The sequence below is a fragment of the Lactuca sativa genome, chromosome 7 (assembly GCF_002870075.4).
Source record: "Lactuca sativa cultivar Salinas chromosome 7, Lsat_Salinas_v11, whole genome shotgun sequence".
In the NCBI taxonomy this organism is placed as follows: Eukaryota; Viridiplantae; Streptophyta; class Magnoliopsida; order Asterales; family Asteraceae; genus Lactuca; species Lactuca sativa.
The window spans coordinates 49,987,781-50,059,869 of NC_056629.2; the positions used below are offsets into that span (position 1 = coordinate 49,987,781).

Here is a 72,089-nt window from a genome sequence, read left to right on the forward strand (position 1 = left end):
GGTGTGGAGGCCATAAGGATGAGTAAATAGGGTCCAAACCCTAAAAATTAGGGTTTGGTATATCACCATGTACGCCCAGCATACAATTGTACGTCCAACGAACGTGCCCACACCCAAAAATTACAATAATGACACTATGGGCCATTTTTGCAACATTTCTCATAAAATGGGCTATAATGCAATACTCTTCATACTTAGGGTTAAAATTTGGAATTACCTCAACATCAGGATGTTAAAATTCTCCCCCACTTATGTTAGATTAGTGTCTAAGTCCGTAACTATTTTGGTATGTACTTGACCCGATTATGAGCATGGTCCTTTTGGGTTGCCTTCACCATAGCAATATGTAGGATGAATTAAGGAGAAAGGTTTAATTATGATTTATTAATATATTATGAGAATAATATATTAAAGGAGAAATCATATTGTTTAATTAATATTAGTCAAGAATTAATTAAGAATTAATTTCGTGGCTTAAAGAGATTAATTAAACTTAAGGGACTGGAGTTGTAATTATAAGATAATTATAATTAGGCTATGGATCACCTAATAAAATATAGGTTGGATGAATTCTATGGGAAGCCCATTAGAAATCGTCCAAGGGATATGTTAAAGGAGTCCATGGGCTGCTTAGGGCTTAAGCAGCCAGATTAGGGTTTCCTAGTTGTAAACCCTAATAGTCTACATGTATATAAAGGACCCTTAAGCCCCAAAAACATGCACAATACTTCCTTTAGGGTTTCCAGCCGTTTTTGGTGCCTCCCCTCTCTTCCCTCTTCATCCAAGTTGCTTAGTGGTGTTTGTGACTCCATTAGAGGTGTAGCACTTGAGGCACTAAGCTTTCTGAAGCCAATCAAAGCAAGGAATTGATTGTTATTATTATATAACAATCAAAGGTAATTCTCTAAATCCTAATTCAGTTTATTTTATGATAGATCTAGGGTTTATAGTTTTGGATATTCAATTGCATGTTCATTAGACAAACTAGATCCAAAAGCTATTAGGGTTTGCATGCACACCATAGGATTGATGTTTTGCACAACACCTATCAACTTAAACTAGAATTCGTCCTCAAAATCCGCTACTGTGAACAACTCAGGGTAATGCTCCCGCATCTCTCCCTCGGGTTCCCATGTTCATTCAGAACACTTCCAATGTCGCCATTGAACCTTGACCAAAGTCACCACATTGTTGTGTAGAGTCTTCATCTTCCGAACCAAGATCGCCACTAGCCTCTCAATGTAATTCAAGTGATCATCAACTAGAACATCATCTAAAGGAAAAACCGTTGAATCATCAACCACACACTTCGGAAGTTGAGACACATGGAAAGTGTAGTGGATCTGGATAAGCTCCTCATGAAAATCCAATTTGTATGCTACCTTTCCAACCTTGTATAGCACTCGAAATGGCCCAATATATCAGGGCACCAACATGCCCCTCTACCTAAAGGGTATTACACTCTTCAAGGGTGATACCTTCAGCAAAACCATGTCCCCAACCTGGAATTCCAGATTGACACTTGTCATCATAACTCTTCTACCGACTCTAAGTTGTTTGAAGTCTCTTCCTAATCTATTGAATGAGCTCTTTCATCTGAAGGACTACTTCAGTCCTTCCCATAACTTGTGACAACCCGAAATTTTCATGTTCAATAGATCAATTCTATCAAAGTTAGACTCATTTTGCTATCTTGTAGCACTGTTTAGGGTCTACTGGAGTGTTCTAAACATAATACAATCAAGGTAGGAGCTTCGAAATGGGTTAACTCGATGTATATCAATCAAAACCGAGCCAAACACTCCAACACATGGAGTGTGCGGCCACACACATGAGTGTGCGGCCACACACCCATTTCAGCCACACTCCTTCATATAAATAGAACACTTAGCCAATTTTGATCACTTTTTCCACTCCTTCAAGGCTAGAACTCGAGATTCTCTCAAGTACCATCCACATCTTCATCTTGATCTTCATAAAATTAAGCAATACTTCCCTTTGATTTCTTGATGCAAGACCTTAACTAGCCTTTCTAGTTGATATAATCCATGAAAAACACATTTTTGGTGTTAGATCTTCAACAACACCAAGAACACACACTAAGTATTGGACCATAATCACCCCTTTCAAGCCTCTATAACGTGTATACACTTATCACAACTAGTTATATGCTAAGAAAACTTGAAAATATACATGAAAAACATCATTTCATATGATCTTCAAGTGTGTGCGGCCGCACACCTCCATGGTGTCACACCCCAAAACCAGAACGGCGAAACGTTCTAGGGTGGATGACGTCATGTCAAGTATCACAACATATGCAGTATAGTAATCAAAGTACAACAACCATTGCATTAATAGTAATAATTTTACATAGTTTACATTTCATCGCAACATCAAAGTAATACAAGGAATAATATAGATGCAGTTTGGTACTAGGCTGTCTTCACAAAAGCTCCCGGGATGTACCTGTCTATCGCTGACCTGAGAATACAAGTTATTTTGAAAGCGAGTATGAGCATTTTATAATGCTGGTGAGTCCATAAGTATCTAGTGTCATTTGTATAAATACGCATTTTTATTCAAATTAAATTTATGAAAGATAGTGGTTTAGAATCTACGGTGTATTAGCGTCCTTTCCAGAAAATCCTATATTTTCTAAATAAAAGCAGTCTTCGACCAAGACCCGACAGACTTATGTTTTAAGGAGTAATTTTCCCCAAAATGCTATCATTACCAAAATACGGAATTGACATTAAAAGAGTAATGAGAAAATCACAAGTGAAAACACTAGGGAAAAATAATATATATACCTGAACAGTAACACTGATGACTAAAATAAAAGAAAACATAGACTCCAGGAGAGTATCGAATGAATGATACGCCTGGTTCAGTCTAACAAAAGGAAGCACAGACTCTAGACAATATCGAATGAACGATACAACTAGCAAAGTCTAAAACAAAGGGTGAAGGTGAACTCGTATGTAACCATGGTGATCGACGATAGAGTATCCGATGACCCTCCAGGTCACGCGTAGAGGTAGTGACATTAGAGGTAGTGGCATTATGTCACCCATGGGCCTTACCGGCGCGGATTGTAGCTAGTAGTCTGGGTGTGGGAGTGTCAGTCCCGTATAGATCTATACACATGATGTTCGCTCTCCTTCCCGGAGACTCTGGTTACACGGCGTTGGCGCAATGAAGTGTCGTAGAGGGAAATAGTGTGTCACATTCTAAAGTAAAAGAGAGATAGAGAGAAATAGAGATAGAGATAGAGATAGAGATAGAGATAGAGGTAGAGATAGAGATAGAGATAGAGATAGAGTCTCCTAACTATTCCTATAATAGTTACTAGGGTTCCAGAAACATGAATAATAGAAGAATGCTTGTACTACTCAAGGCGATGAATTGGCTGAGAGAGAGAGAGAGAGGTTTTATGTCCATACATGTATACATGATATATAATTAATGTTTAAACGACCTTCGGACGGATAACCGATACCCACCATACCACATCCCAACGAGGAAAAGGAAATAGGGCGAACTAGCCTTCCTAAGTCCTTTAAACATTATTTATATAATTATACAAATATAGGCATGCATTTAGCGAAATAGAAGCATAAAAGAAAACTTTGGTAAAACCTTTGGAAAACCTTTACAAATAAGAATTTACGACTTGATGTCAATTTTGTAAAACGAGCTTTGAAAACGATTTGATAAAACAGTTTAAGTGAAGAAAACCTTTGGAAAACCTTTAACAAGAAATTACGACTTGATGTCTCTTTAGTAACCAAGCTTGAAAAACCTTTGGAAAACCTTTGAAAAACCTTCGGAAAAACCTTTCGAATACTTATGATAATCTAAAAGAGAAATTCATACTTTAACAAGAGTTGAAAGCGAGATTGGAACATCTTAAGCTGGATAAAACAGTTAACATGCAAAAATCTATTTTGTTATACAGTTATTAATCACATGTGATTTATCTAACAACTGTACAGTTCAACTTGTATTCCCCCTATAAAAGCAGTTAAAATCATTTAAAAGGTTAATTCAAGGGTATGAACTCACCTGTTGCGGGTGGATCGGACGGAGGTGTCGGTTGGGTGCTCGGTGTTAAGTAAAAACTTGAACACACTTAGTGACCTATTAACATATGATGACATATGTTTACATACAATTAGTGATTATAATACTAATTAAACACGTATAAGCATCCTAATGTGCGGAAAACACTTTGGTCAAGTGCTAGGAGGCTATTGGGTTGCAATAAGGGAGTGTATGGCCTAGTTAGGGAGTTTACTCTTCAAGAGTAAACTCTTTATGGAGATTTCAACCCTAAGACCATATCCCCATGAGTTTACGGTCATAAACTCATGGGTGGTGTGTTTTTGGATGTCTAAAGGTCTTATATCACTTGTAGAATTCGGCTAGGTTCAAATCTAGGGCATAGGAAGGGGTTAAGGCTCCAAATGAACCATTTAAGGGAGTTCACGGCTGTAAACATAGAGTTTACAGCCGTAAACTCTCACTTGGTCCTTCCACTCATGATTTAAGGTCTTAAATGAAAGAGTATAAGGTTCTATGCATTTTTCCAAGCCAAAGGGGGAAGTTAGGGCATCATTTGGCCTTCTTAAGGGAGTTTACGACCCATGGACCAATCCTTGGGGGTTTTACGGCCGTAAACTCCTAAGTCCATAGTTTCCTTGATGTTTAATTCCCCTACTTCATTGGTGGTTGATTCTAGACATTTACCCAAGCCTTAGGAGGTCTTTAAGGGCAAATTTAACACCTTAATTGGTGTTCTCGGTCCAAGAAGAGGGGTTTACGGTCCAAGAGTGTTCTTGGGCTGTAAAATCATGTTCACTCCTCATATGTTAAGATTTTGGTGTTCTAATTCCTTTCATGTAAGCCCCTAAGTCATAACTAAGCTCCATAAGTGGTTTGGAAGGGTTTTGGGGCTTCAAAACCCCATTTATGAGTGTTTGATGTCAAAGAGTGTTCTTGGGCCAGAAACACGTGATTATGAGGGTTTTGGGTGATTTAAACACAAATTTGCAGGTATATTAAGCTAAATAACAAGGTAGGATAGATTACTTACGATTATGGAGGTCGAAATGGGCGTTTTTGGATCGGAAGCAACTTGTAGAGAAAGAGAGAGTAGAGAGAGAGTGAAAAGGGTGTAAATGAGGTTTACTCACCCTTATATAGGGGTTTGAGTTTGTGGCCCAGTGGAAATCTACCCGATATCGACGTTAAACGGGGCTTTTGGTCGCACCTGATTGAATGGTCGTAATTTGGCTTGATTCTAACTAAAAATTTTCAAGGGATTATTGAGGGTGTTTCACGTGCTTCTAATTTGTTCCGACTCTTATGAATTCATAATAAAAGTCCCAATTTAATTAACCTAATCCAAAAGGTTAACGGGCAATTTAATAAAACGAGTTTTATTAACGGAAGAAGAGGTTAAAATGACGGGATAAATTTCGGGTTGCCACATCATCCCTCAATTAGAGGGAATTTCGTCCCGAAATTTGGGTTTAGGCAAGGAAGTAGGCATGAACAATTGGGTAGAGAGATGAGGGTACTTCCTATTCGGTTGGTCCTTGCGCTCCCAAGCTAACTCTAGCCTTTGCTTGGCGTTCTAACAAACTTTCACTTACGGGATGCAGATTCCGTTTCATTCAGTTAGCGATTCCTACAGGTTCGTCTACGAAGTTAGGGTTCCCAATGATTTCTATCAAGATGGGTGGGATACAGAGAGTGACGTCGGGCAAACACTTTTCAAGTCTAAGAAGTGGATTGATTTGGGGTGAAACTTATGGAATTTCCAAAGGTAGTCGTGGTCTGACGAGGGTTGGACCAATTTTTGTAAAGAGTCTCGGATGGTCCTAAGCTCTCGGAAAGGTAGAGCTTTTCAGTACTTAGAACATAGAGTACTTCTATGGCGGGATCATCACTGGCGTGATCGCCATTCTGAAGTTCCAAACGTTCTCTCATACTGGGAGTGTAGTCCTGCAGGTTGGTTCTTAGAAAGCTCGGGTTATCCTTGGATTCGTGTTTCCTATCGATTGGCTTTCAGAGGTTTTCTGGATCATCGGATGAATTGGATGTCTACGGGTATCTGTTTGCTGCAGGGTGTCTATCTCAACCTAGTGCAAAATGAACCTACACTTCTGGTTCTTGAGATGTTTCTAACAGAACTATCAAGGTCGGGGAGATAGGGTTTTACTAGACGGCTGTTTAGAAAGTTTTTAAACTTCTCATCATCGTCTAGTTGACGCTTTCACGACATGATTCCTAACAGGAGAGAATCATGCTCTTACTTGCTTTGCTGTTTCATGATTAGCAATCTCTACTCAGGGCTAACATAGTCCTTAGAGATTTTCTGAAGTGTTGGACTATCTCGGGAGGTGGTTCTACTATTTCTGCACGAGATAGTATTCTTGGAACACCTAGTAGTCCAATGAATCTCTAAGACATGCTCTATTCTCTAAGGCGTCGGTTTATTTTAGTTGCAGAAAGCGCGTGCTCTTGTATAACCCATCGGCTAACACCTAGACTAGTGTCAAGTCTATAATCTCTTCGGGATCTGGGTTATAAGGCTTTACGCAACCTACTTTCGTACTTTATTCAAGTATTCTTGGTTGCGGAGGTTATTCTGTGATTCTTAACATTCTAGTATTCACTTCGGAGAATGCAGTCTATCGTCTATAGGGGACGGTGAGTTCTTCCACGTGAGGGGGGGAGTGTCCTAGGCACTACTCGTCAGTAACAGGGTGGACGAAGTGCCGGAGTAGTGCGAGCATCTTCTGCAACTACTCTTCCGGTGGTTCTGAGTTTTCTTGATTTAGGTTAAGTCTAGAAGTATAAGGTTCCGTTACTCGGAACTTCTAATCTCTTCATCCACTCTTCTCAGAGTTTAACTTATCGCAACTTCCAGGTTTCCGGGATATCCGCTGAGATGCTTAATTCGTGGGATTAAGCGTGAATGGATGGTCGTAGTCAATGTCCTTGACTCTTACGACTCAGATTTCTTTACCAACTGAGGGTGTTAGCTACTATGTTGGCTTAATCGGGATGACAACAAATTTCGGATTTGTGGTCATTTTAGTAGCTCAACCCGCAGTGGTTCTCTTGACTCTAGTTCCTATTCTATGGGGTAAGATGAAGGGTTTCTACTTTAGGGTTTGTGGTAGAGCTCGTACTTGGCTTAACCACTAATACATGGTGTATGCAAGCCGTATATAATTGAGGTCGACAGGATGTTCATTTGTGCGACTCCACCCCAGACCCACAACCCAACGAGGAACAAGGAGTAGGGAGGAAGCACACATCTTAAATCTTATTGATCTGAATTACATACCACTCTAATGCATATACTTGTTGGCAATATGATAATCCTACGAGTTCTTTCTCTTAAATCACGAACCTGGTTGCGAGGTGCTAAGGGTCTTTCTGGGAAATCCACTGAGTAGGTTTCGAGTGGTTATCGTCTTCTGGAATACCTACAGTGTCTTTCACTTCGGTTTCTATCTGTCTAAGAAGGGGTGGGTTAACAGCGCGTGGTACCCTTCTCCTGGGTACTTCGGAAGGTTTTAGATAAGAGGGACGACTGACGGATCGCATTAGGTTTTATTATTAGGTTTGGAAGAACCTTTATCTGCTGCGATGGCTACGGTGAAAGTTCTTTTTACACAGCACTAGGATTTTACACGCGGTTGCACTAAGTCGAACCATGATTAATAGAGGCGTCGAAGTTGGCATACATCGACATGATATAGAGTGAGGGTCGATAGGGCCATGTGCTGAACGGGCACACAAGTTCTTGGCGTCTCGGGTTTCGTCCCGTGTATCACTGTCGCGGATACTTGGACCGATAGAGTCGACGCGGAACTATAGAGGCTCCTGAGTGTTTCAGAATAGTGTACCTTTCATGAATGGACTCTCACGAGGCCTTTCTATAATCGCCTAACATATACTAGTCATGTATAATTAAGGTGGGAAGGACTGTTGACTGAGCGACTCCGCCCTAAATCCACAACCAAATGAGGAATAGGAAATGAGGCAGCATCACTCACTCTAGGTCTATCCATCTTAATTATACATGGCTTTAACGTATATATCGAGCCATTATAGCTTTACCTGATGAAATTTTGAATTTTACAATAGTGTTGTGACTTTCTCCTTAACGGGGGAGTAATTACATTTAGAATTAGCCTTTTAATGTTTTCGGTTAGTTATCTAGGATTGAGAGATGTACCAAAAGTTCTACCGGCTTCCTTGATGACTCTCCCTAGGTATTTATAGTTAGACTCCTCCTGCGCCTTTGTCATTTCCTTCAGTTGGGCAATCCTTCTTGAAGTGTCCGATCTCACCACATAGATGGCATATTGGACTGGTCGCCACATTGGTGGTTGATGTGATGAACTCAACCTGGGTTCTGCAGGTACGAGCGGTATGCCCCATCTTGTTGCACCTAGCGCAAAAGAATTCTCGACATATACCATGATGATGGTAGCTACACTTGCTGTAGTGGGGAAGGTTTCCTAGGTATGGTCTTCTAGGTGTCGAGATGGAAGCGCTGGCAGTGGTATTGACTGTCTCAGCTCGTTGCCCTTCAGAAGGTCCTTGAGCCGAGGTACTTCCCTCCTCGTTCTTGAACTTTCTCTTCAGTGGATTTGGTTGAGGTTCTTGGGTGGCTGGGTACGCAGAAGTTGGTTGCTGCCGTCCATTGCTAGGATCGGGAATCCCGATAGGGCACTTGCTAACATTGGCGTTGTTAGCATTTAGATGAGCCATGACAGCTGCTACGGCTGCCGAGACTGCAGCTTGGAACGTAGCTTCATCGAATAGGAGAGTAGGTTTCTTGCCAGCGGATTGGTTACGCTTCTTCGGAGGCATGGTTTTCCTACACAGAAAGGAACACAAGCTGATGAGAGAAGATGTTTAACTCTAGACGTATTTATCCTTACTATAATAGGCATAAATTTTCCCGACCCTCGAATATTGGTTATCTGAGTGTCAACCTACATCCCTATGATGTAGTCCGGGTAATCAAGGTAGGAGTAAGAGTATCGGAAAGCCATAAGATGGGAGTCGTTCCCACTAAGTTATCTTTATACTGCAGAGATTCACTCTCCGGCTTTGGAAAAATCTGAGGGAAGTTTGGAACGAAGACTGCGGAAAGAAAGGATCATGAAGACTTATGGCTAAACACTCTCAATCGAGGTTTTGAGATCCGATCTAATCGTATTACTTGCGACGGGAAAAGGCCATTTACCTAACACATAGTGTGAGTAGTTTAATCACTAGCTCACTTAATTGTATTATTATATGGATGTATTAGCGTGACCATAACGAGGAAAAGACACTTCTCGGGTTCCATGTATTGGCTCCCTCTGTCTACCTCTTATCCTTGACTGGGACCGGCGTTGGTTTTCTTCGGGTAACTACCTAGGTTTCTCTTATCGTGTAGACATATTGATTTTTTACTCCGTCTTACTTCCAATTCTGACTCTGGGTGTCATCACTTCATGATGGATGACTAGAAATCTCGGAAGTTCAGGAGAATTTCCCACCGATGTCCCTAAAAGGTATAGGCACTTGGTGGTTTCAATAGTCTCGTCCTAGTTCATTTATTTCCGAACTGGAAATCTTCTCAATGAACTTCTTCTGGGTCTGAATCAACTTTTCTGTCGAACACTGAAGTGGATAAGGTTTTCTACAGGGTTCGTGCGAGAATGGAAATGTCTAAAGAATCCTAAGAGATTATTAAAACATTTCACTGGGTGATCCATATTGAGTCCTGCTACAATTACATAGCGTACACAAATCATATATAACTTAGATCCGATAGGCCTTCGAATATGTGATACTACTCTATATCCACATCCAAACAAGGAAAAGGAAGTAGAGTGAAACCACACATTCTTAGTCTATGGGATCCTTATTATATATAACCTTGGAAGTATACCCTCTGTAATCGTAGGTATATCAATAAGGATCTTTTTAGTTTTTCACACAAGGTTATCTGTGGATTCTAAAATACCCCTATGGTATTTTAATTACTTGATTGACTCTTAACTTCTGAATATGATTCTAGGATTAATGTGAGTCTTTTAGTATTCCAAAATACTCCCATGGTATTTTAAAATTTATGTTTGGCTCTAGAATTCCTATTTGGTAAGTTTCAGATTCGTTGCAACACCACCATCACTCCCAAGCACACGTTGGTCGCATCTCGAATAAATGTAGTTGATCAGGTTACATTTATTCCAGCTTACGATTACATAACTGCCCAGGTTTGACGGTAATGGTCAACATCCAAAGACTTTTATTTTGTTCTTCTTGTGATACTTTTGTTCGAGTGTTTAGATTATGGATGTTCTTATACTTTGGTAAAATATGGTTATATTTTTAAAGTATAGTTCTTGGTCAGAGTGTTTTATCCCAATGTATTTATAGATTGTATATCTTTTATGAATTGATATACTGAGCTCACTATAAACAATTCTCTGATACCAATCTGTCACACCCCAAAACCGGAACGGCAAAAACGTTCTGGGGTGGATGACGTCATGTCAAGTATCACAACATATGCAATATAGTAATCAAAGTACAGCAACCATTGCATAAATAGTAATAATTTTACATAGTTTACATTTCATAGCAACATCAAAGTAATACAAGGAATAATATAGATGCAGTTCGGTACTAGGCTGTCTTCACAAAAGCTCTCGGGATGTACATGTCTATCGCTGACCTGAGAATACAAGTTATTTTGAAAGCGAGTATGAGCATTTTATAATGCTGGTGAGTCCATAAGTATTTAGCGTCATTTGTATAAATACACATTTTTATTCAAATTAACTTTATGAAAGATAGTGGTTTAGAATCTATGGTGTATTAGCGTCCTTTCCAGAAAATCCTATATTTTCTAAATAAAAGCAGTCTTCGACCAAGACCCGACAGACTTATGTTTTAAGGAGTAATTTTCCCCAAAATGCTATCATTACCAAAATACGGAATTGACATTAAAAGAGTAATGAGAAAATCACAAGTGAAAATACTAGGGAAAAATAATATATATACCTGAACAGTAACACTGATGACTAAAATAAAAGAAAACATAGACTCCAGGAGAGTATCGAATGAATGATACGCCTGGTTCAGTCTAACAAAAGGAAGCACAGACTCTAGACAATATCGAATGAACGATACAACTAGCAAAGTCTAAAACAAAGGCTGAATGTGAACTCGTATGTAACCATGCTGATCGACGATAGAGTATCCGATAACCCTCCATGTCACGCGTAGAGGTAGTGACATTAGAGGTAGTGGCATTATGTCACCCATGGGCCTTACCGGCACGGACTGTAGCTAGTATTCTGGGTGTGGGAGTATCAGTCCCGTATAGATCTATACACATGATGTTCACTCTCCTTCCCGGAGACTCTGGTTTCACGGCATTGGCGCAATGAAGCGTCGTAGAGGGAAATAGTGTGTCACATTCTAAAGTAAAAGAGAGAGAGAGAGAGAGAGAGAGAGAAAGAGAAATAGATATAGAGATAGAGATAGAGATAGAGATAGAGTCTCCTAACTATTCCTATAATAGTTACTAGGGTTCCAGAAACATGAATAATAGAAGAATGTCTGTACTACTCAAGGAGATGAACTGGCTGAGAGAGTGAGAGGTTTTATGTCCATACATGTATACATGATATATAATTAATGTTTAAACGACCTTCGGACGGATAACCGATACCCACCATACCACATCCCAACGAGGAAAAGGAAATAGGGCGAACTAGCCTTCCTAAGTCCTTTAAACATTATTTATATAATTATACAAATATAGGCATGCATTTAGCGAAATAGAAGCATAAAAGAAAACTTTGGTAAAACCTTTGGAAAACCTTTACAAATAAGAATTTACGTCTTGATGTCATTTTTGTAAAACGAGCTTTGAAAACGATTTGATAAAACAGTTTAAGTGAAGAAAACCTTTGGAAAACCTTTAACAAGAAATTACAACTTGATGTCTCTTTAGTAACCAAGCTTGAAAAACCTTTGGAAAACCTTTGAAAAACCTTTGAAAAACCTTCGGAAAAACCTTTTGAATACTTATGATAATCTAAAAGAGAAATTCATACTTTAACAAGAATTGAAAGCGAGATTGGAACATCTTAAGCTGGATAAAACAGTTAACATGCAAAAATCTATTTTGCTATACAGTTATTAATCACATGTGATTTATCTAATAACTGTACAGTTCAACTTGTATTCCCCCTATAAAAGCAGTTAAAATCATTTAAAAGGTTAATTCAAGGGTATGAACTCACCTGTTGCGGGTGGATCGGACGGAGGTGTCGGTTGGGTGCTCGGTGTTAAGTAAAAACTTGAACACACTTAGTGACCTATTAACATATGATGACATATGTTTACATATGTTTACATACAATTAGTGATTATAATACTAATTAAACACGTATAAGCATCCTAATGTGCGGAAAACACTTTGGTCAAGTGCTAGGAGGCTATTGGGTTGCAATAAGGGAGTGTATGGCCTAGTTAGGGAGTTTACTCTTCAAGAGTAAACTCTTTATGGAGATTTCGGCCCTAAGACCATATCCCCATGAGTTTACGGTCGTAAACTCATGGGTAGTGTGTTTTTGGATGTCTAAAGGTCTTGTATCACTTGTAGAATTAGGCTAGGTTCAAATCTAGGGCATAGGAAGGGGTTAAGGCTCCAAATGAACCATTTAAGGGAGTTCATGGTTGTAAACATAGAGTTTATGGCCATAAACTCTCACTTGGTCCATCCACTCATGATTTAAGGTCTTAAATGAAAGAGTATAAGGTTCTATGCATTTTTCCAAGCCAAAGGGGGAAGTTAGGGCATCATTTGGCCTTCTTAAGGGAGTTTACGGCCCATGGACCAATCCTTTGGGGGTTTACGGCCGTAAACTCCTAAGTCCATAGTTTCCTTGATGTTTAATGCCCCTACTTCATTGGTGGTTGATTCTAGACATTCACCCAAGCTTTAGGCGGTGTTTAAGGGCAAATTTAACACCTTAATTGGTGTACTTGGCCCAAGAAGAGGGGTTTACGGTCCAAGAGTGTTCTTTGGCCGTAAACTCATGTTCACTCCTCATATTTTAAGATTTTGGTGTTCTAAGTCCTTTCATGTAAGCCCCTAAGTCATAACTAAGCTCCATAAGTGGTTTGGAAGGGTTTTGGGGCTTCAAAACCCCATTTATGAGTGTTTGCGGTCAAAGAGTGTTCTTGGGCCATAAACACGTGATTATGAGGGTTTTGGGTGATTTAAACACAAATTTGCAGGTATATTAAGCTAAACAACAAGGTAGGATAGATTACTTACGATTATGGAGCTCGAAATGGGCGTTTTTGGATCGAAAGCAACTTGTAGAGAGAGAGAGAGTAGAGAGAGAGTGAAAAGGGTGTAAATGAGGTTTACTCACCCTTATATAGGGGTTTGAGTTTTTGGCCCAGTGGAAATCTACCCGATACTGACGTTAAACGGGGCTTTTGGTCGCACCCGATTGAATGGTCGTAATTTGGCTTGATTGTAACTAAAACTTTTCAAGGGATTATTGAGAGTGTTTCACGTGCTTCTAATTTGTTCCGACTCTTATGAAGTCATAATAAAAGTCCCAATTTAATTAACCTAATCCAAAAGGTTAACGGACAATTTAATAAAACGAGTTTTATTAACGGAAGAAGAGGTTAAAAAGACGGGATAAATTTCAGGTTGTCACACATGGTGGCTGCACACACCCTTTTTAGGTCCCAAAATGGCAACAAACTTCATTTAAGGATAAGGCATGAAGAATGAAACCTTCCTAGATGTCCCTTATAGCTTAAAGTCACATTTTGGCACATTCCATAAGGAGTGTGCGGCCGTACACACTTCTTGGCCGCACACCCTGGCCACACACACACATTTGTTGTGCATTTTGACCATACACTCCCTTGTATAGTCATATACCACTCATATACAATCTTATATGGTTGTAACACTTGATAATAAGTGTTTACTAGTCCCTAAGGTGGTTCCAAATCAATAATTAGTTTTTACATACACTAATTGTATACATATATATGTCATTATATGGTTAATAGGATTCGTTTGTGCTCAAATCTTCAATTGACACTCAACTTCCTATATCGATCTTATATTCGACTTATTCACAGACAGGTGAGTTCATACCCCTTAAACTTATCTTTTAAATGATTTTAAATGCTTTCATAAGAGGGGATACAAGTAGAAAACATGCTAGTTAAAAGATCAATCACATGTGATTTATAACTGTGTTTCAAACAAGGATTTCATATACTTCAAACTGTGTTTCAAAACAATCTACTTTTAAATCATTTTATAAACTGACATCAAGTCATTATTTATTTATTGTTCAAAACTCTTTAAATGTATTACAAAATCCCTTTTCAACTTATATATACTGTCAAAATCATGTATACATATGTATAGTTATATACATAATGTTTAAAGGACTTAGGACTGCTAGCTCGCTTTATTTCCTTTTCCTTGTTTGGATGTGGACTTAGGGTATCGGTCAGTTGTCCGAAGGTCGTCTAAATATTAGATATATATTATGTATACATATGTAGACATAAAATTTCTATTCAGTCAGTTCAGTATCTTTGGGTAGCAAGGGTATACATTCATCTATTCATATACATAACTTACTAGTAAACTATAATAGGTATAGTTTAGGAGAATACTATCATATACGAATACTATAACAGAGAATACTATAACAGAGAATACTATACAAAGGATACTATACAGAGAATACTATACATAGAATACTATTACTATAACAAGTATACTATAACAAGATTCAGAGATAACATAATGTGAGATACTACTTCATGATACAGCGACCATTTCGTTATGTCACGTTTTGTAACCAGAATCCCCTGGAGGGAGAGCGTGAGTTTGCGTATAAATCTATACTGGATTGACTATCCTACACCTTTGATGTTCGCTACAGTGGGACTTGCATGTCTACGGGTGCCAAATGTCATTTCTTCCGACGTCTTTCATCATCGTGTTATAGTCAGATTAGTATGGTAACAATCATATCACATTTTGCCTTAATTAAACCATTGGTTTTAAGGTAGTTATTACTTCAGTGATTAATACAAATAATAATGTAGTACACATACATATTTTCCCATTGTCTTCAAATTGTGATCTTCTCACATAAAGGGTAATATAAAACTATATTTTGGAAATGATATTCATTCTTGGGAAAAGCACTCACATTTACAAAGGAACAAACATACAAACAGTCAAGTCTTGGTAGAAGACTACTTTTTACACTAGTAGAAAATATAGGATTTTCTAGGAGTTTTCAAACATATACAAACCTTTACATTGTTCAAATACAAACATTTTCATCAAACTTATACAATCGTTGACACTAAATACTTATGAACTCACCAGCTTTAATGCTGATCTACGCTTTCAAAATAACTTATATTCTCAGGTCACCAGTAGACAGGTACCGATGACCAGGTTTTGAGAAGACGAAGCATCTTCAAGACTCGTCTTTTATTTTTATTATTCTTTTTGGTGTCTTATTTCTATCAAAGAACACACTTGTATGAAATTATACTATTAATGCAATGGATGATGTTGTTGCTTATTTACTACTTTGCATTGTTATGATACTGTACATGACGTCCTCCGCCCCATAACGTTTCTGTCGTTCTTGGTTCTGGGGTGTGACATAACTCTATGACCAACCTCTCCCCAACAAACCGGGGTATGACATTTCCTCCCATAGAGAAGCTCGAAAGGCGGCATACCAATGTTGGAGTGATAGTTGTTGTTGTAAAAAAAACTCAAATAGGGGGTAGGTAGGAGTCCCAACTCCCTCTGAAATCAATCACACATGCTCGCAACATATCCTCGAGTGTTTGAATGTTTCTCTCACTCTGAACGTCAGTCTGCAGATGATAAGCAGTGGTAAGATGCAGCTTCGTACCGAGTTCCTCATGGAACTTCTGCCAAAAACGAGATGTAAATCGAACATCCCGATCAGATACAATGGAGACTGGAATACCATTTCAAGCAACGATCTCGCGCATACATATAAATCGGCCAATTTCTCGGCCGAAGAACTCTCCCGAATGGATAGAAAATGGGTGCTCTTGGTCAGACAGTCCACGATAACCCATATCTCGTCGAATCCCTTAGTTATCTGAGGTAACTTGGTGATGAAATCCATAGTAATATGTTCCCATTTCCACATGGAAACCTTCAATGGTTGCAACTTGCCATGTGGCCTCTGGTGCTCGACCTTTACCATCCGACAGGTCAAGCACCTCTCGACATACCAGGCTATCTCCATAATTAAATAAAGCAAAAGATAAGAGTGGTATTTAAGAAGTCATCACTCATCTAAGAGATTAACATTTGAACAATCATGGGGGAAGTACCACATAAGCCTCAAATCCTGATACTGTAACACCCATAAAAATTCACAAAAATTTAAACTTTTTAAAAAGAACCCAAATTCACTCATTGTTTACAAACATAGTTTTCAAAACATTTTCAACATCAGAGTCTCCTAAAATCATAAGACAAAACATGAGGATGTGCACGGTCACGCCTTCGCTTCCCGTGGTCATCTGAAGTACCTGAAACATAACCCAAAACTATAAGTCAAGGTTTAGTGAGATCCCCCAAAGTACCAACACATAAACAAATAACAAATACAGTAACAATATGTCGGGTCCAATCAACCATCGGGTTGGAATACCCCAGGACCCTAAACCATCGGGTTGCAATGTCAATACACTATGGGTCCAGTCAACTATCCGGTTGGAATACCCTAAGCCCATCAACCATCGGGTTGGAATGCCAATACACAACGGGTCTTGTCATCCTCGGGATGGAATACCCTCGGGCCCACTCAACCATCAGGTTGGAATGCCCCCAGTCTATTGGCTCACGTACAAAGCAGTAAATCCTTAACCACCAACTAAACATATGCATATATAACATATAATTATATAACTGTCTACAGACAGTCATACAGATCTATAGATCACTAAGCATAACATCATCATATAAACTAGGATACCGAGCTAACAGATCACTACAATACAATAACATGCATAATAGGATATCGAATCCAAAGGGCCGACCTTGGTGCCTTTGACCCATAAGTACAGTGAGGAAAACTCACCTCACAAACTGAATAGAAGTTAATGAGGTCCCGACTCGGAATCTCAACTCTCTAATCGACACCTATTCCTACCAATCGCTAATTTCCATCAAAATCCCAAAATACCATTAACGTCAAACTTGGTCAAAGTCAACTGTTCTAACCAACTAGGTCAACTGAGTCAATCTAGCTGAGTCAACCCAACCAAGTCAAACCGATCGAGTCAACTCAGGGTGCATACGCGGGGCGTACTTACGTTAGGATTACATGCAACCTCGTAGTTGACCACCAACGGGGTGGTTGACCTCGTACGAAGGGCATACTTCGAGTACGTCGGGTGTACCCTCAAAATATACAAGTCAGAAATAGAATTTTAGATCGGTCGGTTTTAGCCAAAATAATCTAAATGAGAATTAAAGATCTCATTAATATGAACCCAACGATATAAGGACGTTTGAAAACAGACTCCAGATAAGAAAGTTATGCATTTCATATGGGTTTTAATAGTCTAACTCTATGTGAAAAAAATAAAGTCAAAATTAGCCAACAGAGTCTAAACGAAAGTTATAGATCTCATTGAGAGCTTACGGGGGATATAAAACCGTCAAAAAAGGGCTCGTATGAAGAAGTTATGTAATTTTGAAAATCTAAAAAACAGTGCGTGACATGCGTAGCGTATTCCCTAAGGTAGCCACACAACCACACTCGAATCAGGACACGTGTCAGCTAACCAGTAGATAAAACATTAGCTTAGTGTGAGGAGCACAAGCCTATGGTGCGTGGCGCGCATCCTTTTTTCACCTATAAATACTATGCTTCGTATATGCTTTCACCTCCACACTCCTACACACTTTCTGTCTCGAGAAATCTTACCTTTTAAGCTATTTTCCCTTGTTTCTAGCCTGCAGCAAAGCCCTACAACACCCCTGAGTAGGGGTGTTCAAAATCGGATATCTGAAAATTCGGATAGTAGATTTTAGGTATCCGAATCCATATCCAGAATTTCGGATATCCGAAATTTCGGATACGGATTCGGATATTGTTATCGGATATCCGAAATTTATTTTTACTTTTCTAGTATTAAGAACAAAATAAACTTCAACTCAATTAGATTAAACATGCAAAAAAAATTGAAACAAATATGCAATATATAGAACTTATAATTCGGTTACATATAATAAGGAAACTTTCTTTCCTACAATGTCAATAATTTCAATTCTTCCGTCGTGAAATGACACCTAATGCTTCTTTTAACTTTCTAGTAATATACCTGATTAATTAATTTACGTACCAAGAAAATTTTCATTGTGCATCCATGCATGATACATTCAAACATATTCAACAAATGTTCATACCAAACCCAATACATAAGTTGAAAGCTCTATCTACTCGTTTTATCATATATAATATTAGTGAGCAATTTTAATACGTTTAATGTACCAAAAGAAATAGATATAAGTATGTTAAACAAGATGTTATATACACCTACAAATTTATTCAAAGTCATTGCAAAAAACTATAACGACTAATAATTAATCAAAGTGCACTTCAATTCAATTTGAAACTTGATTCAAAATTATACATTTTACTTCTAATTACCATGTTATATTCACCCATAATTTTGTATTTTTTAATTTCAAGTTAAGAAAAACTATACTAACATAAATAATTTAAAATATATATATATTATATATTTTGGATATCGGATATCCGAAATATCCGAAAATTTTGAAATTTACTATCCGAATCCGAATCCGAAAAGTCAGATATCCGAAAATCGGATATCCGAACTTTCAGATAACTTCGAATCGGATTTTCGGATTTTTCGGATCGGATGTTCGGATGCGGATATTTTTGAACACCCCTACCCCTGAGTACTCATCTGAGTAGTAGCCTTCGAGTAGGAGATCCCAATTTAGTATTCTACCTGCTTAGATCCAGTTCTCATTAATAGTACTTTGTAAGTGAGCTACACTTCAGTGTAATTTACAATTATAGTTATAAGTCGTTACTAGGAACCTATAATTAAGCATCATCAATAATTCCAAGTTGTTATACTAATTGATCTACTTATGGGAGAGGTGACTAGAATGGTCATGTTGTCTTTGTTGTTGGATTTCAGAAAGGCTATACGCTGAAATGGTCTTACCTCCCAACCGTCCTGCCTCGTTGATCCTTACTTCATAGATATTGATGTAGACAATGAAATTAGTGAGGAATCTATACTATAATTATTATAGTCATCAGGATTATAAAATTAGACTAAGGCTTAGTACTTTATGCATCTAAGTCTTTTGAAAGTGTGAAGCGATGCAAAAATCGCCAGTATCCCACTTTTATCAAGTGGGTGCATATGTACTTTCAAACTTATATATATATATATATATATATATATATATATATATATATATATATATATATATATATATATATATATATATCTATATATATATATATATATATATATATATATATATATATATATATATATTACAATGTATATAAATGATACAAAATGACCTAAGCTTATATACCCTTAAGGGTATATTCACTTTTCCCTATATATATATATATATATATATATATATATATATATATATATATATATATATATATATATATATATATATATATATATATATATATATATATATGACTAATATCATAAAAGCCCTAAGTTTTTAACGGGTAATTGGAAAAATCCCTAATATTTCCATGTAACGAGTTTTGTGGTTAACTTTGTTATCCGTTTTACAAAATCAATCCTAAAATTTAGTTTAAAGTTCAAATTTGGTCCCTATAGTTTGCAAAAAAAAAATTACACAACATGATTTTTTTAACTTTATTTTTTGTTTTTTGTATACTGTATTTATTTTTGTTATATATATATATATATATATATATATATATATATATATATATATATATATATATATATATATATATATATATATTAGGGTGCAAAGTTCTCATTGGATGTGATGTTGGCTTACCCTATTAGATTGTGTAATGGGTTTATCCTTTCCTATAAATAGGAAGTGAGTGGATCCCTTTTTATATAAGAACCCATATGAGAGATTAGTCTAGTGAGAGAAATACATTTTAGACTAATAAGAGCTTAAACAATTTTATTTGCATTGTGTGTTCTTCCATTATGTTTGATTCACGTTAATCATTACATTTCAGCATTTGTCATCATAATCGGGTCACTACAATTGGTATCAGAGCGGGTGCTTGAAGTTTTCAAGAAATTGATTCATGATGACATTTTTGATTGGATGAATCATTAATCAAACTTCATGTTGTAAGTTTCCTTTCTTTTGAGAGTGTTTTTGATTCTAGAAATAGAATTAATTCTTTGATCTTGATTCAAATTCTATTTTCCCTCTCTAGAATTCATGTGATTTTTGCATTCTCATTCTAGAATTCATGTCGAAATCACTTTCTCTCTCTATAATTTTGATCAATTTTGCTTTCTCTCTCTAGAGATTTCTTTCAGATTCACTTTATTTCTTTAGAGATTTCTTTCAAATTCAATTTTTTGCTCTAGAAATATCCAAGTTCTTGTGATCTTTTTGTTAATTGATCAAAGATGGTGTGTTTGGATTATGATTCTTGGATCGTGATGATTGAAGATGTCATGTACAAAGTCCATGAAGAACAATATTATGGATTACTTTTGAAATGTGGATTGATTACATGGAATACTTTGATTTCATATGAGAACAAGAAAGATGATTCTGGAAAATTGATCTTTCAACCTCTTTGTAAGATCAAAAATCTGATTTAAATAACGATGGATAAGTTCGTTTGGGATGAAAATAAAAATGAGCGAAGAGAAAAAGAATTGTTTAGAAAGCAATACGTTTTTCTAATTGAAGATCCAAGTGATCTTCATGCTCTTGAATTTTTTGAAGATTTTCTTGAAGAAGTTCATCATGTTCATGATGTTCAAGACAAGGGAATCCAATACGATTCTCATGAATTTGTGAAAGTTTTTTGTTCAATTGGAGTTCAAACCAATGATTGTTTGTGTTCTTGTGATTCATTTAAAGAAATGGTGTCATATAGAAAGTCTTCAATCCAAGATGTTCAAATGTATCAAACTCCAAAGGATATGATTCAAAATTGCAAAGTTTGCAAAGTTGAAGCTGTCAAGAATGATGTTGTTTTTGGATTAAAAAATTCTAGATCCAAAAAGTGGAAAAAGAAGAAGAAAAAAAAAAGTAAAACCAAGAAAATTTGGTTTTCTAAGCAAAATCCATCAAATGTTGGTTTGATGTCGAAATCAGCGAAGAAAAATTTGGATTCCTAAGCAACAATCATCAAATGTTGTTATGGTATCGAATTCCAAAGCTAAAATTGTTGAAGATTCTCGAATCCAACATGAAGATAAAGTTAGATCTTGGAGAAATGAGAAGAAGTTTCATGGATGGTACAATGTGCATCATGGATGGTACAATGTGGAATTTGGAAATTTTCCGATTCCAACCAAGGAACCTAGATCTTCAATGTTCGATTCATGTATTGCAAACGGAAAAAGAATCTTCAAGGAGGCTTCTCAAATTTTCAAATGGATTCCAAAAAGATATTGTTGATATTGATACCTTGTTTTTGAAGATCCGAAGATGAACGATCCATGTTTGATCAAAATTCGAAACAGATCAAATTTTTTATTCGTTTGATTCAATTTTTCAAGCCCAAACTCATTTTCTTTCAGTTTTTTGAGCCCAATCAAACTTTCTATTCTTTTGATCCATAATATTTGATCTCATTACTTCAAATTCTTACTGTTCATCACTTAATTTTTTAGCCCAAAATCTTTGCTTCGTTCACTGTTATCGAAGGGTTTTTGTGATTACAATTGAAGAGTTGACTGTTATCGCAACGAGAAGAAGAATTCGGATTGAGTAGATTTCAATGTTGGATATTCGATTTTGTTTTTGGTTTTCATTTTCGATTTGTGATCAATGACGAAATAGAAGAAGGAACTCGACTTGTAATTCTAGATTCATTTTCATTCCTGATAGTTCGATTCAATCTCGTGTTAGTGGTCAGTCAATTGTGAAGCAGGAAATAGCGTTGGTCTATTTTTAGAGGATGATAACGAAGGGTTTGAGTGGTGAATAATGGTGCTTGAGTATCAATTTTGGATCTCGATTTTGGTTATTGACTTTGGCATCACTGCTATGTTCTTCGTTCATCTAAGTCAAGGGAATCGAAATTTATTGTGAATTGAAACTCGTTGCTGAGAATCAAAAATCAAGGTTTAAGGAAAAATCGAAAGTCGATAATTTGAAAAATCGAAAGTGATTTTGATTGGTGATAAAAGAAAGCTCAAAGCTTCGATCATGAAGTAGTTGAAATCGAGTTTACCAGTCGAAAGATTGAAATTTGACTTTGAAGATTGATTTTGATTTTGAGTCTAAATTTGATGAATGATTCACAATGAGGAACGAAACTGAGCTTGAGTCGAAAGTGATTTTTATTAAATTTTTTATTGTTGTTTGCTTATAAGTCAAGAGTCATTTCAAATCGAGAGTTTGCAGTCTCAATTTCAATTGATGTTTATTTGAGTCGATCAGTCGAAAAACGAAAGTGACTAACTTGTTGATTTGTGGTAGTCTTGGGATCGAAAGCTGAAGTTTCGAATAAAGGTTGATTGCAAGGAAATGTTGATTGTGAAATATATAGAATAAAGTAATCGCTTAACTATAACTTGACTTAAAAAACGTAAAAATGCTATAACAATAGTAACGCTGACACTAAACATTGACTCTAAACAAAAGACACGCTTAAACCATTTGGGATATTGAAATTATATGTAAAACTTTGAATACACTCATATATTTATTTATTTGTTATATAATTTGATTAACACTTGAGCCCTATTTTTCCAAGGCCTGTGTGGTCGTACCTATTGTCCTGCTTAGAGTCGGGCCTGATTCTTGAAGCTTTTTTTTTTGTATGCCTATTATCATTTAGTCCTTATCTTATTGTTAGTACAAGTTGTAGTGGTATTGGTGGGACCCAAAAACGACCGGTTACAATGACAACCAGAAGATCAAACATTGTCATAAACATACCAACATAAGATGTAACCCCAGCTGAAAAGTTATTCCTAATTGAACAACATGCATAAAACGACCCTTAGTGCATGCTATTTTTGGCAAATAACACTTAATTACACATGTCATGTAGCCTTAAAATACTACCATTTCAACAATATTCAACAAAAGATTAGGTTATATAAGATATAAACACCACAGTAACATATATATTAAGATGTCCAGGGGCGGAGCCAGTAGGGGGGCTAGTGGGTGTTTTGCCCCCTAACTCCATTGGTATTAGTGTATTATAGTTAAAGCCCACAGTCAATTATACTTCATCTCCTTTGATATGCATTTAATTGTAATTAATGTTAGTGGATATTAATGTTTTATTATACATTATTCATTATTTATTATTTAATGTTAGTGGATATTAATGTTTTATTATACATTATTCATTATTTATTATTTAACTTTTTCAGAAAACATCAAACATATAACTAAACAAGTAACATTGCAATGTATATTATTACTTTCCTTATTACAATTTTTTTATAATATGACTATAAACTCACGTAAAGTCTAAACGGATATCTCATTCAAATGGTTTATATATATATATATATATATATATATATATATATATATATATATTAGCCCCATTAATCTAAAATTTTAGCTCCGCCCTAAAGATGTTCTTATTATAATTCTTGGTTAATTTAATTTTTTACCGAGAAAAACAACTACTGAATTTATAATTTATAAAAGATCAAAGATAGCAAATTACCCCATTAATATTATTAGCAAAAAAGGACAACCGACTGTAACACTAAAGGGAAGTTCAAGAGTGTTCAGGGCAAACATTCGTCGCCCACAATCTCTTTTCGAATCCATGCATTTAATGCACACAATCATTACTCTGAGTCTTACCCCCTTACCTCCTCACGCGCCACCAATACCGCCACCACTTGCCATTCGCATAATTGATCATCACCTTCTCAGCTTCTCCCCCGACCCTTTTCTCCCTTGGATTTTGTTAGCAGCTGTACTAGTAAAGAAATTAACAAAAGTAATGGAGGGTACACGTCGATTGAATCCTGATGCATTGCCGTTTTACCCTTCAAGATCCCGTCATTTTAAACCTTCATCTGGTGTTCCCCCACCGCCATCGCCATCGCTGCCTCCGCACCAATCACCATCGCCTCCGACCTGGCTTGGGAAAAGTTCTTTTAGATTTTCGAATTCACTTACTCCAGTCCCTAAGGGGCCGAGGATTCGAGGAGGTAGAGGTACTCCTGGACGGAGATTTGTATCGGCAGGACGTGTCATTGGCGGCGATGATGGTCGCAGAGACGGTGGTAGACCGTTGTGGGTGAGAAAAGGGGTTTATCGAGAAGTCACACCTTTAGATCCTGATGAAAATTCCACTTCCATCATGATTCGAAACATCCCAAACAACTACACGTACGTAATCTTATCTCCTCTACCATCTCTCCCACCTCCATTGTTATACTGGTACTGATACACATGAACTTTCTTTGTTTACTTATGAATCCGGAAACAGTAGGGAACTATTAGTGAAGTTGCTGGAGGATCATTGCAAGCAAGAAAACAAGAAGGACGAAAACGTGGTTCGATCAGCCTTCGATTTCGTATATCTTCCTGTTGATTTCAAGTACGTATTATATATGGTAGCTAGCTTTTAACTCTTTCAATCCTAATATGATCATATAAATATCACGTTAATGGAGTTTTAAATCTTGATGCAGATATCGTTTAAACGCTGGATATGCTTTCGTAAACTTCACTACGCCGGATGCTGCTTGGAGGTTTCAGAAGTCGATTAAAGGTAAAGGATGGGATTTGTTTCAAAGCAAAAAGATTGCCGATGTTGCTCGTGCCAAAATCCAGGTATATATCTATATATGCCTTAACTCTCTATGGGTTTTATTATCATAAAAGGTGTATGTATATCTATATCTATATATGTATATATAATTAGAATGATTGATGAATGATAGGGGAAGGATGCACTTGTGAGGAACTTCGAAAGAATGCAGTTACAAAGTCCGTCATCGGAATACCTGCCGGTGTGGTTTGATCCTCCCAGAGACGGGAGCATGCCGTCTTCCACAATGAAGATGCACGCCATTGGAAGTGTAGAAAGTTGGTAGGTCTGAAAAACTCTAAATTTGCTTACTGTTTACTAGCTAGTAGAATACGTACGACTTTCTCAGGGTACTTTTAGGGTTCCATTAAGTTTGCTGACACTAGAAGATGAACTAGAAGTAGCTGAAGTAAAACTTTTCCCAATGTAATCATGTGTTAGAGCCGTAAGGAAGAACAGGTTTCTAGATTTTGGTCTGTACAAATGAATGATGATCCATGGCTTCTTTGATTGATGTGTTTACACCATCACTTCCATCGTCTGCATGCTGTTATATATACACTTGCTCATTAATATAATTCCTTAACTTTAAACTATATAATACTCCGTCATTTACGATGGAGTATTGCTAAGCGATGGTAGTTGGGATGGATAAAGTTTAGCAACATTAATTTAATTAGAACTTTTTTAAGGATTTAATATACATTTTAATTTAGTTAGCATAACATCTTTATTTTAATCTGTTTCTAGTTTTATTAATTTGTTTTCCATAGTGATGTATTTGAAAAAATAAGTTTCATTTATAAGTGCGTCCAAATGTGAAAAAATAAGGAGTAGTATGAGTACAAGTGTTGTAGTCAGATTGATTTCATAGTGTTAATTAAACGTGATATAGAAGAAATGTCTGTTGCATCTCGTTACCTCCACCATGCACGGAGCATAACATAACAGCGAAAGGGGCGGTGTTCCCCGTTACCACGGCGTTTCTGGCCGTCCATGTTGACAAAACGGCTATCGCTGTTGTCTACAACGCTCAATCTTAATAAGCTGTTATCTTGTTTGGTATGTTTATACTACAGCAAGATATTGCTTATTGTGGTTTAAAATCATGATTATGGTTAGTTTTAACGTGTAAAAACAAAAAACAAAATAGGGTATGATTATTTTTAATTATTTTAATTGGATCGATATTATCATATTTTAAAAGGAAGAAAACATACATTAGCTAGATATTAGGGTGTTGTTTTAATACCTTTTGATTTTACTTAAATACAAACTCCTCTTATTTGATTCCACTTATTTTGATTTGATGTTCTTTTTTTTGTCATTTTCTTTGTTTTTTGTTTTTTATCTATTATTATTACTTAAAATTATTATAATTTAGTTAGTTATGTCATTTTATTTTTAATTATTTGTGTTTTGTTTAGAGTTGTATATTTATTTTTACGAACAATGATGTCCTATCTATTGTTTAATAAAAAAAAATACAACTATGTATGTGTTATTCTTTTTGATCGGTCTATGTCTATGTTATTTTTCCATTTAGACTATCCGTATATTATTTTTTCATTCGTATTATTATTGCCTTATTTTTTTCGTTTAGGTTATTTATGTGTTATCTTCTCGTCCCATCTATTTTTGTATTATTTTTTTAGTTTTGACTATCCCTATGTTATTTTTTTCGGACAAAATGACTATGAGGGTAACCAACTGTTTATTTTGTTTGTGTTCGACATAACACTTTTGACCGGCTATCACATGTGATAGCCAGTCAAAAGAGTTATGGTGAACACAAACAACAAGTTCGATGGTATATTGCGTACAAAAAAATGACTAAACTTGAACAAAATCAACAGTTGGTTACCCTTCTTAGTCATTTTCCCTATTTTCCCAAAAATAAGATTTTATTTTATTTTACTAAAGAAAACATTTTTGTATAGTGAACAGGCATCAGTTTTTACATTATACTCATTGTTCTTTTTTCCTCATATCATCGTTATCAATAGAAAGGGTCCACTCATACTCCTTAGATATCTCAAGTACATCCATCTTTAGACCTACTAGAATATTTAAAAAAAAGTAAAATATATATGTATAGTTTCGTTCATTGATAAATATTTGTATTCACCATCCTCGTCATTCTAAAAGAACTCTATAAATGTCCTTCCTGAAATCATTAGAAATAATTTGACAAGAGTTGTCATTTTGATTAAGATTATCAACTTTAACTTTAGCATTTGATGTTGATGTTATATACGTTCGTCGACTTTACATCCATACGAGAAGAACTAACCATCAAAACTTATTTAATATTTTTATTACAGTTACTTGTACTTCGATTTACACTTGTTGAACGATTTTGTCAATAATAGTTGGAGAACCTATTTATTCCCCCAAACATGTAATTGGCCTTGACATATACTATCTCATTGATTTCCGATTCATATTTTTCAGCTCATTTGTAATATTTGGGAAAATGACTAAGAAGGGTAATCAACTTTTGATTTTGCTTACATTTGGTCTTTTTTTGTATGCAATATATAATCGAACTTGTTGTTTGTGTTCATCATAATCCTCACTATGAGCCATGCTAGTATAATGATATTTACACATCCACGTGTAAATTCCAATCAACCATATTTACATAACATGGTTGACAACCTGCATAAACATTAGTTTGATGTTTAGCATTATAAAACATGTAACCTTGTAATCACATAAATAACATTAAGAATACAACATGAATTCAAAAATCGGTTGCAATTTTTATGTATCCCATACAAGTGTCACAATCCATGAAATTATAATTCTTTTCACATAAACTCCACCTATTGATTATGATTTCACCAATTAACAATTATTTACCAACTTTTAGCTCATAAGCTTCACAATTTGTATACATACTCCATTAAATGTCAAGCACCCGTATTCATGGAATCATAATCCTTTTTCACAAGACATTCACATTTTATGATAATCCATCCATATAACTCAACTTCATATCACATTTTGTTGAAAATGACTAAGGAGGGTAATCAACTTTTGATTTTGTTTGCATTTAGTACTTTTTTTTATATAATATATCATCGAACTTGTTTGTGTTCATCATAATCCTTTTAACTGTCTATCACCTGTGATAGTCTGTCAAAAAGGTTATGATGAACACAAACAACAAGTTCAATGGTATATTGCGTACAAAAAAAAAAGTGACCAAATGTGAATAAAATCGACAATTGTTTACTCTCATAAGTCATTTTCCCTAATGAATAATAATGAATAGTTAATGTCCATTTTATGTGAAACAATTAACGGAATGGTAGCCGCTATGATTTTTATTTGTTATTTTAGATGGAAGATACTTGATTATAAATTTTAATGCGACATACTTGGAATATCTTGGATGGTTCATTTCTTAAAAGTTTTTACTTTTGATAAATTGTTTTTTCACTAATTTTTATTTGATAAAGTTTTTTTATCAAATAACTAACATTTTCAAAAAAAAACTTTTTTTTTAAACTGACTAAGTTATCACTTATGTAACTTAAATGTTTTATTAAACCCCGTTCATATAACTTATTAATTTGCTAACATGTCAGTTAATGTCCATTATTAGTCACTAATTTTTATTTGATAAAAAGCTTTTATCAAATACCATTTACCATTCATAAGTGGCATTTACATATCATAAGCCTATCAATATTACCTTAGGCTTAGTCATGCAGACTTATACCAATTACGATAGTAAGCTATCAAAATTTTCTTTGGCTTAGTCATACATACTTATACCAATTACGATAGTTTAATATAATTCAGTTATTTACAATGATATTTTAATACTTAAATATTTTATCCTAGTTGGGTTTTACTTTACTTAGATACCATGTTATGCATTGCATATAACTTACATGTCCTATACGTAATTATTATACATTTTTTCACTTTTACCATCATTTTTAACCTTACTATGATTTACACATCCACGTGTAAATTCCAATCAAAATTCCGATCAACCATATTTACATAACATGGTTGACAACCTGCATAAACATCAGTTTGATGTTTAGCATGATAAAACATGTACACTTGTAAATTGTAATCACATAACTAACCTTATGAATACAACATGAATTCAAAAATCGGTTGCAATTTTCATGTATCCCATACAAGTGTCACAATCCATGAAATTATAATTCTTTTCACATAAACTACACCTATTGATGATGATTTCACCAATTAACAATTATTTACCAACTTTTAGCTCATAAGCTTCACAATTTGTATACATACTCCATTAAATGTCAAGCACCCGTATTCATGGAATCATAATCCTTTTTCACAAGACATTCACATTTTATGATAATCCATCCATATAACTCAACTTCATATCACATTTTGTTGAAAATGACTAAGGAGGGTAATCAACTTTTGATTTTGTTTGCATTTAGTACTTTTTTTTATATAATATATCATCGAACTTGTTTGTGTTCATCATAATCCTTTTAACTGTCTATCACCTGTGATAGTCTGTCAAAAAGGTTATGATGAACACAAACAACAAGTTCAATGGTATATTGCGTACAAAAAAAAAGTGACCAAATGTGAATAAAATCGACAATTGTTTACTCTCATAAGTCATTTTCCCTAATGAATAATAATGAATAGTTAATGTCCATTTTATGTGAAACAATTAACGGAATGGTAGCCGCTATGATTTTTATTTGTTATTTTAGATGGAAGATACTTGATTATAAATTTTAATGCGACATACTTGGAATATCTTGGATGGTTCATTTCTTAAAAGTTTTTACTTTTGATAAATTGTTTTTTCACTAATTTTTATTTGATAAAGTTTTTTTATCAAATAACTAACATTTTCAAAAAAAAACTTTTTTTTTAAACTGACTAAGTTATCACTTATGTAACTTAAATGTTTTATTAAACCCCGTTCATATAACTTATTAATTTGCTAACATGTCAGTTAATGTCCATTATTAGTCACTAATTTTTATTTGATAAAAAGCTTTTATCAAATACCATTTACCATTCATAAGTGGCATTTACATATCATAAGCCTATCAATATTACCTTAGGCTTAGTCATGCAGACTTATACCAATTACGATAGTAAGCTATCAAAATTTTCTTTGGCTTAGTCATACATACTTATACCAATTACGATAGTTTAATATAATTCAGTTATTTACAATGATATTTTAATACTTAAATATTTTATCCTAGTTGGGTTTTACTTTACTTAGATACCATGTTATGCATTGCATATAACTTACATATCCTATACGTAATTATTATACATTTTTTCACTTTTACCATCATTTTTAACCTTACTATGATTTACACATCCACGTGTAAATTCCAATCAAAATTCCGATCAACCATATTTACATAACATGGTTGACAACCTGCATAAACATCAGTTTGATGTTTAGCATGATAAAACATGTACACTTGTAAATTGTAATCACATAACTAACCTTATGAATACAACATGAATTCAAAAATCGGTTGCAATTTTCATGTATCCCATACAAGTGTCACAATCCATGAAATTATAATTCTTTTCACATAAACTACACCTATTGATGATGATTTCACCAATTAACAATTATTTACCAACTTTTAGCTCATAAGCTTCACAATTTGTATACATACTCCATTAAATGTCAAGCACCCGTATTCATAGAATCATCATCCTTTTTCACAAGACATTCACATTTTATGATGATCCATCCCTATAACTCAACTTCATATCACATTTTGTTGAAACTCTTGGCTAAAGAAAAAACTTACTTTCAAAGATGACATGTATAGATAATTAACTAGTCATCATGAATAAAACAAATCTATCAATACACACATTTAAATATTATCCCCAATTTGCATACAAACCCTAGAATCATATCCTTTTATTTGATTAATAAACTTCAAATCCATTAATCACATTTGCAACAAACTATAACCTATTACGATCCACACTCATTATATCTATAATCGTCTAGATTTAGTAATAATCATAAATGTAACAAATACTCTACTACAATTCAAGCTAATTAAGATCTTCTCAAAATATAAAAACATCAATGAACCATTTCACTTCTCATTTACCAAATCTCCAAACCCTAATGTACCCATCGGCATGTGTAGTGACAACTTTTTGCATCCCAACAGCCAAACAATTGATTGAAGGTCGGGAAGTTCTTGGCATTAAATCGATCCTTGTATCTTCCAAAACTCTTATTCCTTTTTTTCTTGTAACCTTTGATTGATGATTTTGTGATCTATATAACTTTCTACTACTTTCATCCATTATACAACTTGACAAAATGTCGCCTTTTTGTGGGTCCACAAGGCGTAAAACACCATCTATTCCTCCAATTGCTAATATCGATGTGTCATCACGCATGTGTTGGATTGAAGTTAGGACATTTGGACTCACTCTCACCTCCCACAATCGTTTCATCATCCTAAAAATCACAATATTTTATTCATTTCGAAATTAAAACACGATTATTTGATGAGGTTTTGCATTATAAAATGATATTGTTAAATTTTTAATGTATATGCAACTTTTAGTGATCATATCATATTGACAATACACACAAAGCATCATCATACCGTAGGTCCCACGAAGATGCTCTCCCTGCTCTTGATCCAACAAATAATATATTTGAACTTGAGTTGTAACACAAAGTGCTTAAATCTGTTACATAAAGTCAAATAATTGACTTAATATATAGGTGTTGATACATTTTCCCCAATTGTGTTGTAATTTTCTCAAATGTTTTTAAACATCGAAAATATATATATATATATATATATATATATATATATATATATATATATATATATATATATATATATATATATATTAAAAACGGGGCCCACAACCAACCTGCAGAATCATTTGTCTTGAGTGTTCCCACTTGTTGATCAGATGAAAGATCTGATAAAGATATACGCCCAAAAGAGGAGCCACCAATAAGCAAATGGTCATCATTCAAAGATAAGCATGTAATAGGTCCATCATGCATCCTACAATATTTTTTATTTATAATAATTACAATAAAAGGCGTGTAACAAATAAATGTAATTATTATTATTTACTTGTCATACTTTATGATTCTAGCCCATTTTCTTCCATACATATCAAATACACGAGCTCTTCCATCCTCACATCCAACAATAGCTTCTGGATCTACATAGCTGCATATAGCAATGTACTTTGATTGATTTGTTTATAAATTATTATAGCATTCTACTTTCATTTTTACTTATTACTACATTGTACTTTGAAAAATCTACCCAATTATAGCAATAATTGGGTAGATTTTTCAAAGTATGATGCCTTGATGAGAAAACAACCTACCACATGCAAGAACCTCTAGGAAATTGAACACCTTGTGAAGAAAATATATTTTTCTTCTCTTTGCGCCTCCATAGACATATGTTACTCCCAACTAATCCAACAACCTTTAAAAAAATTAACATGGTTAGAATATGTGAAGAATGATATACATTAGGATCATTAATAAAGATTGTAAATTTAATTTTATGGCTAAGTGCAAGAAATAGGAATGTAAACAGAACAGAAGTACCTTGCTCTCATCAAAATCAAAGTCGATTAAAGAACCTGTATGTGGAAGATCATACTCAGCCAGACATTTGTATCTTTCTACAGACCATAGGCGCATCACCTAGCAAATGTTGAAATACTGATGTTTATAAAAAAAGGAATGCATTTCCTTAACATAATGTAATATGAAAATAATATGAAAGAAAAATGATGCAGAAATTAAATACCTTACCACTTCCACCAGTGAGGAGTAGTCCCACCTTCATTTTGCATTTGTCAATCCTATAAAGAAGCAAAATGTAACATAAATAACCAAATGTCTTGAGAATAATAAACCATGATAGAAAGAAAGATAATGCATTGAAAAACATATGAACAGTGAAAAAATTAAGATACATTGGTTAATTGACTTTATTACCCATCAGAATGACCTCTCCATTGATAAATATCAACAGAACCTGCACGTAAAGAAGACTGATGTTGACTAATAGCTAAGGCCTGAAGTCTTCTCCAAATTCCTTCTGAAGGGGTAGATATGTCAAAATCTCCACCAAAAATCCCTCTTTGCTTGTAACACAAGGTTTGGAGTAGCTTTGATTTATCAATGACTTGTCTCCTTCAATCAATGATACAAGAAGAAAGCAAGGTGAAGATGAAGTTTCAAGTAATTAAAAACAAGACTTGATTTTAAATTTATGAAACATGAGGGTGCATTTTCTCCTTTATGATAATAGTAGTTTCATGTAATCAATAACACTTATTCTTAAAGTTATGAAAAACGAAAAGATGCTTGTTAATAGCATCTTGGCAAGAAGAATGTATTACACAAAAACTTTCATAATTAACTTGTGTCGATTGCATATTCTTCAAAACGGAACATTGATATGGATTTTGATGCCAACATTCCTCATCATCTAACAAAATTTACTACTCAAAGAATCTGCTAGCTACCAATACACACTAGCTAAACAAGAACTACTGGCAATCTGAGAATGCATGAAATATCATTCAAAAGAAATTGAAGAGCCTACCAAAACCATTACCATCGACATGGACAAAAGGGGGCATCTTGGCATAAAATTTCCAGAGGATGATTGATAATGGTTTTGACTTTTTCTGAGTGATAAAGTTCATGATATTAGCAACTTCAGCTATTACAGTCAAATTTAACATAAAATTCAAACCACGCTCTCAGACTCTTCCCTATATGAAAACCAAACCCTTGAAATTGAAAGCAAATAAAGATGCGTTTTCTATTAATGAACAACTTTTTTTGCGGATATTGTATCGCTTCTTGTGAGCTGGATCTGAACAGGGGGGTTAGCTTACCATGACTTGCAGACGGCCGTGCAGCGAATTAGATGGACGAGATCAAGGAACGAGAAAACCGCACAAATAATGTCGTCACTGAGGGCTTGAATTTTTGTGGGAGAAAAGACATTTCTCCTCTTGTTCGACGGAGGAGGTCCGGCGGTGGAGGTGCCCAGGTCCATCGTGTTCAAGGGGTGAGGACATAGATTTTTTTGGGAACCACGCCGTGAAACTACTCTGCGGTATCGAGTCAGTTCCACAACCATGAATCATTTTCATTTCTTACTTTATATTTTAGAGTAAATTACATAAATGGTCCTTGTGGTTTTTCAAACTCACATGTTTAGTCGTCAATTTTTTTTTTTGTTATATGGGTGGTCCATATGGTTTCAATTTCTTGGATGACGAAGGTTGTGCCAATACATGGGGCATCTTGGAAGATGGTCCAAAGTCTCCAAATTTTAAGGCTCTATTTTTATACATTTTATTATGTCAATATAGAAAAAAAGTTTGATATGTCGTGTATAACCGTTGAGCGGAAAATAAAAGGAAATTGAGTCAAAACAATCTCAACAGAGAAGACTACAGAATGTGCGATTCTTTTAGAATAGTTATCACATTAGGCCTCTCGCCACCGCAATCAAATGAATCTATGAATCATATCTAATTTCATCAACGGTAACAAAAAAATCAATTCATAACAAACTAATTCTGGTTTTTTATGCAATCTTCTGATTTCCAATTTCAATTTTTGTTTTCTGATTACTAATTTCAATATTTTTTAACACATTGATTCTGATAATTTGATTCCACGCATCCTTGACAAAAATCTATCGTGTATTCGTAGATGATGTAGTTTGGATGATACGGGTATTTGCTTTGTGTTTTGGAGCCCAAGGGTATCGGTAAAGGTGTTGGTTTGGGCCTTTTATTAATTTTGGATTTAATTTTAGTTGTTTTTCAGACTAAATAAAGTTTATAGAAGTGTAGGGTTTCTCGTTACCTTTATGTGGATATAAAGAACGTCGAAACGGATAAGGGATGCAAAAGTTATGATCATTTGAAGTTAGAAGGGTTTGGACCAAGCCGCGTACGCATGACGTACAAGGGAGGTACGCATGGCGTGCACGGGAATTTAGATGTGGATGCATTTGGGAACGCCCTGCATTCCCCAAGGGAACTCGCTGCGTTCGTTAGGCCAGATTAAAACTCTAATTTAGGGTCTTGGACCCTATTTAAATACCTTAACTCGCCTCCAACCCTCATTTCCTTCCGCCTCCATCCTCTCTAACCTTAATAACGAAACCTTAGACTCCATTTGAGTGATTCTTGAGCTTCAAAGTTATTTATGAGTATTTTGGTGCTTGAGGATGAAGAATGTACTTCTTGAAGAGTAATTGCTTTACTTGAAGCTTTTGGATCCAGGATTTGTGCACGTAGATCTATCTTCTGAAGGTATAAAGTCTCAACCTTGATAAATCTTTCATGTAGATCTAGCTAAGTGATATTTTGTTATGAATTTGGTCCCTTTGAGATGGTTCTTGTGAGTAGAAGTTATTCCATAACCTTTGAGCTTCATATTTGGTCCTTGTTGAGGTTATGAAGTCATAAAGTTTGGATCTTGATAGGTAAAAACCTTCCATGAATGATTTGGTAGTCATTTGATGAAGTTTGGGGACTTAGGGATTTGATTTGGGTCCCATTGGGTTATGCTAAGTCATACACTTGGAAACTTTATGACTTAAGAAGTCCCTTGAAATCAGATCTGGAAGTTTGGATTGAAGTCTTAAGGTATTAAGAAGTTTTAAGACATTTTAAAGTGATTTTGACCTTTGGAGTTCATCCTTGGTGTTGGGCTTCATTAAGCCATGCAAAGGATTAAAGCCTTCGACTTTATGGATTAAGTCACTAATGTGAAGCTATTTTAAGGATTTGGATGTTGGACTTAAGGTATTAAGACGTTTGGTGTGATTTTTGGTCAATGGTCGGGAACGTCGTGCGTTCATATCGGGAGTGCGACAAGCTCAGGCAAGGGGTCCCGATCCGTGGTCTGGCAACGAACGCCCTACACTCCACCAAGGAACGCAACACGTTCGGTTCGTCAATGAGCTTGTTGGGCTTTTGGTCATAGGCTTGTTTTGGGTTTGTTTCACTTTGGACTTGTTCTTAGGGCCTTTGGGCCATATGAGATTTATTATTGAATAAGGAATTATTGGGCTTTAGGATAAGGCCCATGTGGGTTGGGCCCAATTTGGAAAATTGGGCCATTAGTGGGCTTATGGATCTTATAGTTTTGGGCCTTTTGATTTTAGGCCTGGGCCTAAGTTTTGGTTCATGTTGGGTCAGGGGTAAAATGGTCATTTTACCCTAAGTATGGATTATGGATCATAGTTTGGAACCCAATTGCTAATTGGGTGTTATTTTGGTATTGATAGCTCGGGAGGTCGTTAGAGCAACAACTAGGGATTTCTTTTAGTGAGCCTCTACATTCAAGGTGAGTATCCCTACTGTTCTATGGGTCGAAGGCACCAATGACGACCCATCTGGTTTATGTATTGTATGAAGACCCGGGGGTAACCCATGATATTTTGTATGAAAGACCGAGAGGTGGCTCCTGACAAATTGTATGTAAGACCAAGGTTTTAACTCTGGAAGATAATTATTTAAGTAGTTGTAGATTGTATGCTAGGTGTCTTTGTGATGCTTGAATGGAAGACCAGGAGGTGGCTCTTGGCACTTGTCTGTAAGACCCAAGGTTTTGGTCCCCGACCTAGCAAGAAGACCACGATGCGACAAGACTATGGTTGGCACATAACACTTTTATTGATTGATTGGTTATGTATAATATATATGGATCATTTGATATGTTTGGTATGTGGTATTTGGGGAACTTACTAAGCTTTGTGCTTACAGTTTGTGGTTTATGGTTTCAGGTACTTCCGGTTCAAAAGGGAAGGGTCCGACTTGATCGCAGCGCATACACCCGTGTTTTCTGCAATATGTGATCTTTGGGAATGAACCCTGATAATTGTTTTATTTTGAAATGCTTTTAAATGTTTGGATAAAGTTATAATAGTGTTTTGATTATAATAAAAATGAACTTTTTACCTTTGTTTTTTTCGGGATGTTACAAGTTGGTATCAAAGTCTTGGTTTGAGGGATTTGGGCATACTCTCGGGTGTACCTGAACTTAAACTGAGGGTTTGGTGAAATTTTTTATAAAATATACATATAAGTAAAAAGAATTTTCTAAACAAAGAATAGGGTGTGATGCGTGCAATCGGCCGAGCTCAAGTAAGTGGTTCCCAAAATACCAATACATATTATTATGATATATTATATGATTATGAGAACTGCATGGTAGAATATGGCTATGGATCCGCTTAGTATTATATGATAGGAGAGATGCCTTTATATGCCTGATTATATGAGCTTTAGAATTGCATGCTAATATGGATTCCAGATTAGTGGATTGAATGGCTTGATTAGTGTATGTTGGTTAGATTTTTTGTTTCCTGAATGCTACTTGCTTTGTGCTTTGTGTGACTCTTAGTGATGTAGACCAACTACTGAGTGTATATGTTAAGTCACATGTTGGGCATGTTGAATAATATCAAAGTGATGGACTTGGTCCTATTGCGCAACTCTCGTTTGAGTCCATCCGTTCTATGAACGAGCCTTTTACTCGAAGGATTATCTGATCTCTGTTGCATGTGATTATATTCGTGAGGTAGCTAGTTGACATTAATGGGAATCCTTCAGCAGCTGAAGGCAGGGTAAGTTCGAGAACCTAGGATATGCTTCAGCGGGTTTAGTAGTGTGGGTTAGTGGGTTTGATGTATTAGTTTGAGGAGGTGACTTAGAGGATTCAGGATGATTGCTGAGAAAAGTATGGATAGGTGTGGAATGTAGTATTGGGCCCGTACTACTAAGAGCACATGATCCATACTCGAATCGGTGGGAGTCTTGGAGAATCTAAGAAGCTTACGGAAATGATGATTCTTGGGTATGTTTTGATCATTGACATATTTCAGTTTGGTAATGAACACTTGGGGAGGTGGTTTTGGTTCTGGTTCGGATTCCAGCTCAGGTGCAGGTGTTGAGCTGATTAGCAAGTAGATGCAGGACTTCATCTCCTCGTATATTTCTTGTAGTATTTCGAATATATTGGATGAGCACTTGGGCGCGTTCCGTACGGAGGTTATGGCTATCATTAGAGCTCGCACTCTTTCTTTCCAGGAGTTCCGTGCTTGTGGAGCTCCTGCGTTCCATGGGGAAAGGGACCCCATTGTCAGTAGGAGGTGGTTAGCGGATATGGCTAACGCATTCAAGACGATTTTCTGCCCCGAGGAGGTGAAGGTCAAATATATTTCCTGCCTATTGAAGGACAGGGTCGCGATTGGTGGGAAGAGGTCGGTAGTGAGTTGGGTGATGATGTTGTTGATGTTATGTCATGGGATGACTTCTCGACCAGGTTCCGAATTGAGTTTGCTCCGGCGATTGAGGTGCAACAATTGGCGCTAAAGTTTCTGGATCTCTTCCAGGCTACTGAGACTGTGGCAGAGATCATTGCCAAGTTCCTGGAGAGGGCTTTATTGGTCCCGCAATATGCAGTAGATGAGGAAATAAAGAATGTGAGGTATCATGATATGCTGTGGGATGACATCAGGGAGTTTGTGAGTATTTCAGGGTGCGAGACCCTGAATGATATGGTTTCTAGAGCCCGGGAGCGGGAGATCGATTTGGAGCACCCCAGGAAGAAGGGATCAGATCAGGTGTATACAGTGGAGGGTCCCGGGAAGAGACCCAAGACTTATGTTCAACGTTTGAGAGGCCAGCAGGGTCGGGGTCAGTACATTACGTGTAGGAAACTGCACAATGGAGTTTGTTGTTCTAGGGGTTTGGGCTGCTACAAGTGTGGCAGGGTTGGTCATGTCAGCAGGGATTGTCCTCGGGGGGCAAGCCCGTTGTGTTTTCACTGCGATCAGGTGGGCCACAAGAAGTTCGACTGTCCGATGATGAAGGGAGGAGCAGTGAGTACGCTTGCTCCGGCTACTTTGAGGATCACCGATGGTCGAGAGGGTAGGACAGGAGCCCCGACGGAGAGGAGTCGGGCTTTGCAGGGTCAGGCAGGGGAGGTCAGGACTCCAACAGACGATGTTGCGGGTATGTATCTTTTGTTTTCTTCTCGGTTTTATATGTATTTTTTGTTTGGAATCTTGCATCGGTTTGGGTAAGTGTGTATTGGGTTTATTTCTCTGCTTATGTTTGGGTTATATCTTCAAGAAATGTTATATGCCATTTTCATGCCACGAATCATTAGTGGTTTAGTGAAGGGTTGTTTCTCATATAGTGGGTATGGAGTGTTCAGTGTTATCTTGGTTGTAGTCAAGATTGGTTAAGGGGAATTTTGTGGAAGATTTATGGTCAGGATTCAGCGGGTTAGTGGTCCAGTATCACCAAGATTGAGTGGTTTTAGAAATTTTTGTTGGATAAGGTGTCTAAGTCCATAACTATTTCGGGTGTGTACTTGACCCGACCCGACATGGTCCATTTGGGTTGCATGGCACCATGCAATTGGATAGACTAAATGAGAGAAATAACACTTGGAGATTATTAATATATTATAAGTTCTAATATATTAATTATATTATTTGATTAGTTTGATCAAAGAATTAATTTGGAATTAATTATGTGATCAAAGGATAACTAATTAAATATATGGGTTGATTATGTAAATCATTCATATCTTGTATAGTGGGCTAAGAAGCTCCATGGATTATCAAGTTGGGTTCTACCCATAGGATGCTCCATGGATGTTCCATAGGAGTTACAAACCCATGGGTCATGGAAATGAAGAGTCATGACACATTAGGGTTTACATGGTGTAACCCTAGATGTGCCAACACTATATAAGATCCCCATTCTCCACCAAAATCGGCTAGACATAAGAAACTAGAGGGCTTGGCCGATTTTAAGAAGTGTGTATTATCTCAAAGGTCTTTCCAAGAGCATTTGGTGTTGTGTGAAGCATTTGAGGCATCACACTTGGGGTGCTAGGCTCACAAGGTTTCAAGGAACATAAGCAACAACAAGGTAAGTTATTCTATCTTTCATTCAAGTTAAAATTGTTCCACATGTATGCTAGATAGGAATATAACCTTGGAAATTCAACTTTGCATGATAATTAGACAAACATAGATCCAAGGTTATTAGGGTTGCATGTACACTTAGGAAGTGTTAGAATGCTCAAAACCCATCAGTGGTATCAAAGCCTAGGCTTGTTTGTTTGTTATTTGTGCTTAAAAGTTGAAGAAAGTCGAAAAACTTGCTGTCTGACTGCTGGACTCGGCGAGTCCAATGGGGGACTCGTCGAGTTCACTTGTATCTTCAACCTACTCGGCGAGTAGGTTCATGCACTCGGCGAGTAGGGTCGACAGAGTGCAGATTTTCGACTTTAGTTGCTGGAAATGGATTAGAAACATTACCCTAAACTGTTTTGGTACTTGAAAACTTGTTTTAGATGGTGTAATGTCTTGCTAATTCATTTACAACAACTAGTTATCAAAATTACAAAGTTTTAAGTGTAGTTTTGATTCATGAAAGTGCTTATGTTCATGTTCTTGATCTTATGATGTTTAGATGATCATAAGAATTATTTGTAACCTATGTGGTAGTTTAATTCTTGATCATAATGTGTTTTAATGGAGTCCATAACTTGTCCTCAAGTTATGGAAAACCAAAAGTCACTTGAGTTAAAAACCATTAAAAGAACACAAGAGTTAGAAAAATGAAGAGTCTCCATTTTATTACTCTATTAAACTCATAAGTTACAAGAAATGAAAAGTTTTGAAAGTTTACAAAACTTGCCCTCAAGTTTTGGAACAAGTAAAGTCAAGTTAAACTTTAGTTCCAACCCTTAGAATTTTAACAGTTAAAATTCAACCCTTATACTTATATTATTATGATTTAATAATATATATATATATATATATATATATATATATATATATATATATATATATATATATATATATATATATATATATATATATATATATATATATGTATAAGAACAAAGTCGTCTTACCGCTAGTACGCCTCATTCACGAAACCGGTCTATAAGGTGGGTATAAGGTTGTTGCCTATAAAATGGCAACTTAATGGGTGTCCACTCTCACCCACCGCTTGCTTGATCGGTGGAGGGTCTTTAGCCGAACGGGTAAGACAAGGACTTATAAATTCTCATTAAAAGTATGATGAATATTATAAAGTAACTAAATGTTTTATTAAATTCCCAATCTTAGTTACTTTAGGAAAAATGTGAATAAGGTGCTAATCCATGAAATTACACTTTACACTTTGCTTAAGTCGTTGGTGGAGCGTGTGTGGTTAACCGGCACACTAACTTGGACTTAACAAGGTAGGTAAAGGGTGACTTAAGGTTTATTATAGTATCGATGGAGCGTGTGTGGTTTACCGGCACATCGATTGAGTGATAAATTTTAAGGGTACCAAGTGATTTGCATGGTTACTTCACACCTGGTTTTGTGATCCTCGGTATCCCAGTCACAAAACTTGGAGGGCACACTCGAGATTGAAACATGCCTTTGAAAAGTTCATTGAATCTCAAAGAATCTAGGAATTTCTAAGAACCAATCAAAAAAACCTAATATTTAATATTTCGTTTTTCGTGGTGGAAATTGGTGAATCATCATTCACCTACCTTTCAAATGTGTTATAGCTTGGATTACGGCATACCTCTTCCAAGTTATAATATATTGTGATTGGATCCTAGCCTTAATATTACATTTGGGTGTTTTATTAAGGACTCTCCTAATATCTAAACTAATCTTGTCCTTTTCTTTCAGATGTCTTCAAACAATGATGGCTCTAACCCTAACAGCTCCTTTACCCTTATGAACTTGTGTGGGAAAGTCACCTTTGATGGATCCAACTTCAATGAGTGGATCAGAAACATCAGGATGATTACCCGCTACGAGGACAAAGAATATGTCCTTGACAAGGAGCTTAAGGAGATTGATGAGACCACTGCAACTCCTCAGGAGATCGCTGACTTTCAGGCACATGAAAGGGATGCTACGAAAGTGGCATGCATCATGATGGCCACGATGACAGCGGAACTCCAAAAGTCTTATGAGGATTTCTACCCTTATGAAATGCACCAAGATTTGATGGAAAGATACCATCAAAGTGCAAGACAAGAGAGGTATGAAATCATCTGCTCCATGATAACAACCATGATGAAGGACGGGGAATCCGTCACGAGCCACATGCAGAAAATGCAAAGGTATGTGGATCGTTTGCTAAAGCTTAATGTGAACTTCCCTGAGGATCTTGCAATAGATATCATTTTGCACTCCTTACCATCGTGCTATGATCAATTCCGCATGACATATCACATGAATAAGGAAGAGGTCACACTCAGCAAACTTCAGGGACTTCTCAAGACCGCAGAAACAGGTCTTAAGGGGAAGTCGGTTGTTATCACTCCTACTCCAAACTCTACTCCGGTTTTGGCAATCGGGAAAAGTCGAGGGAAGAAGAGAAAGAGCTCTTCTAAGGGTACCAAGGCTCGGACCCTTGATGGCTCTTCTTCAAGTGGAACCAAGAAAGGTTTCATTACACCTTCTTCTGACCCAAAAGAGGCTGAATGCTTCTATTACCATGAAAAATCTCATTGGAAGCGGAACTGCCCAAAATACCAGCAAGGTGTGAAGGATGGGAAAGTTAAACCCAACCATGCAGGTATTTACACTATCATTTCTAATAACTCACCCCATTCTAAATCTTGGGTCCTTGATACCGGTTGTGGTATTCATATTTGTTGTGACTTGCAGGGACTAAGAAGAAGTGAGAATGTGGAGCAAGGAAGAATAAACTTGATCATGGGGAATAGGAAAGCTTTACCTGTTACCAAGATTGGAGTTTATACTTTATCGCTAAGTAGTGGGTTTAATTTAGATTTGAATAAATGTTGTTACTCGCCAGGAATGGTAAGAAATATTATTTCCTTTCATGCTTTGTACAAACAAGGGTTTACCTTTTCATTTAATAATGAATTTGGTTCTATTGATGCTTTCATTAATAATGTTCTTTATTTTAAAGCATTACCTTGTGATGGTGTGTATGAAGCTGTATCTGTTGTAGATAACTTAGGAAATAATGTTTTGTGTATTGATTCTATTAATAATAATAACTTGGATAAAGCATCATTATGGCATTGTCGTCTTGGACATATAAGCAAGAAACGCATAGGCCAACTCCAAAAGGATGGAGTCTTGGAGTCATTTGACCTAAAGTCAGATGATAGTTGCGAATCATGCTTACTTGGAAAAATGACAAAGTCACCCCTCACAGGTTCGTGTGAGAGGGGTGAAGGTTTGTTGGACCTTATACACACGGATGTGTGTGGACCATTCAAACATGCCACAAGGGATGCTAATCGTTATTATTTGACTTTTACCGATGATTATAGTAGATATGGATATGTCTACTTGATCAAGCATAAGTTAGAGACTTTCGAAAGGTTTAAGGAATTTAAACAGGAAGTCGAGAATCAATTGGGCAGGAACATTAAGATGCTTCGATCCGATCGTGGTGGTGAGTATCTTAGTTCAGAGTTCCTTAACTATCTAAGGGAATGTGGGATAGTCTCACAATTGACACCTCCTAGGACACCACAGTTGAATGGTGTGGATGAGAGGCGTAATCGAACCCTGTTAGATATGGTTCGTTCCATGATGAGTCGAGCTTCGCTACCAATCTCATTCTGGGGGTATGCCTTAGAGACTGCCGCCCATATCCTTAATCTAGTCCCTACAAAGAAAGTTGCCAAAACTCCTCACGAGATGTGGACTGGTAAAGTACCCAAACTAGACCACATCAAGATTTGGGGTTGTGAGGCTTTCGTGAGACGCGAAACTCATGATAAGCTCGAACCCCGAAGCGAGAGGTGTATTTTTATCGGCTACCCGCATCAGTCCTTTGGTTACCTCTTCTACAGACCTAGTGAAAATGTGGTCTTTGTAGCTAGGAGGGCTTTCTTTAGAGAAAGAGAGTTCATAAGCCAAGGAAACAGTGGGAGGCAAGTTGATCTTGAAGAAATTCAAGAGTCAAGCGGTGAAGGAACTTCAAACCCTAGCACTCAACTTGAGGAGGAAACTTCTGTTGAGCCAATTGACAAGTCTGTACCTCTGAGGCATTCCACAAGGGTTAGGAATGCTCCTGAGCATTACTATGGATTTCATATTACTGCAAAAGGAGATACACTTATCAGTGATGAGACACTGATAGGTTTGGATGAACCTAACAGTTACGCGGAAGCCATGGCAGGCCCTGAGTCAGCCAAGTGGAAGGAGGCAATGGACAGTGAAATACAGTCCATGTATGACAATCAAGTTTGGAACTTGGTTGAGAATGTACCAGGTCGTAAGACAGTAGGGTGCAAATGGGTCTTCAAGAAGAAGACCGACATGGATGGTAATGTACACACATATAAGGCTAGACTGGTTGCAAAGGGTTTCTCTCAAATTCCTGGTGTGGACTATGATGAGACATTTTCTCCAGTAGCCAAGATTAAGTCTATTCGGGTTCTGTTGGCCATAGCTGCATTTCATGACTATGAAATATGGCAAATGGATGTCAAAACCGCTTTCCTTAATGGAAAGTTGGCTGAAGATGTTTACATGAGTCAGCCAGAGGGTTTTGTCAGCAACGAGTACCCTAATAGAGTGTGTAAGCTTGAGAAATCCATTTATGGATTGAAGCAAGCACCTCGCAGATGGAATCTTTGCTTTGATGAAAAGGTCAAGGAATTTGGCTTTTCTAGGAGTGAAGATGAGTCTTGCGTGTATGTCAAGGCTAGTGGGAGTATAGTTAGCTTTTTGGTGTTGTATGTGGATGACATACTACTCATAGGAAATGACATCCCAACTCTGCAGGAAGTTAAGTCCTGGTTTGGGAAGTGTTTCTCTATGAAGGACCTAGGAGAAGCTACCTATATTCTAGGGATAAGGATCTTGAGAGATCGGAGTAAAAGACTAATTGGACTTAGTCAGAGTACCTACTTGGATAAGGTGCTGAAGAGATTCAGCATGCAGGATTCCAAGAAAGGAGAGTTACCCATCCAAAGTAACACCAGATTGAGTAAGACACAGAGCCCTAGTACTGAGGCTGATATAGCAGAAATGAGTCGAACACCTTATGCTTCGGCTGTAGGATCGATCATGTATGCTATGACGTGTACTCGACCCGATGTAGCCTTTGCCCTGAGCATGGTTAGCAGGTATCAGGCGAACCCTAGCAAGGCACACTGGACTGCGGTAAAGAATATCCTCAAGTACCTACGAAGGACTAAGGACTGGGTTCTTACCCTCGGTGGGAGTGATGACTTGAGAGTTGTAAGGTATAGTGATGCTAGCTTCCAGACTGATAGGGATAATTTCCGCTCTCAGTCGGGCTGGGTCTTTACCCTAAATGGAGGAGCAATTTCTTGGAAGAGTTCCAAGCAAGAGACAGTGGCTGATTCAACTTGTGAATCAGAGTATATTGCAGCTAACGAGGCGGCAAAGGAGGCGATATGGCTGAAGAACTTCATTGGAGACCTTGGAGTTGTACCAGCTATCAAAGAGCCAATGGAGATTTTCTGTGATAGTGAAAGTGTTGTTGCCTTAGCCAAGGAACCAAGGGATCACGGGAGATCCAGACACATCGACAGAAAATACCATTTTATCAGACATCGGATAGAAGAAGGACTCCTCGTGGCGAAGAGGGTATCATCGGATGAGAACCCAGCAGATCCCCTCACGAAGGGACTGGCTCGGGTTAAGCATCTCTAGCATGCTCGGAGCATAGGGCTGAAGGATGATATTAGATTTAGTAGTTAGATAACCTAGAAATTTGTAAAGTGTAATTGACATTAGATGATGAATAAAAGGTGTTTTATTTATGAGTAAAGTGTTGCTATCTCTTGTCGATCGTTTACTATATTTCTTTTGCATGTTTTGACTTCCAGAATAATTTTGTTTGGTATAACATATTATTCAAACCTCCACAGTCGGTCATATGTCGGAAGTAGATATGAATCAAGACTGTCATGATGGGTTGTAGAGGCCTAAGGTGTTGGACAAGGCTACAACAATCATGAGTGCTCATAAGTTCTGAGTGTTGGACTCAACCCACGCTCACTGGAATCACTTCATGGAATTCTATCTCGAGTGATCGTGAGACGGTAATATCATATAAGTCTTCAAACCTAGAGATATGATTTGTTACTTACAAGTTGGTTATGCATTGATTGTACAAAAACGCATTGGTAACTCGATGTTATAAAACGTGCTTTTGTGTGTAATTCAATGAGTGGTAGAACAAACATATGAGTCGAAGTTTATCTGTTCCTTCTTGGATTAGAAGCTGATATCTGGGCCCCTCGATGATTTTGTTTTTACCTATGTACTGGGCCCGGTCAGAACTAAGTTGATGTGTTCAATTAAGTTCTTTGTCAAACAAATCGGAAATCGAGAAACAAACTGCTGGACAATAAGTAATACATTGTTCCATGTATTTGTCCGGCTGATATCTAGAACGGAGGATTATATGATCCCTTATTTTAAATGGCGTACCATCATCTTCTCAGTTCCGAGAGACCTTGAAAGAGCTACGATTGCCGGTCGGTTCCTGAAGTACTAGAGATATAGTTATTAGACTTATCCAAGTGGGAGACTGTTGGATAAGGTGTCTAAGTCCATAACTATTTTGGGTGTGTACTTGACCCGACCCGGCATGGTCCATTTGGGTTGCATGGAACCATGCAATTGGATAGACTAAATGAGAGAAATAACACTTGGAGATTATTAATATATTATAAGTTCTAATATATTAATAATATTATTTGATTAGTTTGATCAAAGAATTAATTTGGAATTAATTATGTGATCAAAGGATAACTAATTAAATATATGGGTTGATTATGTAAATCATTCATATCTTGTATAGTGGGCTAAGAAGCTTCATGGATTATCAAGTTGGGTTCTACCCATAGGATGCTCCATGGATGCTTCATGGGAGTTACAAACCCATGGGTCATGGAAATGAAGAGTCATGACACATTAGGGTTTACATGGTGTAACCCTAGATGTGTCAACATTATATAAGAGCCCCATTCTCCACCAAAATCGGCTAGACATAAGAAACTAGAGGGCTTGGCCGATTTTAAGAAGTGTGTATTATCTCAAAGGTCTTTCCAAGAGCATTTGGTGTTGTGTGAAGCATTTGAGGCATCACACTTGGGGTGCTAGGCTCACAAGGTTTCAAGGAACATAAGCAACAACAAGGTAAGTTATTCTATCTTTCATTCAAGTTAAAATTGTTCCCCATGTATGCTAGATAGGAATATAACCTTGGAAATTCAACTTTGCATGATAATTAGACAAACATAGATCCAAGGTTATTAGGGTTGCATGTACACTTAGGAAGTGTTAGAATGCTCAAAACCCATCAATTTTGCGTGGAATAAGTATTGGGGGTGCTGAGGGAAGTGGTTTGTTGTTGAGGTTTTGGTTGGAACATCCGTCCTTTGGACTTCAAGATTTAAGTGAGATATCATTTTAGGCATCTGGGATTATCAGTGTTGCTACGATGCTAGAGGTGTTCAGTTGGTCTTCAGGGGTTATGCAGTCTTTTGGGATGGGTAGTGATGGAACACTAGCATTGGTAAACATCGTTGTCTGAAGATCGATCATTGGAGGGTAAAAAGGATTGGGAATCCTTCAATTCTCATGTTCTATGAGAACTTAGTCGAATCAAAGTGGGGGAGAATCGTTTAGGTACTCAAGAGCATAAGTAGTTGTGGAACTAGGATGAGTTTCGCATCCCCATCTGGGAGGAAGGCGACCCAAGTGGCTGTCTGGATCGTGAATTGTTTAGGTTGGGAGTTCGAGAAAATTCCCAACATTGGGTTCACATCTTCTTGGTGTCTGATAGTAGGGGTGTAAACAAGCCGAGCCGAGCCCGAGCCTGACCAAGCTCGAGCTTGGCTCGTTTAATTTGAAGAAGCTCTAGCTCGTTTCGAGCCTTAAAATGAAGCTCGAGCTCGGCTCATGAACAATTTAGTGGGCTCGCGAGCCTAATCGAGCCTCTATGTATATATATGTGTGTGTATGTATGTATGTATGTATATATATATATATATATATATATATATATATATATATATATATATATATATATATATATATATATAGGCTCGTTTAAGCTCGTTTAGGCTCGCGAGCCCATTAATTGAAGCTTGGCTCGAGCTCGTTTAATAAACGAGCCTCATATTTAGGCTCGAGCTCGGCTCAGGCTCGTTTAATTCGATCTCGAGTCGAGCTTTTAACGAGTCAATTCCAAGTAGCTCACGAGTAGCTCGGCTCACTTACACCCCTATACCCAGGTTGGGATTCTAATCATGACTTGAGTTCAACTTGGGTGTTTGGTCGAGTGCATGCTCGACTATGGATGTGATCAAATTGATAAACTAGCAGTAAGGCTTCCGGAGGCGGTTGTTGCAAGGTGGAAGTGTTGTAAGATCGTGGGGTGGCCCGTAGCATTCACTAGTTAGCAGTTAGTGCGGTAGCGTTGTAAGACTGCGGGGTGGCCGTAACATTCGGTCGGTTAGTGTGGGAAGTGTCGTAAGACTGCAGGGTGGCCCGTAACATACATCGGTCCCTGTACAACAGTAAGATTGTGACAAATCTATGATTTGCTCACGGATTTAATCAGATGGTTTAGGTCAAGGTGGGTATGTTCGCAAGGTTGTGGAAGGGCCACATCATGTTTGGAATCAGGAACTAGTAGGTCATGGGAGACCAGGTATGAGTTAAGACTACAGTTGGTCCTTTGGCATTCAGTTTAACATCGGGTTGGTGTCGTGATGGTTTGGGAGATTAGTGCTAGTCGAGGTTTTCTTTCGGGAGTGGTGTGAGGCGATTGTGTGAGTGTCTTTTGGCTCAACAACCGGGCGAAAGTCTGGTATTTCAGATAGTTAGCAGACAAGTTGGGACCAGGGAGGTCTCAGCTGCTTTTGGGAAAGCAACTAGGAGGTGCTTTTGGGAAAGCAACTAGGAGGCAGTGTGATGTTTTGGATAGTAGTTGTGATTTAAGATTCATGTGAGTGGAATAACTTGTTGTTCGAAAGTGCTAAGTCACTTACAGTGGGATTAAATAATCTTAGAGTAATTGATTTAGACCTGTTGCGCAACTCTCGTTTGAGTCTAACCGTTGCAATGATGAATCTTCTACTCAAAGGATTATTTGAGCCTTCTGTTAACTATAGGTGTTCTGCATCTAGTTATGATCAGTGACTTTGTTCTATTGGTAGCATCAAGATGATCAGGGTTGGGAGTGTTGTTTTCGGTCAATTAATCAATGAAGGCTTGTTTTAGTGATGGTCCAGCATGGGCGGACTGCCGGGGAGTCAGACCAATGTAGATTTCAGGTTTCAGAAAGGAAGAAGCGGTTCTCTTCAGGAGCTAATGGTTTGTTCTTCTTCGGGTTGGAAGTTCGGTTTGGTTTCGTTTGTCTTGGGAAGATCGTTTTATGCACAAATTTTTTGGCTGCTTTCGTCAGGTTGTTGTTTTGATGCGACGGTTAGTAAGGAGCGATTTTGAGGACGAAATATAATTTAAGTGGGGGAGAGTTGTAACGTCCTGTTTCGAATCATTTCCCATTGCGAGGTGGTGATCAAGGAGTGTGTATTAGCAGAATTAGAACCCAAAATTGAGTTCGGGCTCATTTGGAGGTGGATGATGTAGTTTGGATGATCCAGATATTCGGTTTGTGTGTTGGAGCCCAAGGGTATCCGTAAAGGCATTGGTTTGGGCCTTTTATGAATTTTGGATTTAATTTCGGTTGGTTTTCAGACTAAATAAATTTTATATAAGTGTAGGGCCTCTCGTTACATTTCCGTGGATATAAAGAACGTCGAAAACGGATAAAGGATGCAAAAGTTATGGTCATTTGAAGTTAGAAGGGTTTGGACCAAGTGGGGTACGCATGACGTACGTGGAAATTTGGACGCGAATGCATTTGGGAATGCACTGCGTTCTTCAGGCCAGATTAAAACCCTAATACAAGGTCTTGGACCCTATTTAAACACCTTAACTCACCTCAAACCCTCATTTCCTCCAGCCTCCATCATCTCTAACCCTAAGAAAGAAACCATAGCCTCCATTTGAGTGATTCTTGAGCTTCAAAGTTATTTATGAGTATTTTGGTGCTTGAGGAGGAAGAAGGAACTTCTTGAAGAGTCATTGCTTAACTTGGAGCTTTTGGATCTAGACTTTGTGCACATAGATCTATCTTCTGGAAGTATAAAGTCTCAACCTTGACAACTCTTTCATGCAAATCTAGCTAAGTGGTATTTTGTTATGAATTTGGTCCCTTTGAGGTGGTTCTTGTGAGTAGAAGATACTCTAGAACCTTTGAGCTTCATATTTGGTCCTTATTGAGGTTATGGAGTCATAAAGTTTGGATCTTGATAGGTAAAAACCTTCCATGTATGATTTGGTAGTCATTTGATGAAGTTTGGGGTCTTAGGGTTTTGATTTGGGTCCCACTAGTTTATGCTAAGTCATAAAGTTGGAAACTTTATGACTTAAGAAGTCCCTTGAAATCAGATCTGGAAGTTTGGATTGAGGTCTTAAGGTATTAAGAAGTTTTAAGACATTTTAAAGTGAATTTGACATTTGGAGTTCATATTTGGTGTTGGGCTTCATTAAGCCATGCAAAGGCTTAAAGCCTTCGACCTTATGGATTAAGTCACTAATATGAAGTTATTTTGAGGATTTTGGATGTTGGACTTAAGGTATTAAGACGTTTGGTGTGATTTATGGTCAATGGGCGGGAACGCCATGTGTTCATCTCGAGAACGCGACGCATTCAAACAAGGGGTCCTGATCTGTAGTATGGCAACGAAAGCCCTGCGCTCCACCAGGGAACGCAACGCGTTCGGTTCATCAGTGGGCTTTTGGTCATGTGCTTGTTTTGGGTTTGTTTCATTTTGGACTTGTTGTTAGGGCCTTTGGGCCATATGAGATTTATTATTGAATAAAGAATTATTGGGCTTTAGGATAAGGCCCATGTGGGTTGGGCCCAATTTGGAAAATTAGGCCATTAGTGTGCTTATGGATCTTATAGTTTTGGGCCTTTTGATTTTAGGCTTGGGCCTCAGTTTTGGTTCATGTTGGATCAGGGGTAAAATGATCATTTTACCCTAAGTATGGATTATGGATCATAGTTTGGAACCCAATTGCTAATTGGGTGTTATTTTGGTATTAATAGCTCGGGAAGTCGTTAGAGCAACAACTAGGGATTTCTTTCAGTGAGCTTCTACATTCGAGGTGAGTATCCCTACTGTTCTATGGGTTGAAGACACCAATGACGACCCATCTAGTTTATGTATTGTATGAAGACCCGTGGGTAACCTATGATATTTTGTATGAAAGACCGAGAGGTGGCTCCTGACAAACTGTATGTAAGACCAAGGTTTTAACTCTGGAAGATAGTTAGTTAAATAGTTGTAGATTGTATGCTAGGTGTCTTTGTGATGCTTGAATGGAAGACCAGGAGGTGGCTCTTGGCACTTGTCTGTAAGACCTAGGGTTTTGGTCCCCGGCTTGGCAAGAAGACCACGAGGCGGCTCGTGACATAATGAGAAGACTATGGTTGACACATAACACTTTTATTGATTGATTGGTTATGTATGATATGTATGGATCATTTGATATGTGGTATTTGGGGAACTTACTAACCTTTATGTTTATAGTTTGTGGTTTATGGTTTCAAGTACTTTCGGTTCAAAAAGGAAGGGTCCGACTTGATTGCAGCGCATACACCCGTGTTTTCCGCAATACGTGATCTTTGGGAATGAACTCTGACAATTTTTTTTATTATTTTGAAATGCTTTTAAATGTTCGGATAAAGTTATAGTAGTGTTTTAATTATAATAAAAATGAAATTTTTACCGTTGTTTTCCTCAGGATGTTACAATATATATATAATTTTGTACTATGAGATATTAATTGTTATTTAATTTGAAAATTAATAAATCTATATTTTTTAAACACATAAAATTATGACATGCAAACTGTGTGTCGTTATCCTTTATAACAATGGATTTAATGACACACAATGCGTGTCATAATTTTATGATATGCAAATGCGTGTCGTCTCCTTATGACATGTGCTTTAATGACATACATTTTGTATGTCATATGTACCTTTTATGACACGCAATGTGTGTCATAAAAGAGCTATTTTTTCTAGTAGTGCATAGAGAAGAAAATTGACTGTTAATCTGAAGAATGTTTATACAATTCGATTTTGTATAACCTTATGTAATTGATTTTTCTAATATGATTTCGTTCTTTTTTCCATTCCGTTACATACTTTAAAGAAACAAATATATATATATATATATATATATATATATATATATATATATATATATATATATATATATATATATATATATATATATCAATTCTTATTAGTATTGACAAGATTAAAGACGCACGCTAAATATTTGATTCTTGAGCGAGATAAAGACATTTGTCAGATATTTCTTTCTGTTGTCATTGTTGTTTTTTGTTATTAGTTATTGAAAGATTTAATAATTTATATTTTATCTTGTAGCTTTCTTAACCTTTTTAGATTTCATTTTATATTTTTGGTCACAAAGCATATGGATTTTATCTTTAAAGTTTATTAAATGTTATTTTCCTGGTTGATGAGACGTCTTTACGTGTGGATTATAGCTATGGAAACTTTTTCTAGCTTGTTAGTACATTACTTCAAAACATTGACATATTTTATATGATGATTTTTCTAAACATAATTAATGGCTACATTAAAAATACTTATGGGGGTAATATCCAATGATATTCTTTATATGATTTCTTTAAAATGATTAATGGTTGCATTAAAAATAGTTATGATATAATATTCAATAATATTTTTTATATGATTTCTTTAAAACGATTAATGGCTATATTAAAAATAGTTATGATGTAATATCCTATGAATATCTCATGAAAACATAATTGGTTTCCCTAAAAACACTTAAGTTATAATGGTTCAATTTTAAACTGTATAAACATTAAATTTGGTGTTTTGAGAAACATTATTGAGGTTTTTATAATAAAAGAATTGATAAATTCAACCGTATAAATATTAAATTTGGTGTTTTAAGAAATTATTGAGGTTTTTGTAATAAAAAAATTGATGTATGTCTTGATGATACATTTGTTTTATAATTTTTTTATATATATGTTTTGTGGATAGTATAAACATCAGACATTATTTTATTATCTTGTCTTATAAAAAATCAATAGACCGACATTGAAAGTTTAGACCATCTTTCATATACACAACATTTGAGTTTATCATTGTCATTCTACAAAAACACAATAAGCAACTAAAGCAACTAAATTTATGATTTAGAAGTCGTCGTTCCATGAAGATAATTACTTGCACAAATGAGATCAATTGCTAAGAAATGAACATTAATTTATATTTAATTTTCCACATAGACCAACACATGTAACCAGGAAACGATCATAAGAATAAATGAGATGATTTTATGAGATCGATTTCTAAATTCCCAATCATGAGGGTGCATAATGCTCAAAATAAAATTCGTTGACCACGTAAGACCAAAATAAAAGAATTGCGGGAAAGATTTGTACTCGAGTAGCTCCCATTCACCTTAAACCCTACACACATTCCACGTCTCTGTTTTCTTTGATCATGGCCCAAATAAACTGAAATCTCTCAATCTCTCGTCCCCTGATTCTGCGACAGCCCTAGAATTTCGAAATCACGTCCTCTTTCTGTGCGACTCACCAACGCCGCTGCTCACAACCACCTACCAACGCTGCTTGACAGTAAGTTACTTGAAGTATGTCATCTGCAAAATTTTGAATATGTTGTGTTCATCTTAAGCTGATAATGTTACCTTTTACTTGCTATTTTGTTGATTCTCATTTATTTCAATGTCTTCTTCCTCAATATATTTCTCCGTTTCGCTGAATACATCTCAACGTTTTCTTCTTTTCATCTTCCATGATCAAAGAAGATAACCACTTTTGATCGAGTCGTGAAACTGTGAATTGTGAGTCGTGAAACTGTGAATTGTGATTCACTGATAGTTTTTGTTATTATTATATTATAATGACTAAGGTTTACTTATTTTTAGACTGTATATTTCATTTTCTGTTAACTTGTCGCTAAACATGAAATAGCATATCACCACCATCTCCAATGTAGGTGTATCCTTTTTGTAGCTTGACAATATTTCATCAGCTAATTAATAATTACACAATAACTCACTCTAGCAAGTCTACAAAGCAATGCAGACGATTTTGTCATTCATTTTGTCGTTAGGGTTCCTTTTTCAAGTTAAAATGTTTTTGTTAGTTGTTAAGATGTTGTTACAGTTTGTTGAAAATTGACATGTGCCGATATTTTTCATGATTTGTTGAAAATCAATATGTTTAAGTTCAAATGTGTTAACCTTTTTGTGGACTTATTGAAAAACGATATTGTTTAGTTGCTAATATTTTAATATCAAATGGTTAGTTGTTACTAATTTATAATTACAAGCTATTTGTTTATTATTTAATTATATTATGTATTCTAGGTGCCAAGGTGAAAATTCTGTCCATATCCACCACTAATAATGGGGGTGATCGAAGACTCTGTTACTTTGGATGCGAGTCAAGGGTATGCAATATATTCTATGATAAATTGATTTCATCATTTTTCTTATTTAATATATATATATATATATATATATATATATATATATATATATATTGTTTTTGTTACAGTATGAGCAAAGTTGACAGGCAATTCCTTGCTGCTCCTGTGAAGTCTGCTGTTGATAAGTTTCAGCTACTTCCTGAGTTTCTTAAGGTAAATGCACTAAAATATAAGTATTTAATTAGTCATTGGTGAAAATTGAAATGATCACTTCCTTTTAGAAATATAAGGGTGTTTTAGTAAAACTATTGGAAATCTATTAGGTTATTGATATTTATATAGTAGTATATATGTGCTAACTTTTAAAGAGTTTCAGGTGAGGGGATTGGTGAAGGAACATTTGGACTCTTTCAATTATTTTGTCAATACTGAAATAAAGAAGATTGTTCGTGCTAATGACCTTGTGAAAACTAAAGTAACTGATAAGGTCTTTCTCAGGTAGAACACTGCCATTTTATGCCTTTTTTTTGGTATCATTTAAAGATCCAATTTTGCAATTTATTTGCTTTGTAAACACATTCCACTTGCTAGTTATCTGCAAGTATAGTGATTCTTTAGTCAGTTTCTTTTAGGTAGTGTTTGGTGTGATGGAATCGGAGAAGGAATGGAATTGCCCATTCCATCATGGACTGAAATGAAAATTTTTCAACATATAAACATTTCTGTAACATTTTATGGCACTACTTCTTAAAAATAATGTAATTTTCAATAAGTTGTTATCTTTTTTTCTAAGTTAGTTAAAAAACTAGCATCTTTATGTTATACTATATTCATATTTGGGTTTAATGAACTTTTATTATGTTTAATATTCTATTTTGGTGAATACAATTTTGTTAATTATAATTAAATAATGTATAGAGTAGAGTTAAAACTATACACACTATTTGCATATGTTTTATATTCCAGTCCTTCAGTCATTCCATTCTATCTAGCCTAACAAATCCTTAAGTGCTGTGTGGATAAAGTACTGTTTGGATAAATGATGCTATACAAAATACTTTGTAAAAAATTAGGACTTAATGGGGAAAGCTTCCTTCCCCTAACTTTCTCTATTAAGTTGTTCTTTCTGCAATAAGTCAAAAAGAAACACACCTCTATAGCTTACTGGAGTAAGTCCTGTCTGATTAAGTACATTAATTCAAGAAGAAATTCCATTTAGTTCTTTTATTATAATAATCTTATAAATTTTTTATCTTTTTGTGTGGTGATGGCAGATATACAGATGTTTGGATTGGAACGCCTTCTGTGGTTGTGGATGGTGTTACTGATGTACTGACTCCTCAAAGGTGTCGGCTGGGTGACATGACGTAAGCAGTCATGGAAAATTACAAAATTACCCCTTCATATATATATATATATATATATATATATATATATATATATATATCGTTAATACATAGTTGTTAGATTCCTTTAAATGACTATTTTGACCTTGGATCAAACTCGGAAAAGACAGTATACCACAGGGACCGATCTTGTAATATACTCATAATTGCATTATTAAATCATGTTCTAGTTATAAGGGATATTTATAATTTAATCTCGTATATACAACTTTATTATAATGGTTATAAAATTTAAAATAGATTATTTTATTATATACAACTCCATCTTTCCTTAATTTTATACCTTCGATTTTTTTGTTTCATTTTTTAGGTATTCTGCTCCAATATATGTAAACATTGAGTATTGCAATGATATTTATGGTTATAATGCCAATCTACAAAAAAAAGTAAGTTCTAATTTCTTGTTAATATATTCATCATCACTTTCTGAGCTTTAATGGTTTAGATCTTTTTTTTTTATATAATATTGCAGACAAAAGTTATTATAGGAAGAATGCCTATCATGTTAAAGAGCAATAAGTGTGTCCTTTATGGTAAAGATGAAGATGAACTTGCAAAAGTAGGTGAATGCCCACTTGATCCAGGTGGATATTTTGTTGTTAAAGGAAATGAAAAGGTGACCTATATAATCTCAAGTTTATAAAAAATAGCAATTTACTTTTTTGTTATGTTTTTCTTGTAGTATTTTCATTTCTTTCATTTACAATGTTGTGCTTCCATGTTTTTTCTTATTTGGACATTATGCTTTGAAAGATCGACCTAGTTAAAGCATCATACATTTGATTTTGGGTTTTTTTGGTTCATAAATTAGAGATATAAAATTTCATCCCCTTTTTGTAATATAATTTATTGGTTGAAAGCATGTTTAAAGGACACTTACTCTATCGATAACAATTCCTATCAAACTTTTTTTTGTGATAGCTATACTTTAATTGAAACAAAATGTAACTTCTAATGTGGAGTTGAATATATTTCCATATATTGATTTTACTATTGGTATGTTATTTATTTTTCTGATTCTTCCAGGTTATTTTAATTCAAGAACAACTTTCAAAGAACAGGATAATCATAGACACAGATAAGAAGGGTTGGTGAGTATTCACTTCCCAGGTCTTCAAAACTTTATGCTAATTTACCAAAAGGGCAAATTGTGGAAAATAGCAATGTACCTTGCCTCCTTTACAAATATGGACAATGTACCTTGTTTTTACCCTTAATGACAATGTACTAATACTTAACTTTTTATTATCTGTAATAACAACATGCTTGCATTTTTGTAGTGATAATAGCATTATGTAACTCATAATAGCAATGTAGTTACATTTCTTTCTTGCATAGTAGCAATTCACTTGTATTTCTTTACCTATAATAGCAACATACTTACATTTCTTTACCAATTATAGCAATATGTAACAATTTCAGTACATTGTTATTATAGGTAAGAAGTATAAGTATGTTGCTATTATTAGTATAAAATAAAGTACATTGCTATTATCTGTAAAGAATTGTAAATTACATTGCTATTTGGTTCACTGAATATGTATCCTTCCTGTTTCTCTATCCAGCATCCAGGCATCTGTTGTGAGCAGCACAGCAACAACAAAGAGTAAAACAACTATAGTAATGGAGAAAGAGAAAATATATTTGATTTTGAATTCTTTTACTTCCAAGGTATAGATAGGTTTTATCTGTATTATGATTTGTTTTCATATAATTTTGTTTATCTGATTCCAAGATAAATTTGTTATTACTTCATATGATAAATTTAAGATTCTTCTTCATTATTTTCCTTTTGTTCTGTTTCATTTTATGGCTTTTCTTTTAGGTTCCCATTATGGCAGTTATGAAAGCTATGGGTATGGAAAGTGATCAGGAAGTTGTGCAGATGCTTGGTAGAGATCCTCAATATGCTGCTCTGCTTTTGCCATCTATTGAGGTAAGCTTCATGTTTTGTAAAGACTATGATGGTTTTATAAAAAAAATGTAGTAATAATGCCTTATTTTGACAACTTTGACTTTATATCAAATGCAAAAGTGACCTATATGTGCTTGGTAATATAGGACATCAAATAATAGACACTTAATATCATGTTTTATCTTTCCCATTTCAGGATTGTGCAAATCAGGGTATTTATACACGAGAACAAGCTTTGGAATTTCTTGAAAAAAGGGTACAATCTATTGTTAATGTGTACTAGAAACTTTGATTAGGTTATAATTTCTTTTAAATTAATTTTGAAGTTTAGAGATTCTCCAAAGAAAGAGAACATTTTGATTTTTGACATTCAAATAAAGGAAATGCTGGGAATTGAATTCCATGAGTTTTAGGATGGAATGCTGAAATCCACCAATCAAAGGATTTGTGAATTCCAATGGGATTCAGTTCCATACTCATTTTCTTACTTAATACTGACAACTACTTAGTAAAACATCTGTTTTTGCATACATTATGTCCTTTTCTGATTATTCATGTGTTTAATGCAGCATAAGAAGAGATATGGTAAGGGTACTGAGGTATGTCTCTTATGCATCCTCTGCTTTAGGCTTATTGAAACATCTGTTAAATATCGTAGAGTTTGGTCTATTTCTAACAGAAGGGTATTGTTGTCCATTTAGGATGAGGGAGCTTTGGGTGTTCTTCGGGATATTTTTATTGCCATGGTTCGGGTGAGTCAAATAGTCAAATAAAGTCAATGATAAAATATATGATTTTTCAATGTATCTCCACCTAACTGTCTATCTATCTATCTATCTATCTATCTATCTCTGTAGGTGAGAGATAATAATTTTCATCCTAAATGTGTATATGTTGTGGTGATGTTGAGACGCATGATGGATGCACTTTTAAACAAGCATTCCATGGATGACAAAGTAAGTTATGTACTTTCCTTGATTTATTATGGATGTCATTGCTTTTATTTATTTATTTAAAATTTTAAATATCTGTATCAGTGTATGTATGTATTATATGTTTATTTTACTTTACTGATTGTCAATTCAATGGGTTTACAGGATTATATAGGCAACAAAAGATTTGAGCTTTCGGGGCAATTGATATCTCTACTATTTGAGGTGAGTTGCTTGTCAAGATTATTATTTTCTTTTGTTTTCTCATCAGTGTCGATAGTTTTGATTTATATATATATATATATATATATATATATATATATATATATATATATATATATATTTTGGTGATATTTGGTTAAATTTCATATTTCAGGACTTATTCAAGACAATGAATACCTCTATAACTTTGCATTTAGATAAAAACCTAGACAAGATCAGTCCTTCTAGCAAGTTTGATATATCTAAGGTATGTCAGTTTTATTAATCTTTACCATATGATACATATTAGTAACTTATTTTATTGTCTTTTTGTTAAATAAAATATTTGCATCTAAATTTTTTAAACTTTGAAATCAGTGTTAGACTGGTTTCTTATCATAACAGGATAAATCCAAGAAATAGCAACACACTCCCATTTATTTGTTTGTTATAGCTTCCTACTTTCAAATCTTTCTACTTCCAGATTTTATAATTTTTGTTTTTATTTTTTTATGCAGTGTATAGTGAAAGAGGATATTACTAATGGCTTGGAGCGCAGCCTCTCTACTGGAAATTGGAATGTTAAGCGATTTAATATGGACAGAACAGGCGTAACACAGGTGATTATTTCTCTTTTTCTAGAATACTTTATTTGGGTCAACTCAACACCTTTATTGATAAAAATATCTGTTCACAATCTATAAAAAAAACTGAAAATTCAATTGTAACAGATTGTTTCAAGGCTGTCCTTCATTGCAGCATATGGATACATGACAAAAATCTCACCACAGTTTGAAAAGTCAAGGAAAGTCAGTGGACCTAGGGCCTTGCAACCTAGCCAGGTATATGCCACATATATATACCAATCTTGAAGTGTCACATCACACCCCAAAACTACGTCGTTTTGATGAATCTTTATGTGTTGTCCAATTACAGTGGGGAATGCTTTGCCCATGTGACACTCCTGAAGGTGAACAGTGTGGGTTGGTGAAAAATCTGGCTTTGATGACTCATGTTACAACCGATGAAGAGGAAGGCCCTATTATCGCCTTGGTATTTCTTACTTTCATATTTTTTTTTATTTTTTCTATTTTATATATATATATATATATATATATATATATATATATATATATATATATATATATATATATATATACACTTGTTTGTGTATATAAATATATGTAAACATCTTTGTTGTTCATCAGTGCTCCTGTTTGGGAGTTGAAGACTTGTCTCAACTTTCTGGAGAAGAACTTCATTCACTGAGTTCATATCTCATCATATTAAATGGTCTTATCCTTGGAAAGCATAGGAAGCCACAGGTTATATCCATATATTTTACTTTTTGTTTTTGATATGATTACTTAATGTCATCACATCATTCTTTACATATTTATCTACTCTGTTATATGAATTCCTAGTTCTTTGCTAATGCAATGAGGAAACTGAGAAGGACGGGTAAAATAGCTGATTTTGTAAGCGTTTATGTCAATGAGAAACAAGTAAGCTAGCTCTCCAGACTTTCAAAATTCACCAATTAACATGTGTAGCATAACCAGGGGTAAAATGGTCATTTTCTTTTTTTGGCAGCGTTGTGTTTATATTGCTTCGGATGGTGGCCGTGTTTGTCGGCCACTTGTGATTGCTGACAATGGTGTTTCAAGGATTAAGCATCATCACATGAAAGAGTTGAAGGTATGTTATTCAAACTGTTAAATGCAAGAAATAGCAATATACTTTCATCTATTTGTTTTTGTTTTTTTTTTTAAAAAATAATTTATAGCATTTGACTTTCATTTCTTTTTTTAAAGGATGGAGTTCGCAATTTCGATAGCTTTCTTCAGGAAGGATTGATAGAGTATCTTGATGTCAATGAAGAGAACAATGCTTTGGTTTGTTAAACTTTCAACTTTTTGGAAATAAAATATTCCAAATGATTATATGTATAACTTTTGTTCTTATTTGATTTTATGATTTTAGATTGCTTTATATGAAGGAGAAGCTACCAGTGAGACAACACATATTGAAATAGAACCATTCACAATCTTAGGTGTTTGTGCTGGGCTCATTCCTTTTCCTCATCATAACCAGTCCCCAAGAAATACCTATCAGGTCCTTCCTTATTCCTACTTTTTTATAGTCAAATTGTAGGAAATAGCATAGTACTTTACTCTTTTTACCAATATAGGCAATGTACTTTATTCTTTACACAAGATAATAGCAACATACTTGAATTTTTTAGCCATATGTAACCTGAAACTTGTATACTTACAATTTTGTCCTTTACCTTTTGTGGAGTTGTACGACTTTTTATTCTCTCTGTGTTATGCTGGATGATTAATTGATTATGCTTTTGCTTTCTTTCTCTTTCAGTGTGCCATGGGAAAGCAAGCAATGGGTAATATTGCATATAACCAGGTTTGCACCTTTTTCTACTTTCTAGTAATAAAAAATCATTAATTATAGTTCAATAAAAAAATACACGCAAACCAAACATGATCATAGAATGTAATGATTTGTTCCATTACCCTGATTATATATATATTTATATCATTATATGTAGTGACTTACATGTTTTGTTTTCTTTAAATGAAGCTATGTCGGATGGATACTTTGATCTACCTTTTGGTTTATCCTCAACGCCCACTATTGACAACAAGAACAATTGAGCTGGTTTGTATTTTGTCTTATCTCTCACCATATTATACAAGTTCGTTGGTTTTCTTTATTAGTAAAAATAAATAATTTTTTTTTAGGTTGGGTATGATAAGCTAGGAGCTGGACAAAATGCAACTGTTGCAGTTATGAGTTATAGTGGTTATGATATTGAAGATGCCATTGTTATGAATAAATCATCCTTGGATCGTGGTTTTGGTCGCTGTATTGTAATGAAAAGGTACTTATAAGTTATAACATGATCCGTATTATCTATATGTTATCTGTTGTTAAAGTTGCTTTCTCTTATGCATTTGTGTAAACAGACACACAGCTGCCTTTCAGAAATATCAGAATACATTTGATCAGATTAATATACCTAGCCGGGCCCCACATGATCGAGAAAAGAATCAGGTCATCGTTCATACCCTCTCTCTCTCTCTCTTGTACATTAATATTTTCTTATTTGGAATTTTATACATTAGAAAGTCTACCAGTTATAGCAGTGAAAATTGCTTTTTATTTTGATGACATTGGGTATATTTTTTGAAGTATGTGCAATGGTATGTTATTTTTATACTTTTGAAATATCTATATTCATGTTAAACAACAATTGTTTTCCGTGTAGATTTTGGATAATGATGGACTTGCTTCTCCTGGTGAAATAATAAGACATCAAGACGTTTACTTCACGAAATTAATCCCTGAAAATACAAATGTTTCTCTCAAGTCACAGCCAACAAATAAGTGAGTTGTTATAAACTTATAATGCTATAAGATTTGATTGTGTTTTTGATGATATGGGAGAAATTCTCATTCTTTTTGTGATTTCAGTAAAGGTAGACCATATAGACAAACCTACAAAGGTGCAGAAGGGGAAGCAGCTGTTGTGGATAGAGTGGCTTTATGCTCTGATCAGCGTGGCAATTTATGTGTTAAATTCATGGTTCGCCATACTCGTAGGCCTGAGGTAATTTAGTTTCAGTTTTTTTTTTGGGCTGAGAAACATTTTACTGTTTTTTATATATATTTTTTCAATCTTATTGTTATGCTTTACAAACATATACGTTTCACTGTTTTTTTTTTTTTTTTTTTTTGTTGTGATAAAATTCCATTTCTTTTGTTTCTCTTTAAATGTATTACTGATATGCTTATTTGATTTAGGTTGGTGACAAGTTTAGTAGTAGGCATGGGCAGAAAGGTGTTTGTGGGACCATTATCCAACAAGAAGATTTTCCTTTCTCTGAACGAGGCATATGCCCAGATTTGATTATGAACCCTCATGGCTTTCCAAGGTACCAAAACATTAAAAATACTAAATTTAATCCTACTACATATGCAACAAAATTCCTTCACTAGCTTTTGTAATTTTCCCATATGTTTGTTCATGGTATTTAGATTTTAGAACCTTTTTTTATTATTTTTGTTTTCTCACTTCTTACTATTTTTATAGTCGAATGACTGTTGGAAAGATGATAGAGCTTCTTGGAAGTAAGGCTGGAGTTTCATGTGGGAAGTTTCATTATGGAAGTGCATTTGGTGAACCAAGTGGTCATGCACACAAAGTTGAAGATATAAGGTACAACTCTTTCTTTCTTTCTTTCTTTCAGTAGGTAGTTGATAATTAAAAAAAAAAAAAACTTTAAATGACATTTGATATTTAACAGTGAAACCCTTGTGAAGCATGGATTTTGTTACAACGGGAAGGATTTTCTATATTCAGGTACTTATCTTTTATTGCACCTTATATTTATAATAAATCAAGATTATCTTAGAACTCGATTCAAGTCTCTGTTGAATTTTAAATTTAGAAAGTAATTAAGATTTTATAAATTGCATAAACATCCTAGAACTATTAAATTATTCTCTGAACTGTGAAAGGATTTTTCATTTTGTGATTAAAATTCAGGAATCACTGGTATGCCACTACAAGCATATATTTTCATGGGACCAATATACTACCAGAAACTAAAGCACATGGTAAGAAATAATTAAATCCTTTAATTATCAATTTTTTAAAAGATATTAAAACATGTATTTATGTTGGTACATAAATCAGGTCATGGATAAGATGCATGCTCGAGGCATGGGCCCACGTCAACTCATAAGTAGACAACCCACAGAAGGGAGAAGCAACAATGGAGGTGAGTTTTTTGCTTAAAATACATTTTACATAAACTTTTTAATAGTAATTTTAAATATGATAATTTTGATAATTATTTAGGTTTGAGAGTGGGAGAAATGGAACGAGATTGTTTGATTGCTTATGGAGCTAGTAATCTGATATATGAACGTTTAATGATCTCTAGTGATCCCTTTGAGGTTCAGGTATGTGTATGTCACATTTTTTCAACTCATCTTTTGTTTAAGAGTGATTTTTTTTTTTCAATTTTGGTCCTTGTTCCAAGTGAAATGGCTATTCTTGCTTTTACAAATTTGGTCTCTAAAGTATAGTCTTTTTCTTGAAACGGGGACCAAAACGTTACGATAACCTCAAATAAGCAAGGGACCAAAATTGCAAGAAACATCTATACTCGGGGTCCAAAGATATAATTTACTCTTTGTGTGGCTTTGCTCTTTCAAAAACCCTAAACCATATGATAGTGTTTGGTATGATGGAATGGAATGAAAAAAAACTGTTTGTTTTGTTTGATGAATGAATCATTTTGAAGGAATGTGATTGATTTTTTTCCGCATCATGGAATGGAATGAACAACTGGAATATAATCCACTTTTATATATGTAACATCTAATGACACAATTTTTGTTTTCTATAATCTCTCAATTCTATTTTAATTACAATGTTATTTTCTAAACCTAGCTAACCAAAGTTATATATTTTTTTACTTGTTTTTTTTTTTTATTTTTTATTTTTTATCTGGCAGGTTTGTAGAAAGTGTGGGTTACTAGGGTACGAAAATCGTAAGACAAAAACTAAAGTATGCTCCACATGCAAAAATGGAGATAACCTCTCATCCATGAAACTACCATATGCTTGCAAGCTTTTATTCCAGGTAAATATTTTTTATACTATTTTTCTTTTTTGGGTTTTATGAGTTTTTATTATGTTCATTTTTTATTTTTGTAAAATAAAAAAGTTTATTAATACTATCGTCGACGGATTTCATCCTTCGTGGATGGAAGGAGTTCAACTCCACTCATTATTTTTTATTAATGCCAACCAAACACATGTCATATTCTAAATCTTTTGATAAATTTCATTCTTAAAAAAGACAAACATTCTGCGAACCAAACACACCTGAGTTTCTGTCTAAGAAATCAAAACTAATATAAAACTTTTGCTTCCTGATTGCAGGAAATCCAGTCGATGAATATAGTTCCAAAATTGTCATTGGCCGACTCATGATTGACACATGTATATGTTTTTTTAAGAAAAAAAAAATTATGGGTGATTTTTGAACAAACATATCTTCATGGATGATATTTTTGACCAAAAGTAATAGTAACTTACATTCTCATAATGTGTTTTTTTAAAGTTAAAATGTGTTTTTTTGAACAATTTAAATGAATTTGATATTAAATAATGACATTAAACCGTGTTGAAAATAAAAATACATGAAAGTGGAATTTAGACCTCTTCATGGGAGATACATGTGGGTTGTCCATCATTGTTCATATTGATTTTTTATTGACAATAACATCATACATAAATGATATTTTTGCATAACATCAATCCACTAAACGAAGGATATTTTTTAGTTGACAATAACATCATACCACTCGTCAAGTTTCACATCAATCCGGATATTTTTATCTTGGATCCAACATACACAATAACAAACTTACAGTTCCAAAAAAGGTTATTTTCTCCAAAGGGATGTGGCATTGTCTTTTCAGTTGAAATGATGGCAAGCCACTATAAACATATTACATCACCAGGAAACTCTGAATTGATGGCAAATTGTTTTGATTGGCCTTGGGGAAAGTTGATGGTCACTTGGAATCATGGGAAGGAGAACCCAGTTTAGTGGACTTACTAAACTTGACGTTTCTAACAGTGTAATCGACATTGCATGCAATCACATTATAATCAATAAAAGGGTATATGGACCCACATAAACCTAAGTCAAGATATAAGGATCACATAATCAAAATCAAGGGTATATAAATCCACAATCAAAAGTCAAATGGTATAAAACCTATAATCAAAGTCAAAGGAAAACCCCCCGATATTTAAACTTATTCACAAAAACATGCCCTTAGTTTTAAACTTATTCAAAATAATATGTCCTTAGTTTAATAATGGACGCCCCGAATCATAAAATATTATGGGAGAATTTCATATATGTCCCTCTTAAACCTCAAAATATCATATTTGTCCAGCTTAATTTCTTAATATCATATTTACTCTTCATAAACCTTCAAAGTATCATATTTGCCCAAATCCTTTTTTTATAATGTTTTTTAATATTTTATAATCATTTTTATACCTTAGAATTATTATAATAATAAAAAAATTTAACCATATTATCCTTACGTCTACTTCTAAATTGTTGGGATGTCGCCTCCTTGACAAACAAAAAGATTCATCTTCAACTCTCTCAATGGAATGTATATTTTGATTGTTTAGTTTTTGTTGTTGTTGATTATTATCATGTTGTAGATGAAAAATATTTTAGATATTAATATCATTGACATTTTGATGTTTAACAAGGACATATACGATATTTTGATATTTAAGAATGGCATATATGATATTTTAATGTTTAAAAAGGATATATATGATATTTTAAAATTTTATGAATGGTAAATATGATATTTAGAAATTTTATAAAGGATAAATATGATATTTAGAAATTAAGCTGGGTAAATATGATATTTTGATATTTAAGAAGGGCATATATGAAATTCTCCCAAAAATATTATCAACAAAAGAAGGGAACACATAATACATATAGTATCCAAGCAAAATATATACATACAATATTAAAAAAAGAAAACACAAGTCAAAATACCCACCTCAATTACTTGTAATGTCAGTTCAATCTCTTAATCACTTCATAATGACGTGTTGAAGAGGTTACAAAATGCCCAAAATACCCTTGAGAGGGTTCATAACTTTCTTATTCTACTTGTTTTAACCCCATATGGAAGGTTTGGTTGGTTAGATGTCAAGGGCTTAAGGATTAGGATTTAAAAATCAATTTTGAACTTCTCATACTGTTACACATTGTGCAACAGTCTAAAGGCAATGTAGTTTTTACTCTCAACACATCTACAAGATTGAGTTTTTACTCTAAAGGCAATGTAGTTTGCTCCTCTTGCTCCAAAATTTGACCAATGAGTCTTGATCATAGTTAAAAACATCTTAATATAATAATTTTATATCTTTTAAGTCCTATATTACTTTAATTTGAATTAATGGTTGAGACATTTAGACATCACATGAGCTTTAGGGGAAGCCCATATGAACGTCCAACCATCAATAAGGGTCCATGATTAGTATACTTATAATATAACTACTAAAATGATTGAAATGAAGATTTACATCTATAAGTTGGAGATTGGTTGACTACAAACTCTAATAACCCGATAGAAGCATTGCCCTACGATACTTCGCTTAACTTCATGATATTTTGTTTTTTGTGACAATAATTTTCTTTAACAGTCCTCTAAACACCATAGTGTCATTTCCAGTTCTAGTGTTTGGGGAAGAGTATCATGCGGCTTTGCAATCTTCTCCACGAAACTTCGCTCATTAATGACCAAAGCTACCATATCTTTTATTGTGATAATTTTGGTGAGATATCTTTTGACAAATCTGGTTCGATACCGATGAATCAAACATATTGGGATCGATATTCACTTTGTCCATGACTAAGTTACATTAGGGTGCACACACATTCTACACGTTCCATCAACCTCACAATATGCATATGACTTCACCAAAAGGCTTCCTACATAATTATTTTATGAGTTTTTGTCTAATCTAAATGCTAATACTATATATTCCTCAAGATAAAACTTTTTCCGGGGGTATTAGTATGTATATATAGATAGCCATTTGTATAATATAACCGGCCTATGTCCGGCTTACCCATGATCTGTTTGTACTTCGTAATATTGTACACATATATATTTAACTAATGTAAAGATATCGGGTTCATGGTTTCATGAGGAAATACTTTCTTACTGATCCTTAACACAAAAAAAAGAAATGCTTACTCAGGAAAACACGTTTACACGCATAAAATTCCTCCATTATTTGCTTCCAAAATGCAAATGGTTATTTCGGCCATTTGGAACAGTGTCATTGTTGTTCTTGGTCAATGGCAATGATAGCAACGTTTGATAATTGAGTCATAATATCTTTAGGGTTTATCAAAGCCAATCATATGTGGGAAGTTAACTAAAGCGCGGTTTCCTCGGTGCTTAAAGGCTGCTCTATCGTAGGCTATGGCTGCTTCCTCTGGCGTCTTGTACGTCCCCAGCCACAACCTTCCACCTTTCTTGTCTGGATTTCGTATCTCCGCCGTGTACTTCCCCCACCGCCGCCTCCTCACGCCTCTGTACCTCTTGCCCGTTGGTTCTGTTTGCGTATCATCACACAAATATTCCGTCCCGCAAGGCGGAGCTTCAATGTCCTTTCCGCTGACCACTAATTCCACCATTTCTCCGCTTGAGAAATCCCAGTTTATTGGCATATTTATTCCTCCATCCGCCGTTAATGAAATCGTACCGGAAATGCATGATGAACTTTCCTACAAATCTCCCGTTTCTGGTGACAACAAATTCGCAAACTCAACATTGTTGACTGGAAGAATGTCATCAAGTTTGCCAATATCATCAACAGTTCCCAACTGTTCAATCCATTCATCCATTAAGAACGAGTCAATCGAGCTCAAACTTGGGCTATGGTGGTATATTTCACCCGAGTTTGATGAACTCCAAGCTTCTTTATCAACACCATGGTTCTCAAGAAATGAAAAATCGTCGTTGTCAAACCTCCAACAAACATCTTCAGGTATTTGATACTCGTGGAGAACATTCTCAGAATCATCATCAAGAAGGTATTTTCGTATAGATTCAAGGTTAGGAGAATTGAAACTAATTTGTGTATCCATGTTGGGTATTCCTTTTAATGACGATGAGCTATTATGGTATTTATAGGCAATAAAAGAAAGAAAGACTTGGTCCATTTCCATTGACCATAAAGTAATTGTTCCATGATGAGTGGAAAAATAACATTAGATCTTTGATGTCAAGGTACGGACTACGGAGGAGATATAGTTGATAGTGCTATTTATGTGACACGTGTGGATGAGCATTATATTCAATAGTTATAAATATTGGTGATGCTGATGCATGCAGTGCAGATTATGAAGGGAACCCACTTGAAATCATTGTGGCTGTTGGAGTTGCTGATGGGAATGGTGTTACACATGTGTAGATTGCAGCAACACCCGTAATTAATAATTTTAGTTGTCGTTAATGACACAGTGTGAGCTCACTGTATATTTCATCCTTTCTGGTTATCTTCGATTGATTATACAATGATGCATTGCAAGGTATGAATTGTGATCAATACATTAAACTCAATTGAGTTTAATGGATTGCTATATAATTTTTTACATTCCATAGAACTCTATCAAATTTTTTTCTTACAATGTATTACTAAATAGAAAATTGAAAAAACTAATTTATAGTATGTATATAAGATTAAAAACTTTGATTTTTTCTATTGAAAAGTTCAATAACTATTGAACTCCAAATCTATTGAATGCCAATGTGGTATTTCATTATGACAGAGTTTAATCCACTGAATGACAAATAGACTTGTCATCTTATTCAACTCTTCCATTGAAACTCACAATTATAGATGCTCTTAAAAGTGTTATCTTGCTCCAGAAACGAAATATGTAGCTAATTGACGCAACAATCACTACAAATAAAATGACATATATTTTTAGTGGCATATGGTTAATGTGCCACTATATTATGGTTTTTAATGACACTTATTATATGCCATTAAAAAATTAATACATTTAATGACACTTAATTTTTTGTGTCACTAAATTACATAGTTATTAGTGACATAATGACTTGATATATCACTAAAACATTTTTTTTTATTAAAAATACCATATAGATAATTCTTATAATAACTAAAAAATTTAATTATAACTAGAAAGGTCACCCCCGCTACGCGGGGGCCAGAAGATTTCAATGTTGTTTCCGAATCGACAAAATGACAGACGTAGAAAGTGCAAGAATGAAAAGTCCGGGCTTTGCCCCAGACCGTTTTTTCATTTTCATGAAAAAATGTAAAAGTTTTGACTGCAAGGACCAGAAGTGTCAAAATGACTAAAGAATTAAAGGGGTAGGAATTAGTAACTTTTTAGAAAAGGGATCAAAGTTGTCAAACCGTTAAAGTTTTGTGGCCAAACTTTAAATATTAAAAGATTCCTAAAAAGTGTAAAAATATTGATTGCAAGGAACAAAAATGAAAAATGTAAAAGTTTGGATTGCAAGGACCAGAAGTGTCAAAATGGCTAAAGGATTAATAGGATAGGAATTAGCAACTTTTTAGAAAAGGGATCAAAGTTGTCAAACCGTTAAAGTTTTGTGGCCAAACTTTAAATATTAAAAGGTTCCTAAAAAGTGTAAAAATATTGATTGCAAGGACCAAAAACGTCAAAATGGATAAAATAGTACAAGGACCAATTATGCTAAAAAAATTGCAAGTTTACTATTCATTTTCTTCGTAACTTTTATATATATATATATATATATATATATATATATATATATATATATATATATATATATATATATATATATATATAATATTAACAATATTTAAAACTAGTATTACATATTTATGGAAATTTACTATAATTATTAATTGATTTGTTAATTTTTACGAAAAAGAAAATCTGAAACCCATACCCAATAACCCAACTTGACATTTTTATGTATTAATCCTAGGCATTAGCAAAAGGACCGAACCGGCTCAACTCGGACCTGACCCGGGAATCGGCTTCGGCCAAAATCAAGAACCGAACCGGCCCAACGGTTCTACCGGTTCCGGGTCTGGTTTTTGCCGGGTTTTCGCTTTTGGAACTGGTCTTCAAGAAATATCAACGTATTTTGGGGTTACGGTTTCGATTTATGCCTAATTATTGAATGTGATTATAAGCTCGAAGATCAATAACATAAATGCAAAACTGTTCTGTTTTTTATATACATATACATTGAGTATATATACATGGATAAATATTATTGTATTTTGTTTGTTTTTGTTAAATATTCGAATGATAGGATTTGAGGTTTTCTTGAAAAGTGGACATATGGTCATGAATTAAGGATATAGAATTTACAAAATGAGTTATGCGAGAAAGCACTATCAGATGAAAAATGAAAAATGTAAGAAAATGCATTTAAACGAATCTGTGAGCAAAATCCCTTTTCACAACAAAGAGATTTAAGTACATAAGAAGATTAAATGTTGTAATTATTCATCATATAACATTTACAAAAATTTAGTTGATCAATCTTGTATTTGGTTTGCAAAATTTAAATGAGTCACTTTTCTCAAACAAGCATTGCACCATCATTAACTATCCAACATTCAAAGTACACTTTCAACATTCAAAATACACTTTCAAGTTTCCCCAACAAAAAAAAACGAAGTCTAATATGTGGATTCAACATCTATTTGACATTTTGAATAATTTCCCGATCTTTTCCCCGTTAGCTTCAAGTTGTGTATAGCATTCACAATGTCTATATATAATACAAAAGGAAAATGTTATTACTTAATAAAATGTAATGATTACTAATAAGATGTAACAAGTTACAAGAATTAGTGTATTATCAATAGCGAGGTCATCGTCAGCTAACACATCGTACATTTCGTCGTAGTCATATATAGGCAAGCTACTCTTTCTTAGCCAATCTTGAGTGCATATCAATGCCTCCACAATCACAACAGACAAATTAGTATGGTAGTCGGTAATTACTCGACGACTGTTACTGAATGTGGATTTGGATGCTACGGTGGAAATTTGCATCCCCAAAATATCTATTAAGAAACAAATTAGTGTATAATACATGACATGAATTTATAAATTAAAAATGAAAATTAGAGTAAAAGAAGGTCGATACCTCTTGCCATTCGAGCAACGATCGGGAA

General features: G+C 35.1%; 3 protein-coding genes across 4 annotated transcripts; 2 read left to right on the forward strand and 1 right to left on the reverse strand.

Moving 5' to 3' along the window:
• Positions 1-23,960: 23,960 nt before the first annotated feature.
• Positions 23,961-25,667, forward strand: LOC111905841 (protein terminal ear1). The gene is made up of 4 exons (XM_042896409.2): positions 23,961-24,733; positions 24,834-24,944; positions 25,039-25,180; positions 25,291-25,667. Exons 1-4 carry the CDS (start codon positions 24,162-24,164, stop codon positions 25,441-25,443), a joined length of 978 nt encoding a protein of 325 aa, XP_042752343.1. The 5' UTR covers positions 23,961-24,161; the 3' UTR covers positions 25,444-25,667.
• Positions 25,668-31,050: 5,383 nt separating this feature from the next.
• Positions 31,051-34,328, reverse strand: LOC111904993 (F-box/WD-40 repeat-containing protein At3g52030). Its single transcript, XM_023900680.3, has 9 exons — positions 34,077-34,328; positions 33,166-33,363; positions 32,975-33,029; positions 32,770-32,868; positions 32,541-32,644; positions 32,288-32,377; positions 32,067-32,206; positions 31,790-31,874; positions 31,051-31,638 (listed from the first exon to the last, which is right to left on the reverse strand). Exons 1-9 carry the CDS (start codon positions 34,322-34,324, stop codon positions 31,272-31,274), a joined length of 1,386 nt encoding a protein of 461 aa, XP_023756448.2. The 5' UTR covers positions 34,325-34,328; the 3' UTR covers positions 31,051-31,271.
• A 19,462-nt stretch (positions 34,329-53,790) lies between these two features.
• Positions 53,791-65,415, forward strand: LOC111905005 (DNA-directed RNA polymerase III subunit 2-like). 2 transcript variants are annotated; one of them, XM_042896605.2, is made up of 38 exons: positions 53,791-54,018; positions 54,760-54,842; positions 54,950-55,034; positions 55,198-55,319; positions 56,096-56,188; positions 56,538-56,613; positions 56,700-56,843; positions 57,254-57,318; positions 57,793-57,898; positions 58,053-58,163; positions 58,339-58,398; positions 58,712-58,741; positions 58,844-58,894; positions 59,000-59,098; positions 59,240-59,299; positions 59,451-59,543; positions 59,794-59,895; positions 60,007-60,117; positions 60,212-60,328; positions 60,484-60,600; positions 60,700-60,780; positions 60,869-60,973; positions 61,090-61,170; positions 61,259-61,390; positions 61,652-61,696; positions 61,874-61,951; positions 62,035-62,174; positions 62,260-62,347; positions 62,562-62,680; positions 62,768-62,903; positions 63,098-63,228; positions 63,387-63,512; positions 63,601-63,656; positions 63,843-63,913; positions 63,993-64,077; positions 64,158-64,261; positions 64,819-64,947; positions 65,250-65,415. In XM_042896605.2, the coding sequence occupies exons 2-38, from the start codon at positions 54,799-54,801 to the stop codon at positions 65,298-65,300; spliced, it is 3,444 nt and encodes a 1,147-aa protein (XP_042752539.1). In that variant the 5' UTR covers positions 53,791-54,018; positions 54,760-54,798; the 3' UTR covers positions 65,301-65,415. The 2 variants fall into 2 exon arrangements, with proteins under 2 accessions (XP_042752539.1, XP_023756456.1); XM_023900688.3 differs by having other exon boundaries at positions 53,791-54,004.
• The last annotated feature ends 6,674 nt before the right edge of the window (positions 65,416-72,089 follow it).

Bases quoted from the DNA above. Each gene is read 5' to 3' on its own strand.
- LOC111905841 (XM_042896409.2), top strand. From the start codon at position 24,162: ATGCATTTAATGCACACAATCATTACTCTGAGTCTTACCCCCTTACCT. The intron at 24,734-24,833 runs GTACGTAATCTT...ATCCGGAAACAG, and splicing joins AACATCCCAAACAACTACAC to TAGGGAACTATTAGTGAAGT. The intron at 24,945-25,038 runs GTACGTATTATA...ATCTTGATGCAG, and splicing joins TATCTTCCTGTTGATTTCAA to ATATCGTTTAAACGCTGGAT.
- LOC111905005 (XM_042896605.2), top strand. From the start codon at position 54,799: ATGGGGGTGATCGAAGACTCTGTTACTTTGGATGCGAGTCAAGG. The intron at 56,844-57,253 runs GTGACCTATATA...TGATTCTTCCAG, and splicing joins TTGTTAAAGGAAATGAAAAG to GTTATTTTAATTCAAGAACA. The intron at 62,904-63,097 runs GTAATTTAGTTT...TATTTGATTTAG, and splicing joins GCCATACTCGTAGGCCTGAG to GTTGGTGACAAGTTTAGTAG.
- LOC111904993 (XM_023900680.3), bottom strand. From the start codon at position 34,324: ATGGTTGTGGAACTGACTCGATACCGCAGAGTAGTTTCACGGCGTGGT. The intron at 33,364-34,076 runs GTAAGCTAACCC...CATTGATTGAAG, and splicing joins ACGGCCGTCTGCAAGTCATG to GAGACAAGTCATTGATAAAT. The intron at 32,378-32,540 runs GTAGGTTGTTTT...TGCTATATGCAG, and splicing joins CCTAGAGGTTCTTGCATGTG to CTATGTAGATCCAGAAGCTA.